The following is a 72,089-nucleotide window of genomic DNA, read 5'->3' as shown; positions in this document are numbered from 1 at the left end:
CTGCCAGGACCGCTGCACCCGGCGGGAATCCAGTATCCGGTGGACGGTATAAGCCGACTGGCCACCGATGACACGGGGCGGAGGGGGAGGTCTGCCTGCCGGGATAAGGGGAGAAAAAACAACAGGTTTTAATAAAGAAATGTGAAATGTTGGATTGATCTTAAGGGATCTGGGTAAGTGCAGGCGAAAAGTAACGGGATTGACTCTCCTGGCAATCTTAAAGGGACCGATGAACCTCTGGGACAGCTTGCGAGACTCCACCCGTAGTGGTAGGTTCTTAGTTGAGAGCCATACTCTCTGGCCGGGGTACAGGGTAGGACCGGGACGGCGACCTCTGTTGGCTTGTCGTTGGTACTGCTGAGAGGAACGCAGAAGATTAAGACGTGCCTTCTTCCACGTAAGCCGACAGCGTCTGATGAACCTCGAGGCTGAAGGCACTCTGACTTCTGCCTCCTGGTCCGGGAACAATAGAGGCGCATAGCCAAACTGACACTCATGCGGGGACATACCAGTGGAGGAGGAGCACAAGGTGTTGTGCGCGTACTCGGCCCAAACAATGAAGGATGACCAAGTGGACGGGTTGTTGGAAACCATGCATCTGAGGGTGGTTTCCAGCTCCTGATTCATCCTCTCAGTTTGGCCATTGGACTCCGGATGGTACCCTGAAGATAAACTGGCCGTGGCCCCTATGAGTTGGCAGAAGGCCTTCCAAAACCTTGAGGCGAACTGGGGACCTCTGTCGGAAACCATATCTTGCAGAATCCCAAAGACTCGGAACACATGGTTAATCACCAACTCAGCTGTTTCCTTGGCAGAAGGTAATTTGGTCAAAGGAACAAACCTGGCCGCCTTAGAAAACCTGTCGATGATGACTAGGATCGTAGTATTACCATGGGACGGAGGAAGGCCAGTAATAAAGTCCAACGAGATATGGGACCAGGGTCGGTGGGGAATAGATAGAGGGTGAAGGAGTCCTTGAGGGCGGAGGTGAGAAGATTTGCCCTGGCAGCACACGGAACAGGCCTTGATGAAAGTGGCAACGTCTTCTTTTATGGTGGGCCACCAGAACTTACGCTGGATGAACTCCAAGGTGCGGCCTACGCCCGGGTGACAGGTGAGGCGAGAGGAGTGCCCCCACCGAAGGACTTGGGACCTTGCTGCCTTGGGAACAAACAACCGATTAGCAGGACCTCCTCCAGGGCCCGGTTCGATGGCTTGAGCTTGTTTCACGGTATCCTCCACTTGCCACGAGATCGGAGCCACGATCTTAGCGGCCGGAAGGACAGTCATGTCAGTATCTTCTCGAATGGCAGGAGAGTAGATTCGTGACAAGGCGTCCGGTTTGAGATTCTTCGACCCGGGTCTATAGGTGAGGATAAACTGAAATCGGCTGAAGAAAAGAGACCATCGAGCTTGTCTGGCGTTCAACCGCTTCGCCTGCTGGATATACTCCAGATTCTTGTGGTCCGTAAGCACTTGAAACGGTTGAGAAGCCCCCTCGAGCCAGTGTCTCCATTCCTTCAATGCCATCTTAACCGCTAGGAGTTCACGATCCCCCACATCGTAAATTCCTCTCGGCCGGGGTAAGCCGGTGAGAGAAGAAGGCGCAAGGATGAAGCTTCTTGTCTTCACCCCTCTGAGACAGGACAGCTCCAACCCCAACCTCTGATGCGTCTACCTCCACCACAAAAGGTTCATCCGCCGTTGGTAGTGTCAGGATGGGAGCAGAGAGGATGCGCTGCTTGAGTCCTTGGAAGGCCGTCTCAGCTTCTCTTCCCCACAGAAACCTTGTGTTGCCACCCTTGGTTACCGCCGAGAGAGGGGCTGCCACCGAGCTGAAGTTCTTGATGAACTTGCGGTAAAAGTTGGTGAAGCCCAGGAAACGCTGAACTTCCTTAACGGACTTGGGGGTGGGCCAATCCGCTACCGCCTCTACCTTCTTGGGGTCCATCTGGACTCGTCCGGGTTCCACTATAAATCCCAGGAATTGTACTCGAGAGGAATGGAATTCACACTTCTCCGGCTTAACGTACAAATGGCTGTCTAGGAGGCGTTTGAGCACTTGTCTGACATGCTTAGTGTGTTCTTGAAGGGAGCTTGAAAAGATGAGGATGTCATCCAAGTAAACAAACACAAAGATGTTAAGCATATCCCTAAGCACATCGTTTATGAGCGCTTGGAACACAGCCGGAGCGTTGGTCAGGCCGAAGGGCATCACCGAGTATTCGTAGTGACCAGTAGGCGTGTTGAAAGCGGTCTTCCACTCGTCCCCGGGTTTGATCCGCACAAGATGGTATGCGTTCCGCAGGTCAAGCTTAGTGAAGACAACTGCTTCCTGGAGCAGCTCAAAGGCTGTGGCCATAAGGGGTAGCGGGTAGCGGTTACGGACGGTTATGGCATTGAGTCCCCGGTAGTCGATGCAAGGTCGTAATCCACCGTCTTTCTTGGCCACAAAGAAAAACCCTGCTCCCGCCGGCGAGGTAGATGGACGCATGAGGCCTGCTGTCAGAGCGTCCTTGATGTAGGTATCCATAGCAGCTCGTTCGGGAGGAGAAAGGGAAAAGATCCGACCCCTGGGAGGGCAAGTCCCCGGCAACAGGTCGATGGTGCAATCGTAAGGTCTATGGGGTGGTAGTTTGGTGGCCCTCTGTTTGCTAAATACCAGTTTGAGGTCATGGTAACACTCGGGAACTCGGGACAAGTCGATGGATTCTAGAGACTCGGAAGGAGAACTCTGGGAACTCGGGAAGATACAAGTGGCTTGGCACGTAGGACCCCACTGCTTGATAGTGCCCACAGACCAGTCGATGTGAGGGTTATGGCTGTGAAGCCAGGGATAACCAAGGACGAGAGGAAACTCGGAACAGGAGATCAGATGAAAGTTCATCACTTCCTGGTGTTGGGAAACTGAAAGTCGTAAGGGGGTAGTGGCACGAGTGACAAGTCCAGATCCCAAAGGACTTCTATCCAACGTAGTAACCCTTATGGGGTCACTTAGAGGTTCAGAAGGAACGCCATTCTCCTTCGCCCAGATCCCATCCATGAAGTTACCTGCGGCTCCAGAGTCTACCAAGGCTTGAAGAGAAAACTTGTGGTCGTCCCAGGAAAGGGTAACAGGAATGAGCAGGCGGGAGTTGGATGGATGGGAGGAGGTTATGTTTCCCGTTACAGTCCTCCCAGGCCTGCACGGGAGAGTGCGTTTCCCTGGAGCCCGGGACACGTGGAGCGGAAATGGCCCGGTTTGCCGCAATATAGACAGCATCGCTCCCTCATCCGGCGGTCTCTCTCAGCCTGGGAGATGCGTCCAACCTGCATGGGTTCTGGTGGAGCCAGCGAGGATAAAGGTGGAGACTCGGAGCTGGAACCGATAGGAGCTAGGGTGAGCGGTCTATGGTTTTGTTCTCTCTCTCTCAGACGCTGGTCTATGCGTGAAGCCAACTTGATAAGGGACTCGAGGTTGTCCGGTGGTTCCCGAGTGGCCAGTTCATCTTGGATGGTGTCAGAAAGACCCTTCAAAAAACACACTGTGAGCGCCTCGTCGTTCCAGCCACTTGCTGCTGCCACAGTGCGGAACTGGATGGCATAGTCCGTCACGCTGCGCCGACCTTGGCGGAGAGTCAGGAGCTGTTTGGCTGAGTCAGGGCCGTTGGTAGGACCTTGAAACACTCGCTTGAATTCTTCAGCAAAGGTAGAGTAGCTGGCACAGCAGGGACTTTGGGCATCCCACACAGCAGTAGCCCAGGCTAGGGCCTTTTCCGACAGCAGGGTGATGATATATGCTATCTTGGACCGGTCGGTGGGAAACGACGATGGTTGCAGCTCAAAGGAGAGAGAACATTGGGTGAAAAACCCCTTACAAACACTCGGGTCCCCTGAGAACCGTTGGGGAGGCGGCAGACGAGGTTCAGCCAGGGGATTAACTGCCAGGGGCCCTTGAATCGGATGAACTGGAGCAGAAGCGGTTGCCGGAGAAAGTCGATCCGAAATCTGCTTTATGGAAGTCAGCATCTCTGACAGAAGTTGAGAATGTCTAGCCATTAAGGCCTCTTGCTGAACCAGAGCAGCTTCGTGGCGTTGGACAGTCCCCTCATGGTGGGACAGCATGGAAAAAAGATCCTGGGTACTGGCTGCCTCTGGGTTCATAATAATGGCTCAGTGTTTCTGTCACGACCCGGTGCGAGAAACAGTCACTAATAATTGTCAGAACCCAGAAGATGAGGCAGACACAGCAGTACTAGAGATGGTGGTTTAATAAAAGAACAAAATCTTCAGGCAAAGAAACTAAATCCACAATGTCCAAAAATAAAGCCAAGAGGCACAAAGAGGAAAACCTCCAAAAAACAAAAGAAACTCCACAAAGTGGTAAAAAACAGCAGGGAAAAAACAAACCTCAAAAGACTACTCAAACAAAACACAAGAACTAAACCAGAGAACCTCTGGAAAATCCCACCAGAGAAATATCTATATAAAACAAGGCTTGGGCTGGGGCTGGGTGCTAACTTACAAACACTGAGCAAGGAACTGAGGAACACACAGGGTTTAAATACTAACAAGGGAATGACCTACAGGTGCAAACAATAATTTGAGCAAGAAAAACAAAAGGTACAAAAAAGGTGCAATGGGGACATCTAGTGACCAAAACCCGAACAGTCATGGCCAAAACCTGACAGAATCCCCCTCCTAGGAACGGCTCCTGACGTTCCTACCAGCCTTCTCAGGGTGGAGGGCCCTGAACTGACGAATGAGGTCAGGGTCCAGTATGTCCTTGGCAGGAACCCAGGAGCGCTCCTCGGGACCGTAGCCTTCCCAGTCCACCAGATACTGCCAGGACCGCTGCACCCGGCGGGAATCCAGTATCCGGTGGACGGTATAAGCCGACTGGCCACCGATGACACGGGGCGGAGGGGGAGGTCTGCCTGCCGGGATAAGGGGAGAAAAAACAACAGGTTTTAATAAAGAAATGTGAAATGTTGGATTGATCTTAAGGGATCTGGGTAAGTGCAGGCGAAAAGTAACGGGATTGACTCTCCTGGCAATCTTAAAGGGACCGATGAACCTCTGGGACAGCTTGCGAGACTCCACCCGTAGTGGTAGGTTCTTAGTTGAGAGCCATACTCTCTGGCCGGGGTACAGGGTAGGACCGGGACGGCGACCTCTGTTGGCTTGTCGTTGGTACTGCTGAGAGGAACACAGAAGATTAAGACGTGCCTTCTTCCACGTAAGCCGACAGCGTCTGATGAACCTCGAGGCTGAAGGCACTCTGACTTCTGCCTCCTGGTCCGGGAACAATAGAGGCGCATAGCCAAACTGACACTCATGCGGGGACATACCAGTGGAGGAGGAGCACAAGGTGTTGTGCGCGTACTCGGCCCAAACAATGAAGGATGACCAAGTGGACGGGTTGTTGGAAACCATGCATCTGAGGGTGGTTTCCAGCTCCTGATTCATCCTCTCAGTTTGGCCATTGGACTCCGGATGGTACCCTGAAGATAAACTGGCCGTGGCCCCTATGAGTTGGCAGAAGGCCTTCCAAAACCTTGAGGCGAACTGGGGACCTCTGTCGGAAACCATATCTTGCAGAATCCCAAAGACTCGGAACACATGGTTAATCACCAACTCAGCTGTTTCCTTGGCAGAAGGTAATTTGGTCAAAGGAACAAACCTGGCCGCCTTAGAAAACCTGTCGATGATGACTAGGATCGTAGTATTACCATGGGACGGAGGAAGGCCAGTAATAAAGTCCAACGAGATATGGGACCAGGGTCGGTGGGGAATAGATAGAGGGTGAAGGAGTCCTTGAGGGCGGAGGTGAGAAGATTTGCCCTGGCAGCACACGGAACAGGCCTTGATGAAAGTGGCAACGTCTTCTTTTATGGTGGGCCACCAGAACTTACGCTGGATGAACTCCAAGGTGCGGCCTACGCCCGGGTGACAGGTGAGGCGAGAGGAGTGCCCCCACCGAAGGACTTGGGACCTTGCTGCCTTGGGAACAAACAACCGATTAGCAGGACCTCCTCCAGGGCCCGGTTCGATGGCTTGAGCTTGTTTCACGGTATCCTCCACTTGCCACGAGATCGGAGCCACGATCTTAGCGGCCGGAAGGACAGTCATGTCAGTATCTTCTCGAATGGCAGGAGAGTAGATTCGTGACAAGGCGTCCGGTTTGAGATTCTTCGACCCGGGTCTATAGGTGAGGATAAACTGAAATCGGCTGAAGAAAAGAGACCATCGAGCTTGTCTGGCGTTCAACCGCTTCGCCTGCTGGATATACTCCAGATTCTTGTGGTCCGTAAGCACTTGAAACGGTTGAGAAGCCCCCTCGAGCCAGTGTCTCCATTCCTTCAATGCCATCTTAACCGCTAGGAGTTCACGATCCCCCACATCGTAAATTCCTCTCGGCCGGGGTAAGCCGGTGAGAGAAGAAGGCGCAAGGATGAAGCTTCTTGTCTTCACCCCTCTGAGACAGGACAGCTCCAACCCCAACCTCTGATGCGTCTACCTCCACCACAAAAGGTTCATCCGCCGTTGGTAGTGTCAGGATGGGAGCAGAGAGGATGCGCTGCTTGAGTCCTTGGAAGGCCGTCTCAGCTTCTCTTCCCCACAGAAACCTTGTGTTGCCACCCTTGGTTACCGCCGAGAGAGGGGCTGCCACCGAGCTGAAGTTCTTGATGAACTTGCGGTAAAAGTTGGTGAAGCCCAGGAAACGCTGAACTTCCTTAACGGACTTGGGGGTGGGCCAATCCGCTACCGCCTCTACCTTCTTGGGGTCCATCTGGACTCGTCCGGGTTCCACTATAAATCCCAGGAATTGTACTCGAGAGGAATGGAATTCACACTTCTCCGGCTTAACGTACAAATGGCTGTCTAGGAGGCGTTTGAGCACTTGTCTGACATGCTTAGTGTGTTCTTGAAGGGAGCTTGAAAAGATGAGGATGTCATCCAAGTAAACAAACACAAAGATGTTAAGCATATCCCTAAGCACATCGTTTATGAGCGCTTGGAACACAGCCGGAGCGTTGGTCAGGCCGAAGGGCATCACCGAGTATTCGTAGTGACCAGTAGGCGTGTTGAAAGCGGTCTTCCACTCGTCCCCGGGTTTGATCCGCACAAGATGGTATGCGTTCCGCAGGTCAAGCTTAGTGAAGACAACTGCTTCCTGGAGCAGCTCAAAGGCTGTGGCCATAAGGGGTAGCGGGTAGCGGTTACGGACGGTTATGGCATTGAGTCCCCGGTAGTCGATGCAAGGTCGTAATCCACCGTCTTTCTTGGCCACAAAGAAAAACCCTGCTCCCGCCGGCGAGGTAGATGGACGCATGAGGCCTGCTGTCAGAGCGTCCTTGATGTAGGTATCCATAGCAGCTCGTTCGGGAGGAGAAAGGGAAAAGATCCGACCCCTGGGAGGGCAAGTCCCCGGCAACAGGTCGATGGTGCAATCGTAAGGTCTATGGGGTGGTAGTTTGGTGGCCCTCTGTTTGCTAAATACCAGTTTGAGGTCATGGTAACACTCGGGAACTCGGGACAAGTCGATGGATTCTAGAGACTCGGAAGGAGAACTCTGGGAACTCGGGAAGATACAAGTGGCTTGGCACGTAGGACCCCACTGCTTGATAGTGCCCACAGACCAGTCGATGTGAGGGTTATGGCTGTGAAGCCAGGGATAACCAAGGACGAGAGGAAACTCGGAACAGGAGATCAGATGAAAGTTCATCACTTCCTGGTGTTGGGAAACTGAAAGTCGTAAGGGGGTAGTGGCACGAGTGACAAGTCCAGATCCCAAAGGACTTCTATCCAACGTAGTAACCCTTATGGGGTCACTTAGAGGTTCAGAAGGAACGCCATTCTCCTTCGCCCAGATCCCATCCATGAAGTTACCTGCGGCTCCAGAGTCTACCAAGGCTTGAAGAGAAAACTTGTGGTCGTCCCAGGAAAGGGTAACAGGAATGAGCAGGCGGGAGTTGGATGGATGGGAGGAGGTTATGTTTCCCGTTACAGTCCTCCCAGGCCTGCACGGGAGAGTGCGTTTCCCTGGAGCCCGGGACACGTGGAGCGGAAATGGCCCGGTTTGCCGCAATATAGACAGCATCGCTCCCTCATCCGGCGGTCTCTCTCAGCCTGGGAGATGCGTCCAACCTGCATGGGTTCTGGTGGAGCCAGCGAGGATAAAGGTGGAGACTCGGAGCTGGAACCGATAGGAGCTAGGGTGAGCGGTCTATGGTTTTGTTCTCTCTCTCTCAGACGCTGGTCTATGCGTGAAGCCAACTTGATAAGGGACTCGAGGTTGTCCGGTGGTTCCCGAGTGGCCAGTTCATCTTGGATGGTGTCAGAAAGACCCTTCAAAAAACACACTGTGAGCGCCTCGTCGTTCCAGCCACTTGCTGCTGCCACAGTGCGGAACTGGATGGCATAGTCCGTCACGCTGCGCCGACCTTGGCGGAGAGTCAGGAGCTGTTTGGCTGAGTCAGGGCCGTTGGTAGGACCTTGAAACACTCGCTTGAATTCTTCAGCAAAGGTAGAGTAGCTGGCACAGCAGGGACTTTGGGCATCCCACACAGCAGTAGCCCAGGCTAGGGCCTTTTCCGACAGCAGGGTGATGATATATGCTATCTTGGACCGGTCGGTGGGAAACGACGATGGTTGCAGCTCAAAGGAGAGAGAACATTGGGTGAAAAACCCCTTACAAACACTCGGGTCCCCTGAGAACCGTTGGGGAGGCGGCAGACGAGGTTCAGCCAGGGGATTAACTGCCAGGGGCCCTTGAATCGGATGAACTGGAGCAGAAGCGGTTGCCGGAGAAAGTCGATCCGAAATCTGCTTTATGGAAGTCAGCATCTCTGACAGAAGTTGAGAATGTCTAGCCATTAAGGCCTCTTGCTGAACCAGAGCAGCTTCGTGGCGTTGGACAGTCCCCTCATGGTGGGACAGCATGGAAAAAAGATCCTGGGTACTGGCTGCCTCTGGGTTCATAATAATGGCTCAGTGTTTCTGTCACGACCCGGTGCGAGAAACAGTCACTAATAATTGTCAGAACCCAGAAGATGAGGCAGACACAGCAGTACTAGAGATGGTGGTTTAATAAAAGAACAAAATCTTCAGGCAAAGAAACTAAATCCACAATGTCCAAAAATAAAGCCAAGAGGCACAAAGAGGAAAACCTCCAAAAAACAAAAGAAACTCCACAAAGTGGTAAAAAACAGCAGGGAAAAAACAAACCTCAAAAGACTACTCAAACAAAACACAAGAACTAAACCAGAGAACCTCTGGAAAATCCCACCAGAGAAATATCTATATAAAACAAGGCTTGGGCTGGGGCTGGGTGCTAACTTACAAACACTGAGCAAGGAACTGAGGAACACACAGGGTTTAAATACTAACAAGGGAATGACCTACAGGTGCAAACAATAATTAGAGCAAGAAAAACAAAAGGTACAAAAAAGGTGCAATGGGGACATCTAGTGACCAAAACCCGAACAGTCATGGCCAAAACCTGACAATTTAGTCTAGTAAATAAAGTAGACAAAAGTTTTTTTCAGGACTTTTTTAAAACCATGTGACCTGATTAGGAAAAACTGGTCCCATCATAGCCAATTTATAAAACCTTTTTACAACTGATTAATCACCTTATAGTGTCCAGAGTTTTCCTGGTTAGGTTAACATATAAGGAAAAACTCCCAGCCCCAGGGGGTAGAAATGTCCCCACCACTCTGGGACCTATGGTGCCATCAGTCTCCTTGCAGTTGTCAGTTATCGTCAGGTATGTGGACGATCAGGGCTTTATTCAGGAACGTTTCTTGGGCTATTTTGATGTGGGCAAGATGCGCAGTATGTGTTTGACTTTATGCATTTTGAGTTTTGTCTGAGTAAAATCTAGAATCGGCTTCCTGTTTCGCAACAAAGCCTCCTTCATTCATGCTGCTTAACAATCCCTCGTAAAACGGACTATCCTACCGATCCTTGACTTCGGTGATGTTATTTACAAAATAGCTTCCAACACTCAACTCAGCAAATTGGATGTAGTCTATCACAGTGCCATCCGTTTTGTCACCAAAGCCCCATATACTACCCACCATTGTGACCTGTACACTCTCGTTGGCTGGCCCTCACTACATATTTGTCACCAAACCCACTGGTTCCAGGTCATCTATAAATCACTTCTAGGCAAATCCCCGCCTTATCTTAGATCATTGGTCACCATAGCAACACCCACCCGTAGTATGTGCTCCAGCAGGTATATCTCACTGGTCATCCCCAAAGCCAACACCTCCTTTGGCCGCCATTCCTTCCAGTTCTCTGCTGCCAATGACTGGAACGAACTGCAAAAATCTCTGAAGCTGGAGACACTTATCTCCCTCACTAACTTTAACCATCAGTTGTCAGAGCAGCTTACCGATCACTGCACCTGTACACAGCCCATTTGAAATTAGCCCACCCAACTACCTCATCCCCATATTGTTATTTATTTTGCTCATTTGCACCCCAGTATCTCTATTTGCACATCATCTTCTGCACATCTACCACTCCAGTGTTAATACTAAATTGTAATTATTTTGCACGATGGCCTATTTATTGCCTTACCTCCATAACTTACTACATTTGCACACACTGTATATATATTTTCTATTGTGTTATTGACTGTACGTTTTTGTTTATTCCATATGTAACTCTGTGTTGTTGTTGTTTTTATCGCACTGCTTTGCTTTATCTTGGCCAGGTCGCAGTTGTAAATGAGAACTTGTTCTCAAATGGCTTACCTGGTTAAATAAAGGTTAAATAAATAAATACAATTAACTTCATGGAGAAACTCGTTGTCCAAACCTACGATCGCGCAGCTGTAATGGAATGTATCTGCTATTTGTATTTACAGCTAAGTCCAAAATACCAGCAACAGTGTGTGAAAACCTTGTGAAGACTTACAGAAAACGTTTGACCTGTGTCATTGCCAACAAAGGGTATATAACAAAGTATTGAGAAACTTTTGTTATTGACCAAATACTTATTTTCCACCATCATTTGCAAATAAATTCATTAAAAATTCCTACAATGTGATTTTCTGGAGAAAAAAATTCTCAATTTGTCTGTCATAGTTGACGTGTACCTATGATGAAAATTACAGGCCTCTCTCATCTTTTTAAGTGGGAGAACTTGCACCATTGGTGGCTGACTAAACACTTTCCCCCCCCCCACTGTATGTCCCCTCCTGTTCCCTGATTTTCGTCTCTGTGTGTTCCGAACCTATACCGTGGGTCTTCCAACCAGCCTCCACTGCTCTCTAAGGTCTGCAATGACTGACATGACAAGAGGAAAATAAATGTGGTCCATTATTTCTACAGTTTCAATTAGGTTTGAGTCCTTTCAATGTCGATTGAGGTAACATCTGCCTTAGGCTATAACAGCACAACTTCCAATGGAACTGTACAGAGCTAAGGATCTAATCCAGGGGTTCTTCAAGTTTTTCAGCTCGAGACCCAAATTAGAAATTGACCGTCATCCCATGACCGAAATCATCCTCCAACGACTCAAATTAAAAAAGAAATAGTGTGCGATTATATATATGTATTCTCATATCTTGCGACTCACCTCTCACAAGCCCAAGGCCCACTTTGGGTCCCAACCCATAGTTTCAGAAACCCTGATCTAGTCAATTAAATGCACACTTACTTTGAAATCGTTGACGCTTTCGGACAAGCAGGTTGCGGGCTGAGTCAGGGTCACAGAGCGGTAGATCTACAGCCTGAGTCTAACACCTTTTATAGAAAGTAAAATGAAAGTGAAACGTTTTGATGGTCCATTCAAGGAAATCATACCGTTACACTGCATCTGTTATGCAATGACTAATCAAAGTTCAGATACAACCTCATTGGTTCTTAAGGGTCACATGATTTCACAGAAAGTAAACTGAAACCAAGGTTGTTTCTCAAAATGCATACCTCCACAGATAGACAAAAAAACAATTAGATGAAATCCCACCTGTGGATGTGATAGACTTTACAATGAGGACATACTTATACAGATGGTGGACCCATGAAATTGGTATCAGCCTACTCAGTGATGCTCACAGAACTATGCAGAGTTTACACAAATACTAGCGTCTTAGCTCTAAGTGTGCCCCACCACCCACTTCGCTTGCCTTCATTGAATGGGGCTCTGTTGTTTCATCGCCTCCAACTGAAAAGCCCTATACATATTGCCAAACTATGGTTTGGACCCTATCATGCAGAATAGGTGGTTGGAGTTCATTGGTCCCCAGTGGCGGTGAGTATACCGGTAGCTAGACCATAGACTGATGGTTACAGCGACAGCCCCAAAACATCACTGCTCTAGAGGAGATCTGCATGGAGGAATGGGCCAAAATACCAGCAACAGTGTGTGAAAACCTTGTGAAGACTTACAGAAAACGTTTGACCTGTGTCATTGCCAACAAAGGGTATACAACAAAGTATTGAAAAAGCTTTTGTTATTGACCAAATACTTATTTTCCACCATAATTTGCAAATAAATTCATTAAAAATCCTACAATGTGATTTTCTGGATTTCTTTTTCTCATTTTGTCTGTCATAGTTGACGTGTACCTATGATGAAAATTACAGGCCTCTCTCATCTTTTTAAGTGGGAGAACTTGCACAATTGGTGGCTGACTAAATACTTTTTTTCCCCACTGTATGTATCTGGTTATGTATATTTTAACCGTTGTATTAAAAAATACCCGGTTCTGATAAACTAGTAGGTTAATTACCCAGACAAGCAGATACAATTAGTAAAGTAATTTTGGTTGTGAAGTGCATTATTAAAAGCTTTGTCCGTTCTTTACAACAAAATGCAGTTTACCACTTGGCTGTCTATTGTATCTCCCTGTCACAGGCCCTCCCAGTCAACACCACATCATCAGATGAGGAAGTACATTGTTTATGAGGATTGCCTGCTGCAGTTGTTCCAGAGATGTCCAGTTTGCAGCAGAACAGACCAGCAAGGGGGGCCCTCATCAGTATCATTTTTGTGTTTTTTGACCGTCCAGTATCTTTGATGAGGGGCCAGAAGCTGATCTACACTGCTATGCCCATCAACCGGGCTTCTGGCAAAAATCTCACCTCCAGCCTCACCAACGGTCGTCGATGGGGAGACCATAGTTTTATCTGACCTGTTCAAACTTCAACATAGTACCGGTTTGTGTGTCAGATATTACCAATCCTAACTGCCATTGGTAATAGAACAGTGTGTTTGTGTTCACAGAAACATGTATGGAGCCAGCACATGGAGACTTGCAAGACGATGTGATGAAGTTCAGACTGACAGACGGGCTTGACACTGATGTCTCTGAATGAAGAGAGACCTGGCACTTGACACAACTTTTACTTGTATTGTCTTTTTTATTATTATTGAATTGTATGTTATCAATCAGCTTCTTCTGCACCAGGATCAGGGGACACCACACAGGAAGATTTGATCACTCGGACATGTTTCCAAGGTAGCCCCATCACCACCAGACAGGAAGCTAGGACCACTCTGACATGTTTCCAAGGTAACCCCATTACCACCACACAGGAAGCTAGGACCACTCTGACATGTTTCCAAGGTAACCCCATTACCACCAGACAGGAAGCTAGGACCACTCTGACATGTTTCCAAGGTAGCCCCATCACCACCAGACAGGAAGCTAGGACCACTCTGACATGTTTCCAAGGTAGCCCCATCACCACCAGACAGGAAGCTAGGACCACTCTGACATGTTTCCAAGGTAACCCCATTACCACCAGACAGGAAGCTAGGACCACTCTGACATGTTTCCAAGGTAACCCCATTACCACCACACAGGAAGCTAGGACCACTCTGACATGTTTCCAAGGTAACCCCATTACCACCAGACAGGAAGCTTGGACCACTCTGACATGTTTCCAAGGTAACCCCATTACCACCAGACAGAATGCTGATAGTCACAGCATCTGTAGCAGCTAGGAGAGGCAATGAAAATATGACAGAGTGGTCCTAGCTTAATAATGTTTACATTGTTATGTTAGCAGACCACCGACAGGTTCTGACAGATGGGTGTGTCTTGGTGGTGGCATCAAACCACACCCACAAGACAACTCCCGTTTGGCTTCTGTCATGGCCGCCAGCATTTCTCGAGGAGCAAGCCAAAAAACAAGGACAAATAAGCGGGTGCAAAAACCATGGGAATTAAAAACAAAAAAACGACTATGAGTGAGAAGTAGGCAGTCCGAAGTCGAATGCCTTTTCCACCCATGCTCTACCAAGGTTTTCCAGCACACAGCTTTGACCTACTACAGTAGCCATGTTGGTCTATTGTACTTCAAACAATGTGTAGGCAGGTTGCTTAGGATTCAAACCTTCTTAAACAGACAAATTCATACTCTTCAGTGGAATAATGGACTTTACAGTGTCCTGCTATTAAACTAATATATCATTAGGCTGTATGCATTTGTACAGTTGAAGTCGGAAGTTTACATACACCTTAGCCAAATACATTTAAACTCAGTTTTTCACAAATACTGACATTTAATCCTAGTAAAAATTCCCTGTCTTGAGGGGGATTGGAGGGACGCCATGTGCGACTGACGTGTTTTCCGTTTGCTCCCGTGGTATTTTTAAAGTTTATGTGAATTTGGCAGCAAAACCGTATTTATTTTCATATATTATTTTGGTGATCCCTTCCCGTAAAAACCAAGACTACTTTACTTCCAAATATCAGCATGTCGACGAAACATAAGGCCAAAAGCATGACTTTGAGAAAACCCGGCCTACAAGACACACTCTCATCACCGCCCTCCCCTGAGCCTGACGACCCGGGGACTGATACTCTACCCGGGGGGGCGGCTTGGCCTGGCGGCGCCGAAGTGAACATTCTCGAGGCCATCAAACTACTACGCTCTGAGATAGTTGAAATGAAAACGGAGGTGGTTGCTACGATTGAGGCCCGAATAAAGGAGGTTTCTGATACTTTAAAAGCAGATCTAACCATCCTGCGGAACGAGACAGTGCCGGCAATCGCATCACTCAAAACAACAATGGAGTCGCACACTACAACGATTGCAGCACTGGAGACCTTCGCTACAAATGTCTCCGACTTAACTACATCCCTGGAGGCTGACGTGAAACGCCTAGCTGCGGACTTGAAAAAGGTGAAGGAGAGCTGTGTAAGTTTGGAGGGATTCTCTCGCCGCAATAACTTGAGACTTGTATCAGTCCCAGAGTCAGCGGAAATGCCTCGCGCCACGGATTTCGTTTCTGGGCTGCTGAAGGATGTTCTAGCCTTGGATGAAAAGCCCCTGATTGATCGTGCCCACCGGTCGCTGCGCCCAAAGCCCCGGGAGGGGGAGAGGCCCCGTGACATAATTCTTCGAGTGCACTTTTTCCATGAGAAGATGGAGATTCTCCGACGAGCCCGCAATACCACTCTGAGCTTTCAAGGACAGAGCTTCTCCATCTACCAGGACTACTCCCCCACTGTTTCCAGGCAGCGCGCAGCCTTTGGACAGGCCAAACGACTACTTCGGGACCACCCAGGTGTGAAGTACGGACTGCGATTCCCGGCCCGTTTATGGCTATCTCATGATGGTAAAGACTACACATTTGAATCTCCGGATGAGGCTCTCTCTCACATTCAACGTCACATCAAGAAGTCTTGAACTTGCTCATAGTTCAGCAATTGTTGCTAGCGAACTGTGGATAGTAAGTAACCCACCTGTGGTACAACTGTTTAGCTACAACATGCTAATTTTGTATAGTTGGGGGGTTGGCGTACCCATTCAGGCTTATTTGATGTGATCTAATGTTTTGATCATCTAGTGTGCTTGCCTTACAAGCATTCAGTCATTTTAATCTCATTGTATTGCGGTTTTACTATACTCCTGTGTTTTCCAGGCTGTCTTGCTCACCTATTCAGTTTGTTTACATAGTGTCTCAGTGACTCAAAATATTATTGGTTATTTGCTTACTGCAGCCGTTTGCATTGACCCAGTAAACAGTAAATGCTTCCCGAGGCGACACGTTTTTTTGGGGTCTTCACTTAAATTTTAAGGCTCAGAGCGTCATTTATGCCCAGCAAGCGTTAAACGTTGCGCACACGTAGTTTTTTGGTCTTGGTTGTAAGCTGTCTCAGCATTCAACTAGACAACTATTATAATAATAATAATTATTATCATTTTTGATTGTCTTACTACGATTTCCTTACTTCAAATTAGGTTTTCGGCTGAGAGCCGTTACACATTCTATTTATTTTCTTTATTTTCTCTCTCAAATGCCTGCTATAAGACTGGGAATATAATTATATACATCTACAAGTGGTGCTTTTGTAATTTCGTCTGCACAAGGGATTCACCTTAATTTCTTTTATTTAAAAAATGATTATCTCTTTTTGCTGTTTGATCCACTAACAAAACACGACTTTAAAGAGCGGGACTGTGGGTTTAGGTTTAAGACCGCACTCTCACAGACATACTGTGCGAAGAGAACATGCTCTATTTAGGCTTGTACCTCGTTTGGGGAGGTACTGTCTGGGATGGGGGGAGGGGGTGGGGGGAGGGGTTGAATTGTTCAGTTCTAATGTTGTCATTCTGTCTTTTTTGTTTTTTTTTCGGTACTTTTTCTCAACATCTACCACCGTACATTATTACTCTGAGACAAGTTATACTGGGGTTTCTGGGCGCTCATTGCTTTTCCATTCTATGCTCTAATGACAGGGTTGTATAACGGGAATGCCCAGAGGGGCCGAAACAATGCGATCAAATACATTTCGTGGAACACCAAAGGGGTTAATAACCCAGTGAAACGTAAGAGGGTGTTGACACACTTAAAGGGTTTGAATGCAAATGTTGCATTTCTACAAGAGACTCACTTGAGGACTGGTGAGCACTTCAGGATGCGTAGGGACTGGGTTGGTCAAGTGTTCCACTCTAACTTTCATAGTAAATCAAGAGGGGCTGCCATTTTGGTTGATAAAGTCACTCCCTTTGTAGCTTCTGAGGTTATCGCTGATCCTAAGGGACGATACGTCATAGTAACCGGTAAACTGTTTTCTACCCCTCTTGTTTTGGCTAGTGTTTATGCTCCCAATTGGGATGACACAAGTTTCATTTCTTCCTTTTTGTCTGCTATACCCAATTTAGACTCTCATTTATTGATTTTAGGGGGGGATTTCAACTGCAAAATGTCCCCAGTTCTTGACAAGTCCTCACGAACAACTACAGGCCCATCTAAATGTGCCCTACTTATTCAAGCCTTTCTTCAGAAATATGCCATGTTTGAGGCCTGGCGTTTCCTACATCCTACAGATAGACAGTATTCCTTTTATTCTCATGTTCATCAAACATACTCCCGGATTGATTACTTCTTTTTGGACAAAAAACTTTTGCCTAACCTTCGGCAGTGTACTTACAAGAGTATTGTTATTTCGGACCATTCTCCATTAGTGCTTGAACTAGAGTTTCCCCAGCGACCTCCTATGTGTTATCAATGGCGTCTTAACCCCATTTTACTCTCAGATAAGGAGTTTGTCAATTTCATTTCTTCTGAAATCACCTTATTCCTAGAAACTAATTCAACACCAGGTATGTCCTGCTCTACCATATGGGAGTCTCTCAAAGCATACCTACGTGGCCAAATTATTTCTTATACAGCCAACCAAAACAGAGTTCGCTCTCAGCGACTTCGGGACCTGAGCGAATCCATAGCCACATTGGATGAGAAGTATGCCACGGTTCCTTCCTCTGATCTGCATAAAGAGCGCCAACTACTCCAATCTGAATTTGATGAGCTTTCTACCAGGCAAGCTGAACAGCTACTCTTGCGAGCTCGGTACAGAGTGTATGAACAAGGCGACAAGGCCAGTAAACTCCTTGCACATCAGATCCGTAAATCTGAGGCCTCACGTTTAATCCCACAAATAAGGACCCCGTCTGGTGCCACCACAGTTATACATAAAGAGATCAATGATCAATTCAAACAATTTTATTCTGCGCTATACACCTCTGAATCCCCTCAAGACCCTTTGCTGATTGATTCCTTCTTTAATGGCCTGAATATGCCTTCAATTGATACAGACACCCATGACTATCTAGAAGAAGAATTTACACCTGAGGAGATTGCAACAGCAGTGTCCGCAATGAAAAGCGGTAAATCACCGGGTCCGGATGGTTTTCCAACCGAATTTTACAGGACGTTTTCTGGTCTGCTTTGCCCATTCTTGTTTCGACTATTTGCAGAGTGCCTTAATACCTCAAAGCTACCGCCTAGTCTTTATCAAGCTTCAATTTCATTACTATTAAAGAAAAACAAAGACCCTCTGGAATGTGGATCCTTTCGCCCAATCTCGCTTTTAAACTGTGATTACAAAATCCTAGCCAAGCTTTTAGCCATCCGTATGGAAGGCTCGCTGCATCAAGTAATACACTCTGACCAGACTGGCTTTGTGAGAAATAGGCATTTGTTTTTCAATATTAGGCGCCTTATGAATATACTGTACTCCCCTGCGTCGGAGGACCCAGAGGTGGTGGTCTCACTTGATGCAGAAAAAGCGTTTGACCGCGTTGAGTGGGATTACCTAACAGCCACCCTTTATAGATTTGGCTTTGGCCCCAAATTCATTGCGTGGATAAAGATTCTTTATTTTTCCCCCATGGCTTCGGTACGGACTAACAACTTGTCCTCTGACTATTTTCCCTTGCACCGCGGATCCAGACAGGGCTGTCCACTCTCCCCCTTGTTGTTTGCTTTGGCAATCGAACCTCTCGCCATTGCATTACGCTCTAATGATGCCATTCAAGGAATAATCCGGACGGGCTCAGAGCAGAAAGTCTCGCTATATGCGGATGACCTCCTTTTGTTTATCTCTAACCCTGATACCTCATTGCCACGCGCCTTATCTGTTCTTAAAAAGTTTGGATCAATCTCAGGGTACAAGCTGAATCTAGGCAAGAGTGAGCTTTTTCCTGTAAACAAGGCTGCTTTAAAGTGCTCTTTTACAAGCTCTCAGTTTAGGATTGTCCGGGATCAATTCACCTACTTGGGAGTCAAAGTGACAAGGAAATATTCAAATCTGTTTCAGGAAAACTTGGTTGCTCTAGCAGACAGTTTGAAACAATCTTTTGCTTTTTGGAAAGCGCTACCTCTTTCTCTTATCGGAAGGATTAATGTCATTAAAATGAGTGTGTTGCCCAAATTTCTATATTTATTTCAATGTCTACCCATTTTTATTCCAAAATCTTTTTTTATTTCACTGGATCAAACATTCATGCATTTTATTTGGGATGGCAAGGTACCACGGATTGGTAGAAAACATTTGCAGAAGCCTAAGTCATTGGGGGGTTTAGCTCTACCAAATTTTCAGACATACTATTGGGCTGCAAATTTCAGAGCCCTTCTGTACTGGCTGCAGACTGATCCTACTGGCCCTAGACCAATCTGGGTCCAGATGGAGTCTGAATCGTGTAAACCTGCTGCACTTTCTTCTGTGTTGTGCTCGTCTCTCCCAGTGTCCCTTGGCAAAAGGTGTGTCAACCCAATTGTAAAGCAGTCTCTTAAAATTTGGAATCAGTTCCGCTTAGCCTTTGGCCTCCGAGGCTTTTCTCTATCAGGCCCAATCAATCAGAACATTTTATTTCCTCCATCTTTGAATGATGGGGCTTTTGACATCTGGCACTCACTAGGCCTCTCCTCACTAGCCCAATTATTCTTTGATGATACATTTGCCTCTTTTGCTCAGCTACAGGAAAGGTTCAACCTCCCCCAATCCCACTTTTTCCGCTATCTCCAGACTAGGAACTTTGTCAGAGCTAACACACCTGAATTTCCCCATAGGCCTGTGAATACAGCTATAGAGAGCATCCTGGAGCTGAACAAGCTTCCTAGGGGCGCAATTTCAGATGTATATGCAATCATTCATGACTTACAGAACCCTTCTTTGGTGCCTTTAAAGACTCGATGGGAAAAGGATTTGGGGGAGGAACTTGGGGAAGACACCTGGGAATCTGTGCTGCGCAGGGTGCATTCGTCCTCTTTTAGCACTAGACACAGCCTCATTCAATTCAAGGTGGTTCACCGTATCCACTGGTCTGGGGCCAGACTTGGAAGAATATTCTCTGATTTTGATCCTACCTGTGTCAGATGTAAAATTGAACCGGCCACACTGTTGCATATGTTCTGGGGCTGTCATAAACTGTCAGGTTTCTGGGAATTAATATTTAAATGTTTCTCTGATATATATAACACTGTTATAGATCCCTCTCCCCTTACAGCCCTTTTTGGAGTACTGCCCATAAGCACCCCCCTGTCAAGAATCCAGTCGGACACTGTTGCTTATACAACTCTTTTAGCTAGACGGCTAATACTACAGAACTGGAAGATGGCAGCTCCCCCATCTTATAAATATTGGGTGAGAGATGTGTTGTGCTCTCTGAAACTAGAAAAAATTAAATTCAATTCACGTGGGAACCCCAAACTGTTTAATGAGGCTTGGGCTCCATTCCGGTCTTACTTTAAACAGTCCATCCTCTGATAGCATTCCTATTAAAACCAAAATAAGTCTGTATTTGACCTCCCTGTGACTTAGGGGTTGGATGAGCATTTCTCTGTGTTTTTTTTCTGGGGTGGGGGTGGGGGGCATTAAGGTTGATGTCCTTATTGATTGTGACCTGCGGATGCCCTGTTCATCTCGCCCGGGCAGAGACTAAGGTGTGAGCTTGTTTTTCCCAGTTATTTTAATTTTTTAAATTCTGTTCACGCCTACATAAAATTATCAATATTCATTTTTTATTTTTAAAGCATTGTAACTTTTTATTTTTGGTCCAGTGGATGATTGGTCTGTGGCCTTGACTGTCTGTGAGTGGTTGCATTTCTCCACCCCATCCCTTAACTGTTTACAGGAACAATGGTGAGGTATTTGCTCTGTCCCTATACTATAGATTGCCCTTTAACCTTTTGTAGCCTTCTGCCTGGTGTGTTTAACTTGTCTAAAGTATGGTATCTTTAAAGTTATTATTTTTTTTTTATATGTATTATTTGTATTTTTGTCTAGTTGAGTATATTATTTATATTGCTTTGTCTTGTCTGTGTGTGTGTAAAACTTAATAAACAGAGTTCTCAAAAAAAAAAAAAAAAAAAAAAAAAAAAAAAAAAATTCCCTGTCTTAGGTCAGTTAGGATCACCACTTTATTCTAAGAATGTGAAATGTCAGAATAAGAGTAGAGAGAATGATTTATTTCAGCTTTTATTTCTTTCATCACATTCCCAAATTAGTATTTGGTAGCGTTGCCTTTAAATTATTTTATTATCAAACTTTTCGGGTAGCCTTGCACAAGCTTCCCACAATAAGTTGGGTGAATTTTGGTCCATTCCTCCTGACAGAGCTGGTGTAACTGAGTCAGGTTTGTAAGCCTCCTTGCTCGCACACACTTTTTCAGTTCTGCCCACAAATGTTCTATAGGATTGAGGTCAGGGCTTTGTGATGGCCACTCCAATACCTTGACTTTGTTGTCCTTAAGCCATTTTGCCACAACTTTGGAAGTATGCTTGGGGTCCATTTGGAAGACCCATTTGTGACCAAGCTTTAACTTGCTGACTGATGTCTTGAGATGTTGCTTCAATATATCCACATAATTTTCCTTCCTCATGATGCCATCTAATTTGTGAAGTGCACCAGGCCCTCCTGCAGCAAAGCACCCCACAGCATGATGCTGCCACCCCCGTGCTTCACGGTTGGGATGGTGTTCTTCGGCTTGCAAGCACCCCCCCTTTTTCCTCCAAACATAACGATGGTCATTATGGCCAAACAGTTCTATTTTTGTTTCATCAGACCAGAGGACATTTCTCCAAAAAGTACGAACTTTGTCCTAATGTGCAGTTGCAAACCGTGGTCTGGAATTTTTATGGCGGTTTCGAAACAGTGGCTTCTTCCTTGCTGAGCGGCCTTTCAGGTTATGTCGATATAGGACTTGTTTTACTGTGGATATAGATACTTTTGTACCTGTTTCCTCCAGCATCTTCACAAGGTCCTTTGCTGTTGTTCTGGGATTGATTTTGCATTTTTCGCAACAAAGTACGTTCATCTCTAGGAGACAGAACGCGTCTCTTTCCTGAGTGGTATGACGGCTGCGTGGTGTTTATACTTGCGTACTATTGTTTGTACAAATGAACGTGGTACCTTCAGGCTTTTGGAAATTGCTCCCAAGGATGAACCAGACTTGTGAAGGTCTACAATTTTTGTTTCTGAGGTCTTGGCTGATTTCTTTTGATTTTCCCATGATGTCAAGCAAAGAGGCTCTACGTTTGAAGATAGGCCTTGAAATACATCCACAGGTACACCTCCAATTGATTCAAATGATGTCAATTAGCCTATCAGAAGCTTCTAAAGCCATAAAATCATTTTCTGGAATGTTCCAAGCTGTTTAAAGGCACAGTCAACTTAGTGTATGTAAACGTCTGACCCATTGAAATTGTGATACAGTGAATTATAAGTGAAATAATCTGTCTTTAAACAATTGTTGGAAAAATGACTTGTGTCATGCACAAAGTAGATGTCCTAAACGACTTGCCAAAACTATAGTTTGTTAACAAGACATTTGTGGAGTGGTTGAAAAACACGTTTTAATGACTCCAACCTAAGTGTATGTAAACTTCCGACTTCAACTCTGTAAATAGGCCTATGTGTATTATTATAACGTCACCATCTTTACTGCAAAAAGAAATACAACCATAACTTTAAACTACATAGTCATTTGACAGAGGTAATTAACTGTCCATTGTTCAGCACAGTAATTGTTAAAACAGGACCATGTTTGCAAAACAAGCGTTTCTGAGCTTATGTCAATATTACATAGGTAAGCTAACGGTTACAGAAATCAGGAATACAGCCAGGCTCTCTAGACCTCTATATCGATATGAGTGACTGTGTTGAACACACCAAAAGTTTAAGGAAATAAAGGCAGGCACCACATTACTACAAGACAAATCGCTCAATCAAGCATGGCGGTCTTGTAAGCCAATCAAGAATGATGGTCTTGTAAGCCAATCAAGCATGGCGGTCTTGTAAGCCAATCAAGCATGACGGTCTTGTAAGCCAATCAAGCATGATGGTCTTGTAAGCCAATCAAGCATGACGGTCTTGTAAGCCAATCAAGCATGATGGTCTTGTAAGTTTAAAAGCAAAGCTTTCATATTAAAAGGTAGTGGAATGGGACTAGTGTGGTGTGTGAAGAATCCAATACTTGAACTTGTATGCAGAACAAATCACATTATTGTGGGATCACCTCCTCTAAGAGTATGAATTAGGCTGTTTGAGAAGGTTTGAATCCTAAGCAACCTGCCTACACATTGTTTGAAATTCAATAGACCCACATAGCTACTGTAATAGGTCAAAGCTGTGTGCTGGAAAACCTTGAAAGCGCATGGGTGGAGTAGGCATTGTGGTGCTCATGTGAATGTCCAATGTTTTTTGGCTTCAGAACAATGCTTGACACTTTACCAATTTTTTTTTTTTTATATCTGTTCCTGCACTGTACCTTTGAAACACTACAGTAGCAAAACCTTGTGAAGACTTACAGAAAACGTTTGACCTGTGTCATTGCCAACAAAGGGTATATAACAAAGTATTGAGAAACTTTTGTTATTGACCAAATACTTATTTTCCACCATAATTTGCAAATAAATTCATTAAAAATCCTACAATGTGATTTTCTGGAAAAAAAATTCTCAATTTGTCTGTCATAGTTGACGTGTACCTATGATGAAAATTACAGGCCTCTCTCAGCACAATTGGTGGCTGACTAAATACTTTTTTTCCCCACTGCATATATTTTTTATTAAACACTTATACATCTTTACTGTGTCATATTTGTTATGCTTTTACATGTTCAAATGGGATGTACACATAAAATATACAATCCATTTTCTAACATAGCACACACATTATTGACAACATTGGTTGTAAATTGAAAAACAACAACAATGTATTTAAAGCTACGATATGTACCTAACACACAGACAGACACTACCCTGCTGGGTAGGTTTTGCACATAACATTTTCTTTACAATATGTTTACATTTTAGTCATTTAGCAGACGCTCTTATCCAGAGCGACTTACAGTTAGTGAGTGCATACATTATTTTATTTTTTTTTCATACTGGCCCCCGTGGGAATCGAACCCACAACCCTGGCGTTGCAAACGCCATGCTCTACCAACTGAACTACATCCGTGCCGGCCATTCCATCCCCTACCCTGGACGACGCTGGGCCAATTGTGCGCCGCCCCATGGGGCTCCCGGTCGCGGCCGGCTACGACAGAGCCTGGATTCGATCCAGGATCTCTAGTGGCACAGCTAGCACTGCCTTAGACCACTGTTCAAACAAGTGTGTTTGTTAGGTTCTGAACAAACTGAGTAAAAACTCAGACTGGACACCTAGAAAAAGCTCAAACCAAGTTTATTCACCCACTGGGTCATACAGCTGCAAAGACACAACATGATTACACAAGCACACAAACACATATATTATAACCTTCTAATAGGCGTGGTCAACTCCTCACCCATCTAGACAACCAATACATCTCTGTTGCTAGGCAGGAATTTAATTGGTTCCTCTCACTGGTGTAGTCATAGTCCTGCCTGTTACTGAAACCTTCGTGGACGTGGAATGTACAGTTGAAGTCGGAAGTTTACACACACTTAGGTTGGAGTCATTAAAAATGTATTTACAACCACTCCACAAATTTCTTGGTAACAAACTATATACAATAGTACGCAAGTATAAACACCAATGGACCACGCAGCCGTCATACCGCTCAGGAAGGAGACGCGTTCTGTCTCCTAGAGATGAACGTACTTTGGTGTGAAAAGTGCAAATCAATCCCAGAACAACAGCAAAGGACCTTGTGAAGATGCTGGAGGAAACAGGTACAAAAGTATCTATATCCACAGTAAAACAAGTCCTATATCGACATAACCTGAAAGGCCGCACAGCAAGGAAGAAGCCACTGCTCCAAAACCGCCATAAAAAAGCCAGACTACGGTTTGCAACTGCACATGGGGACAAAGATCGTACTTTTTGGAGAGATGTCCTCTGGTCTGATGAAACAAAAATAGAACTGTTTGGCCATAATGACCATTGTTATGTTTGGAGGAAAAAGGGGAAGGCTTGCAAACTGAAGAACACCATCCCAACCGTGAAGCCCAGGGGTGGCAGCATCATGCTGTGGGCGTGCTTTGCTGCAGGAGGGACTGGTGGGCCAAAATTCACCCAACTTATTGTGGGAAGCTTGTGGAAGGCTACCTGAAATGTTTGACCCAAGTTAAACAATTTAAAGGCAATGCTACCAAATACTAATTGAGTGCAATTGAGTGCATGTAAACTTCTGACCCACTAGGAATGTGAAGAAATAAATAAAAGCTGAAATAAATCATTCTCTCTACTATTATTCAGACATTTCACATTCTTAAAAATAAAGTGGTGATCCTAACTGACCTAAGACAGGGAATTCTTACTAGGATTAAATGTCAGGAATTGTGAAAAACTGAGTATAAATGTATTTGTCTAAGGTGTATGTAAACTTCCGACTTCATCTGTATGAGTTAGATAGTACTACAGTAGGGGAGACATTGTGGAACCTCCCAGAAGTTTCTTCTCACTTCATCTGTTGATTTAACCTCGAAAACACATTCCTCACACATCCTTAATTCAGCAGCCGGCCTGCCTTATCAGAGACTACCAATTACCTTTCACCTCTCTTCTCAGAAACATGGAACAGAATTTGTAACTTCTCCTCTTAGTAACTTTCCATATTCCTAGTTCATTGACCCCAACATATACATTCCTAATACATGTAAAGTAATTCATGCATTCTATAAAAAAAATAAAAAATAATGTGTTCTAGTATGGTAACATCAATCAGTACATTTCAAGCTAGATTCTAACAAGTGTTACCCACAATCGCTTAGGTAAGCAATGTTCACCAATCACCAATAAACAAATGTCCAGCTATGGACGAAATAACAGCGCTCACAACGCATTTTATAGCATTGGTCTAAAGCACTGCCTTAATCATTTGGAAACAGACCTGACCTTGCATATTTCAGCTTTCTTGTTAAGAAAAATACATTTTCCGACAACATTTTTTGAATATGATTATTTTAAATACTGTAATGTTACTGTGCTTGCACAGGATCTTTAACACGTAACTGTTTTATTTTTTAAATCTGAAAAAAGTCTACAAATAATATCACAGTAATAGGTTATTCGGACACTTTTAGAAGGATTATAATGAACTAATTATCCGTTAATAAAATACAAATTCTATTAACAATATTAACAAACAGACCACATACATGATCGGCTGATCTTGTGTTTAGACTAGCTGACAGCAGCTAGCTAGCATAGCTTGGTGATAGCTGCAGCTGGCTATCCTATTTAGCTGATATTTCTCTGTCAAATCAGTTATGGTAAAATAGCAAGAGACAGTGTCTGGAATGTATATTCATAAGACACTCGTTCTAGAAGACCTTGGTACGAAAGTAGCTTGCAACTTAGTTTCAACATTCATCACCTCATGTAAATACATGTTACCATGCAAACGGTATTAACTGTGAGGTTGAAAAACCCACCACCCTACTCCACATATCTAGTCCTACCTCAGGCCAAGAGCCTGAAAGGACGGGACACAACCACTCAACACACCCTGTAACTCAGAGGAGGCTGGTGGGGGGAGCTTTAGGAGGATGGGCTCATTGTAATGGCTGGAATGGAATTTATGGAACGGTATCAAATATCAAACATATGAAAACCACGTTTGAATCTGTTCCATGAATTCCATTCCAGCCATTACAATGAGCCCATCCTCCTATAGCTCCTCCCACCAGCCTCCTCTGCTGTAACTCTTCAGACGTCAAGTCTCGTACACCCAAATACTTCTCTGCAGCTGCCACCACATCCTCAATTTTCAGCGACTTACATTCCATCCCTGCAGTACAGTTGATAACCATTGTCTAATCTTACTAAAGCATATATCACTTGTTGGCCTATCCCTCTGTACTGATACAGATCTACTACTCACACCACTCCTCTCAAGATCCCTCCCCCGTGACCCATCTTCCTATACTTTCTTCACTGCCTCAGCATACGACAACTTCTGCACTACTCTTACCCTGGAAACCTTAATCTGCCTCTCTCGCACGGGACACTTCTGATCCCCAGCCCCATGGGCACCCCTATAATTAACACATACCGCTTCTTTCCCCAATGCTACACATTCCTTCCATGACCTTCTGCACACTTCTCACACCTAGGACCCTCCATCCAACACACTGTTGCCACATGCCCATAAGCTTGACACCTGTAACAACGTAATGTATTCGGCACAAAAGTTTGTACGGGATAACTTATATATCCCAACATCACTTTGTTGGGCAAAGACTAAACATCAAAACTCACGCCACCCTGTCTGCGTCGCACCAAATGACGAACATCACAAACACCGGGAATCTTTGCCTTCAGTTGATCAACTTAAACATTAACCGCTACGCCAGTAATCACTCCTTTCAATGGCACCCTTTTCTTGATAGCAAAACAATTCACATCTCTTGCCCCCATTCGTTTAACACGGAGCGCCTGCTCCCGCTGACCAGCAGAAACACAAACAATTATCACAAGACCCCTTCTGGTTACCCTCACCGATTCCACAGCACCCAACTCTGTTTCACCCACCCTGAAACCACAAATGGATCAGCCAAAAGGCAAGGGTCCACTTTATCCAGAATGTCCCTCCTACCGTCACAGACTCATCTTTATCCTGACCCTCAGTGGAGCCTCGGGCTCCGAGAACTTCACCACATTAAAATCGCCCTCACTCACTTCCATTTCTCCTCCTGTCTTCGCATACGGCTCACTCTGCTTACACCTTCTACCATTCTTCTTCAACAAACTGTACTGTATTGTACTGTTGATCTACTCCTCAGCAGAGAACGGGGTTCCACGTGGACCACCTCTACTACAAATACTGGTTAAACTGGGAACAAGGACCCCTACAGAAAGGGTTTGAAACTATATGGAGCAGGTTATACTTTAACTGGGACTTGGACAGTGAAATCTCCTCTGGCCTAAGGGAGCAGCTGAATCTGTTCCCCTGGGGCAGTTATGATAATATATGTTTATTTGGCTGGAGTGTCGACTTACACTGACATTCAAACAAACATTAGGAACACCTTCATAATATTAAGTTGCACACCCTCCAGTCCACCCCCCAACCCCCTTTTTGCCCTCAGAACAGCCTAGTTCTCAGAAGCAAAGATGATTGGAAACAATAACAGGTCTGTCCCAAGTCATACCATCTCCTTGACGATACGTCCAGACCAGCTGCAGGGGCTAGAGGGGACCATCCTTTCTCAGAAGCACAGTGTTGGTAGTTATCAAAATCTCTTATCATTGTGAAGCATATAGTTAACTGTCAATATTTAGTAAAACAAAGCATGTAAATACGTCAATTTTCCCCTTACAAACCTCTGCTTGGATTTGAGCCATAGCTCTGGGATGGAGCCCTGTACAAAAAAAAGTGACCGATGATTAATGATTAATTATCCTACTAATCACTCATAAATATATTCCAACTTCACAAATTAAGAAAAACCTATCATACTAGGTTACTATCATGTCACACCTCCTGGGGCTGTTCCTGCAGCTCCAGATGATGAAGTCCATGACAGGGAGCATGTTGGGTAGCTTCCCTCTCTTCCACTGTCTCTCCAGATCCTGCAGGACTGAACACACATCCTTTCCTAGACACACTGAGTCCTACAGAGACACAGACATTATATGAGAATTTGCAAACCTTAAAAAGTTGAAATGCTTTTTATTTTGTCATAATAAGCACAGGTTGTTTTGTTGTTTCGTTGTTAGTTGTGAGATCTGTTTTTGGTGATTGTAGTCCTGTTGTTAGTTGTGAGACCTGTTTTCGGTGATTGTAGTCCTGTTGTTAGTTGTGAGACCTGTTTTCGGTGATTGTAGTCATGCAGCCCATTCTGAGCTTCTGCAAGTCTTCTCTACATTATACTCCACACAGCAGGGGGGGCTTTTGGTGAGCTCTCGCTTGCCCCACAGATATCTATGAACACAGATGTTTGTCACTCATACACAACCATTACAGGAGCATTGGATGGACGTGTTGATGTATCGATCCTCGTGGCTGGTGGTGAAATGATCTTGATGCTACGGAGTAAGAAAAAAAATCATATAAAACTGAAAGGTTGTAGGGAAAAATAACCTACAGTGGGGAGAACAAGTATTTGATACACTGCCGATTTTGCAGGTTTTCCTACTTACAAAGCATGTAGAGGTCTGTAATTTTTATCATACTGTGAGAGACGGAATCTAAAACAAAAATCCAGAAAATCACATTGTATGATTTTTAAGTAATTAATTTGCATTTTATTGCATGACATAAGTATTTGATCACCTACCAACCAGTAAGAATTCCGGCTCTCACAGACCTGTTAGTTTTTCTTTAAGAAGCCCTCCTGTTCTCCACTCATACCTGTATTAACTGCACCTGTTTGAACTCGTTACCTGTATAAAAGACACTTGTCCACACACTCAATCAAACAGACTCCAACCTCTCCACAATGGCCAAGACCAGAGAGCTGTGTAAGGACATCAGGGATAAAATTGTAGACCTGCACAAGGCTGGGATGGGCTACAGGACAATAGTCAAGCAGCTTGAGAAGGCAACAACTGTTGGCGCAATTATTAGAAAATGGAAGAAGTTCAAGATGACGGTCAATCACCCTTGGTCTGGGGCTCCATGCAAGATCTCACCTCGTGGGGCATCAATGATCATGAGGAAGGTGAGGGATCAGCCCAGAACTACACGGCAGGACCTCGTCAATGACCTGAAGAGAGCTGGGACCACAGTCTCAAAGAAAACCATTAGTAACACACTACAACGTCATGGATTAATATCCTGCAGCGCACGCAAGGTCCCCCTGCTCAAGCCAGCGCATGTCCATGCCCGTCTGAAGTTTGCCAATGACCATCTGGATGATCCAGAGGAGGAATGGGAGAAGGTAATGTGGTCTGATGAGACAAAAATAGAGCTTTTTGGTCTAAACTCCACTCGCCGTGTTTGGAGGAAGAAGAAGGATGAGTACAACCCCAAGAACACCATCCCAACCGTGAAGCATGGAGGTGGAAACATCATTCTTTGGGGATGCTTTTCTGCAAAGGGGACAGGACGACTGCACCGTATTGAGGGGAGGATGGATGGGGCCATGTATCGCGAGATCTTGGCCAACAACCTCCTTCCCTCAGTAAGAGCATTGAAGATGGGTCGTGGCTGGGTCTTCCAGCATGACAACGACCCGAAACACACAGCCAGGGCAACTAAGGAGTGGTTCCGTAAGAAGCATCTCAAGGTCCTGGAGTGGCCTAGCCAGTCTCCAGACCTGAACCCAATAGAAAATCTTTGGAGGGAGCTGAAAGTCCATATTGCCCCGAAACCTGAAGGATCTGGAGAAGGTCTGTATGGAGGAGTGGGCCAAAATCCCTGCTGCAGTGTGTGCAAACCTGGTCAAGACCTACAGGAAACGTATGATCTCTGTAATTGCAAACAAAGGTTTCTGTACCAAATATTAAGTTCTGCTTTTCTGATGTATCAAATACTTATGTCATGCAATAAAATGCAAATTAATTACTTAAAAATCATACAATGTGATTTTCTGGATTTTTGTTTTACAGACCTCTACATGCTTTATAAGTAGGAAAACCTGCAAAATCGGCAGTGTATCAAATACTTGTTCTCCCCACTGTACATGTTCCCCTCGACCCGTCTCGCTCTTTATCTGTTTTGAATGATATCACTTTGCATGTGTCCTTTTACAATGCAACCTGATGCTTCCTAAATCCATTTCCAAACTGTAATGAAATGGACAAGACAATTTTTTTACAACGCCCACTCTTTATCTTTTCCTATTTTGATATTTATTTATAAAAATGTTCCAATGGGTGAACAGATGTTCCAATGCAAATGTTTGTTATACTGTATTGTCCTGTTCAATCTATACTGCTTCTGTTTCTGAATATATTATACAGTTGTATGGCATACTGGGTTAGCCTATTCAAATGTTATCCTACCTTTAATATTTTATGTAGCTCTTTGGGCGGTTATCTGATTATGTCAGATTATTATCATCCAGAGATGGAGACTGGCTTGTTTCCAAGGTGGTTTTCTGAGAGGGTCCCTACACAGAAAACAGCTATTGAGAATTCTGTAGTGTCTCAATGACTTGACACTGAACATAGAATAACAATACAATACTCGCAATTAATTCAACAAAAACCCAAACCATTCAATCAATCATTTTGATAATTTAGACTCATCGGAGGTGAAATCATCTTTCTCTGTGTCAGTTCCCTAAAGGGAAAGAGGGACAGTGACTGTGTGAGCTGAAAGGAGTCTGTGGCGGTCTAGTCCCCATCATTGGCTTCTGCTGTTGTATGTCTCCTTTGTCTCAGCGGTAGACGATACTATGTATTTCATTCACCTCACCTTTACTTGTGCCAACAACTCAAGCGTTTTACGCATGAGGTATTCCTTCACCTTTGCTAACTGTTGAATAGAACGAAGTATGGACATTACAATGACTGTTGACGGTTTGAGAGCGAAAAGTGAAGTCAAAAGAATTTCAAAGAACATTTCATACTGTGGATGACTGGCATTGAAGAAACCGGTTTAATCACAATGCATTCCTGTCAAACACGTATATAATGGAGCTTGTCTGCATCTTTCCTTGATCATAATCTGTTTGACGTCTTAGATTGCTTCTAAAAATAATGTTTGGACTGTGGAATGTTGTCCAGAAACATGAAGGAAAAATCTGAGTCCTGACTAATAGAAAAAAAAGAGCGTTCTGCATAGTGGAGCGCCTTCACAATATATTAAGGGTAATTTAAACCAACGTTATTAAGGGTCAAGTTTCAGTGACCTTCTGTCACGCCCTGGCTCTGGGGACTATGTTATGTTGAGCCAGGGTGTGTAAGTCTATGTTTATTTTTCTATGTTGGTCTGAGTGACTCCCAATCAGAGGCAACGAGTGTCAGCTGGGTGTCTCTGATTGGGAGCCATATTTAACTGTCTGTCTTGCACTTTGTGTTTGTGGTTTCTTGTTCTCATTTTGGTTTGGTTATGTAACCAGAGACATCACGTTTTCGTCAGTTATTTTGATCGTGTGATCAGTCTAATAAATACTATGTTCACTTTCAACGCTGCGCCTTGGTCCTCCTCATTAGACGATCGTGACAGAAGAAACCACCAGAACTGGACCAAGCAGCCTAGTGAGGAGCAGAGTGGGTGGACTTGGCAACAGTGGAGGCAGAGCTTCGACTGGGTCAAGCCGAATGAGGAGCTGAATGACGGAGATTGGAAGCAGAGGAGTGAGAGTTGGGCGAGAATTATCGAGGCCTGGCCCACGGGGAAGAGAGACTCCCAGAAAAATTTTAGGGGGGGGCTCACGACGTCGGACCAGCAGGAGGCCGCGATAGAGCGGCCCAGTGGGTTGCCAGAGGAGGCCGCCAGGTTACGGGGGCCACTGGTCGAAGAGGGGATGGAGGATGTAGAGGCACGGCAAGAGGTACTGGCGTGTGTTGCCAGTCCGGTCCGGCCCGTTCCAGATCCCGGTGTAGGGCCAGTGGTGTGTGTCCCCAGTATGGTCCGGTCTATTCCTGCTCCCCGCACCAAGCCTACGGTGTGCGTCGCCAGCCCGGCCTGTCCCTGCTCCCCGCACCAAGTCTGTGGTGCGCGTCACCAGCCCTGTCCGGCCCGTTCCTGCTCTCCGCACCAAGTCTGTGGTGCGCGTTGCCAGCCCAGTCCGGCCCATTCCTGCTCCCCACACCAAGTCTGTGGTGCGTTTCGTCAGCCCTGTCCGGCCCGTTCCTGCTCTCCGCACCAAGTCGGTGGTGCGCGTCGCCAGCCCAGTCCGGCCCATCCAAGCTCCCCGCACCAAGTCAGTGGTGCGCGTCGTCAGCCCGGTCCGGCTCATTCCTGCTCCCCGCACCAAGTCAGGGGTGTGCTTCGTCAGCCCAGTCCGGCCTGTCCCTGCTCCACGCACCAAGCCTACGGTGTGCGTCGTCAGCCTGGTAAGGCCCGTTCCTCCTCCACGCACCAAGCCAGGGATGCGCGTCGTCAGTCCAGCACAACCCGTGCCTGGGTCATGTCCGGAGCCGGATCCGCCGCCGAGGCGGAGTGCCCACCCGGTCCCTCCCCTGTTGTGGTTGTTTGGCGCGGTCGGAGTCCGCGCCTTTGGGGGGGGGTACTGTCACGCCCTGGCTCTGGGGACTATGTTATGTTGAGCCAGGGTGTGTAAGTCTATGTTTATTTTTCTATGTTGGTCTGAGTGACTCCCAATCAGAGGCAACGAGTGTCAGCTGGGTGTCTCTGATTGGGAGCCATATTTAACTGTCTGTCTTGCACTTTGTGTTTGTGGTTTCTTGTTCTCATTTTGGTTTGGTTATGTAACCAGAGACATCACGTTTTCGTCAGTTATTTTGATCGTGTGATCAGTCTAATAAATACTATGTTCACTTTCAACGCTGCGCCTTGGTCCTCCTCATTAGACGATCGTGACACCTTCAGTGTGGTTCCTGTTTCGTCAGATGAGACCTTCATGACCGAAACGTTGGTTTAAGTGCACCATGTCAAGAAAAGTAAAGCACATATCTGTCCGTTTAATCAAACGTGAAACTGAAACCTCAATACCTGTTTCTGATAAGAGTTGTTTACCAGAAACTACCCAGCACATATTGACAGGGTGAGGGCACGTCTGAGCATCTAAAGCACGTCAAATCTTGGCTGTGGCACTTATCTATGACACAGACTAACGTTACTCTCTGAGCTGAGAAGGAATGCACGTTCCACTGAGATGCACAGTGCATGTACAGGCAGTTAAAACTAAAATGCAACCCACTTCAAGGGAATGCCTACCAGAAAATGATATTCTCTAAACATTTGACTATATTACCTTACGTAAGCTCATTACTGGTTTGGCGAAAGGTTGTGATGAACAGGTTCTGGGATTGTTCTCTTTATTATTATCATTTATTATTTTAAGCGTATGACGGTTGTATTTGAACCAGTACCAGATGAACCTCTAGCGTATCGGGGCGGTTTCCCCAACACAGATTAATCTAAATCCTGGATCTCCATCTAATATTATTTTTTTTAGTCTAGGACTAAGTTTATTCTGTTTGTGGTAACTGCCCCATGGTGTTGGTAACTGTCCAGTCTGTGGTGACTGGTTCAGTTCCTCAGCCCACTGCAGTATGAAGTCTTGACGCTCCTCTTGACAAGATCCATCCTCACACAGGAGGGATATGTTTCTGATCTGAGGAACGGTACAGGTACAACTGATTATGACTCATGACCAAGGTAAGTTAAGATATCGTCACGTTCTTTCTCTTCACCATAATCAGAAGGACTTACCGGAACTACCCAGCTCAGTTTAGCAGCAAGTTCTCTGATGATTAATTTAGACTCATCGAAGGTGAAATCATCTTTCTCTGTGTCAGTTCCCTAAAGGGAAAGAGGGTCAGTGACTGTGTGAGCTGAAAGGAGTCTGTGGCGGTCTACTCCCCATCATTGGCTTCTGCTGTTATATGTCTCCTTTGTCTCAGCGGTAGACGATACTATGTATTTCATTCACCTCACCTTTTTTAAATTTTTTATTTAACCTTTATTTAACCGGCTAAGCCAGTTGAGAACAAGTTCTCATTTACAACTGCGACCTGGCCAAGATAAAGCAAAGCAGTGCGATAAAAACAACAACACAGAGTTACATATGGGGTAAAAAAACATAAAGTCAAAAAATACAACAGAAAATATATATACAGTGTGTGCAAATGTAGCAAGTTATGGAGGTAAGGCAATAAATAGGCTATAGTGCAAAATAATTACAATTAGTATTAACACTGGAATGCTAGATGTGCAAGAGATTATGTGCAAATAGAGATACTGGGGTGCAAAAGAGCAAAATAAATAACAATATAGGGATGAGGTAGTTGGGTGGGCTAATTTCAGATGGGCTGTGGACAGGTGCAGTGATCAGTAAAGTGCTCTGACAACTGATGCTTAAAGTTAGTGAGGGAGATAAGAGTCTCCAGCTTCAGAGACTTTTGCAATTCGTTCCAGTCATTGGCAGCAGAGAACTGGAAGGAATGGCGGCCAAAGGAGGTGTTGGCTTTGGGGATGACCAGTGAGATATACCTGCTGGAGTGCAGACTACGGGTGGGTGCTGCTATGGTGACCAATGAACTAAGATAAGGCGGGGATTTGCCTAGCAGTGATTTATAGATGGCCTGGAGCCAGTGGGTTTGACGACGAACATGTAGTGAGGACCAGCCAACAAGAGCGTACAGGTCACAGTGGTGGGTAGTGTATGGTGCTTTGGAGACAAAACGGATGGCACTGTGATAGACTACATCCAATTTGCTGAGTAGAGTGTTGGAAGCTATTTTGTAAATGACATCGCCGAAGTCAAGGATCGGTAGGATAGTCAGTTTTACGAGGGCATGTTTGGCAGCATGAGTGAAGGAGGCTTTGTTGTGAAATAGGAAGCCGATTCTAGATTTAACTTTGGATTGGAGATACTTAATGTGAGTCTGGAAGGAGAGTTTACAGTCTAACCAGACACCTAGGTATTTGTAGTTGTCCACATACTCTAGGTCAGACCCGTCGAGAGTAGTGATTCTAGTCGGGTGGGCGGGTGCCAGCAGCGTTCGATTGAAGAGCATGCATTTAGTTTTACTAGTGTTTAAGAGCAGTTGGAGGCTACTGAAGGAGTGTTGTATGGTATTGAAGCTCGTTTGGAGGTTTGTTAACACAGTGTCCAATGAAGGGCCAGATGTATACAAAATGGTGTCGTCTGCGTAGAGGAGGATCTGAGAGTCACCAGCAGCAAGAGCGACATCATTGATATACACGGAGAAAAGAGTCGGCCCAAGAATTGAACCCTGTGGCACCCACATAGAGACTGCCAGAGGTCCAGACAATAGGCCCTCCGATTTGACACATTGAACTCTATCTGAGAAGTAGTTGGTGAACCAGGCGAGGCAGTCATTTGAGAAATCAAGGCTATTTAGTCTGCCAATAAGAATGCGGTGGTTGACAGAGTCGAAAGCGGCTGCGCAGTACTGTCTTTTATCGATCGCGGTTATAATATCGTTTAGGACCTTGAGCGTGGCTGAAGTGCACCCATGACCAGCTCGGAAACCGGATTGCATAGCGGAGAAGGTATGGTGGGATTCGAAATGGTCGGTGATCTGTTTGTTAACTTGGCTTTCAAATACTTTCGAAAGGCAGGGCAGGATGGATATAGGTCTGTAACAGTTTGGATCTAGAGTGTCACCCCCTTTACTTGTGCCAACAACTCAAGCGCTTTACGCATGAGGTATTCCGTCACCTTTGCAAACTGTTGAATAGAACGAAGTATGGACATTACAATGACTGTTGACGGTTTGAGAGCGAAAAGTGAAGTCAAAAGAATTTCAAGGAACATTTCATACTGTGGATGACTGGCATTGAAGAAACCGGTTTAATCACAATGCATTCCTGTCAAACACGTATATAATGGAGCTTGTCTGTATCTTTCCTTGATCATAATCTGTTTGACGTCTTAGATTGCTTCTAAAAATAATGTTTGAACTGTGGAATGTTGACCGAAACGTTGGTTTAAGTGCACCGTGTCAAGAAAAGTACAGCACATATCTGTCCGTTTAATCAAACGTGAAACTGAAACCTCAATACCTGTTTCTGATAAGAGTTGTTTACCAGAAACTACCCAGCACATATTGACAGGGTGAGGGCACGTCTGAGCATCTAAAGCACGTCAAATCTTGGCTGTGGCACTTATCTATGACACAGACTAACGTTACTCTCTGAGCTGAGAAGAAATGCACGTTCCACTGAGATGCACAGTGCATGTACAGGAAGTTAAAACTAAAATGCAACCCACTTCAAGGGAATGCCTACCAGAAAATGATATTCTCTAAACATTTGACTATATTACCTTACGTAAGCTCATTGCTGGTTTGAGGAAAGGTTGTTGTTATGGATACAGGTATCCTGTGTTTTTGTGTGTTTCTACTCTGTCTGCCCTAATCACAGGTGTCCTGTATGTTCCTGATTGGTGGTCGTTGAGGTGTCTGCTGATTGGACCAATCAGTGAACATTCCTGTGCATGGCACCACCTGTTACTCGTTTGTTCAATCACACATCCCATTTTATAAAAACCAGACTTGTGTTTGTTGCAAGAGAGAGATACTTTTTCCATATGTGAGTATGGACACGGTGGTGTCCTGTGTATTGTGTACTCACTAAGTTGTTGGTTACCCTATTGGTAACTTTATTAGAATCTATTTCTTTATGTGAGTGTGGATACTGTTGTGTCCTGTGTATTGTGTACTTACTTTGTTGCTGATTACCCTGTTTGGTAGCTTTGTGTGTTTCTGGGAAAAGGGGAGTTTAAGCTAGTTGCCCTTGGGCGTACATTACCCGTAGGAAGAACTCTGTCTATAAACACTAGTTAGACCTGAGCGGACCAGCCACTGTATTTTTGTATGGTAGCAGTAGCCTAGCGGTTCTTGAGGCAGGCAAGATCAGTTTAGGGGGTTTTACACTATTGTTTCATTTCTTGGGTCCTGCTCAGCCCTTTTTCCCAAACCTTTACCGTGTGTTTAGCAATAAACCATTTGTGTTTGACGGTAGTTCATGGTAGTTGTGTCATTTTTGTTCTCACTGTTTCATGCCACACTTATAATTTGCATGAATTTATGTTACGGGTCTCATGTCCATCCACCCTAGATGTTTAGAGCCACGGGGTTCGTAACATAAAGTGGGGGCTCGTCTGGGATCTATCCCATGTTACTCATGTAAAGTAGTAAGTGTCTGGTTCAGTGTTGAGCTTGGCAGCTGTAACTACCTGTTTTTTTTTGTTCAGTAGTCGACGGCTCGTGTTGCTAGTAGGATGGCTACTTTTGAGTTAGAGGCATTTTTGGAAAACCCTACGTGGGAGGTTTTTGAGAATTGCCGTAGAGTGGATCTACAGGCTTTGGCTGACCACTTTTCAGTACCGATATCAAGGGTTTTAGTGAAAGCCGAAGTGAGGAAAGCGGTGTTAGAAATATTGTTGAGCGAGCGAGTGCTTGAGTTACCGCCGCCTGAGTCTGCTGCTCCTGTAGGGGATGGGGTTGCTGTTCCTGTAAGCCCATCAGTGTCTGAGGACGAGGCTAAGGCTCCAGCCACATTGCCCCGTTATGACCTACTCTCCCCACTGACTGACAGTGATGCCAGGATCGATGTCCGCTCGACACGGCTCCAAATGGAGGCGGAAGAGCGGGCACAAATCAGGCAAGACAAGCTGGAGATGCGTAAAATGGAGCTAGAGGCAGAACAGGAGACGCGTAAGCTAGAGGCAGAACTGGAGACGCGTAGGCTTGATCAAGAACTGGAGACGCGTAAGATGGAACTGGAGATGCGTAAAATGGAACTAGAGGCAGAAACAGCGAGGTTAGTCTCTGCTCATACTATGCCTGCTAGTGAGCCATCCTCACCAGCTGTGTCATCTGCTACGTTTGATATTAGTAGGCAGATCACCTTGGTACCTGTGTTCAGGGAGTCAGAGGTTGATTCCTATTTCAGTGTGTTTGAACATATAGCGGTAGCATTGAAATGGCCCGAAGAGGTATGGTGCCTATTACTTCAGTGTAAACTAACAGGTAAAGCCCAAGAGGTTCTGGCAGCGCTACCTCTTGAAGACAGTTTGAATTATGAAGTGGTCAAAGCTACTGTTCTTCGTGCCTATGAGCTTGTTCCTGAGGCATATCGACAGAGATTTAGGTCTCATAAAAAGTCTCCTACTCAGACTTATGTGGAGTTTGCTAGAGACAAAGGAAATCTGTTTGACAAATGGCACAGTGCTAGTAAAGTAACTGATTTTAACTCTCTACGGGAGTTAATCTTGTTAGAAGAGTTTAAAAATTGCTTACCCGAACGCATTGTAGTTTATCTGAACGAACAGAAAGTATCCTCACTGTCGGAAGCGTCTGTATTGGCAGACGAGTTTGTGTTGACGCATAAGAGCGTGTTTTCGGCTCGTACGGAGAGCAGGGCTGCGGAGTTGCTAACTTTTAGTCCTAGTCGACCAGCAGTACATCCAGCGCGCCCAAAAGATGTGCGTCACTGTTTCTATTGTCATAAGGTGGGACATATGGTTAATGATTGCTTTCTGCTAAAACGCAAACCGGGGATGCCTCAGCACGCCAGGCCGCCAACGGGTGTTGGGCTGATTCGTACGGTTGTAAGGCCGGAATCAAGACAGAGGCCTCATAGTGAATGTGGTTTGAAAGTCCCTGTCCCAGATCACAGTTATGAACCGTTCATTTTTGAGGGGTTTGTTTCTATATCAGATGACGAAGCGTCTCAGCGTCCAGTTAGAATCCTCAGAGATACTGGTGCGGCGCAGTCGTTCATACTATCTGATGTGTTGCCCTTGTCTAATAATACATATTGTGGTTCCAGTGTGTTAGTACAAGGAATTGAAATGGGATTTGTTCCAGTGCCATTGCACTTTGTGAACGTACACTCTGAGTTAGTCAGTGGATTGTTCAGAGTTGGCGTACGTCCTATGTTGCCAGTAAAAGGTGTGACATTTATAATGGGCAACGATATTGCCGGAGGAAAGGTGATACCCGTATTGGAGGTATTGGATAAAAGTGACCAGTCTCTCTCCGAGGAGCTGGCACAGGGTTATCCAGATGTGTTCCCCGCTTGTGCTGTCACACGTGCTCAAGCACGACAAGTGGGTGAAGTGATAGATTTGTCGAACACGATTCTATTCAGAGAGTGTGACCCAGAGGATAGTTCGGGTGCTACCTCTGGTAAGCTGGTGCAGTCTGACCAACAGTCCAGAGAAAGGAAGAAGGATGTGGAACTTGTTGCTGAGGCAATACAGTTACCAGTTACTCGTGAGCAGCTAATCGCTAACCAAAAGGTTGACATTAGCCTGGCTAAATGTTTTTCTAGTGTTGTCTCAGAGGACGAGCTAAAGAAGAAAAACATGGCATACTTCATTGATGGTAATCTCCTCATGCGTAAATGGACATCCCATGTTGACGCTGGCGAAGATTGGAATGCTGTTTACCAAATAGTGATTCCTACAGCCTTTCGACAAAATGTTTTATCCCTCGCTCATGATCACCAGTGGTCCGGACATCTGGGAGTCACCAAGACTTATGATCGAGTTTTGCGACATTTCTTTTGGCCTGGCTTAAAACAAGATGTGGCTCAGTTCTGTCGGACTTGCCACACCTGTCAAGTAGTTGGGAAACCGAACCAGGTTATTTCCCCCGCGCCTCTTTGTCCCATACCGGCCATAGGTGAACCCTTCGAACATGTGATGGTTGATTGTGTTGGACCATTACCAAAAACAAAATCTGGTAACCAGTTTATGTTGACAATTATGTGTGTGGCCACCAGGTACCCAGAGGCCATTCCTCTGCGAAGGATTACTGCTCCAGTGGTGAGTAAAGCGTTGATCAAATTCTTCTCAACTTTTGGATTACCTAAGGTGATACAAACTGATCAGGGTACGAATTTCCTTTCTAAACTTTTCAAACAAGTGTTAAAATCCTTGTCAGTTACACACCGTGTGTCAAGCGCATATCACCCAGAGTCTCAAGGTGCGCTTGAACGTTGGCATCAGACCCTGAAGTCTATGCTCCGTAAATATTGCTTGGAATCTGAGAAAGATTGGGATGAGGGAGTTCCTCTAGTGTTGTTTGCTGTCCGTGAGACAGTACAGGAATCCCTAGGGTTCAGCCCAGCTGAACTGGTGTTTGGACACACCATGAGAGGACCTATGAAAGTCCTTAAGGATCAGTTTTTGTCACAAGATTTGTGTGTGAAAGAAAATGTGTTGGACTACGTTAGTCGCTTTCGTGAGCGCCTACATGCTGCCTGTGCTCTAGCAAAGGAAGCGCTGTCTTCCTCACAGAAACGGATGAAACGACACTATGACACACAGGCTGTTTCTCGTTCACTGCAGCCAGGTGACCGAGTTCTTGTGTTGTTGCCTGTGCCAGGAGCGTCATTGTCAGCACGTTTCTCTGGTCCTTATGTCATTGAAAAGAAACTAACTGAAACTGACTATGTGATACAGACTCCTGATAGAAAACGCCAATCTCGGGTGTGCCACGTTAACATGTTGAAGACATACCACACCAGACCCGTCACTCAGGTAGACAGTCCAGAGAAACTGGCCGAGTCGGCTGTCTCTGTTGCTGCTACCGCTGTAGTGGGAGGTCATGTTAATGATGTGGACGGAGATGGTTTGGAGTTGCGCAATACTCAGCAGCAGTGTGCTAGATTGCCCAATTCAGAGATGCTGCTGTCTCTCCCGTCAAGCCTGATTCATTTAACGGACAGACAGTCAGATGATATTGTGAGACTATTACACAGCTTTCCATGTCTTTTTAATGATGTTCCTACATGTACAAATGTGTTAGAACATGACATTAATGTTGGAAACGCTGCACCTATCAAGCAACATCCTTATCGTGTCAACGTCGCTAAGAGAAAGATAATGAGGGGTGAGGTCGGTTATTTGCTGGAGAATAACCTGGCTATGCCAAGTTCAAGTCCTTGGAGTTCTCCGTGCATTCTGGTTCCTAAACCTGATGGGACATCCAGATTATGTACGGACTATCGGAAAGTCAATGCTGTCACAGTGCCCGACTCGTTCCCGTTACCCAGACTGGATGACTGTATTGATACTGTTGGTGCTGCTACTTATGTAACCAAACTAGATCTTCTAAAAGGTTACTGGCAGGTGCCATTAACCCCACGTGCCTCCGACATCTCTGCCTTTGTGACCCCAGATCACTTCCTGCAATATGCTGTCATGGCATTTGGGATGCGGAACGCCCCAGCCACTTTCCAACGCCTGGTTAACACAGTATTGGCTGGAGTTCCTAATTGTAGTGCTTACCTTGATGATCTGGTAATTTATTCAACTGAGTGGTCTGATCATGTTAACACTCTAAGGGTAGTGTGTGAACGTCTAGCAACCGCTTCTCTAACCCTGAACTTAGCAAAGTGCGAGTTTGGGAAGGCCACTGTTACTTATCTTGGTAAACAGGTCGGCCATGGTCAGGTGCGCCCTGTAGATGCCAAGGTCTCAGCTATAAACGCATTTCCCGCACCTACCACCAGAAGAGAGCTACGCCGTTTTTTAGGGATGGTTGGCTACTACCGTAGTTTCTGTAAAAATTTCTCTGCGGTAGTTGCTCCATTAACGGATTTGCTCAGTCCGGCGAGAAAATTTGTATGGTCTGAAGATTGTTGTACTGCTTTCAACACTGCTAAAGCACTCTTATGTAGTACTCCTGTTCTTGCTGCGCCAGATTTTGAACGACCGTTTAAACTGGAGGTAGATGCAAGTGCCAGAGGTGCTGGTGCTGTTCTACTGCAGCAGGACCAGAGTGGTGTGGACCATCCTGTCTGTTATTTTTCACGGAAATTTAACAAATGTCAGACAAACTATTCCACCATTGAACAAGAAGCTCTAGCTTTGTTGTTAGCTCTGCAGTACTTTGAAGTTTATATTGGTTCCAGTGCATTACCAGTGATAGTGTATACTGATCATAACCCCTTAGTTTTTCTCCACCGGATGTACAACCAGAACCAACGCCTTATACGTTGGGCACTTGTCGTGCAAAATTATAATTTGGAGATCCGCCACAAAAAGGGGTTGGATAATGTGTTGGCAGATGCTTTGTCTCGTGTGTAATGATCTAGTTTTTTTTTTGTTATCCCGGCAGGATGATTTGTGAATTTTGGGTGTTGTGATGGTACGTGTGTCGCAAACCATTTTGGTTTGCTCTTTTAAGGGTGGGAGTGTTACGGATACAGGTATCCTGTGTTTTTGTGTGTTTCTACTCTGTCTGCCCTAATCACAGGTGTCCTGTATGTTCCTGATTGGTGGTCGTTGAGGTGTCTGCTGATTGGACCAATCAGTGAACATTCCTGTGCATGGCACCACCTGTTACTCGTTTGTTCAATCACACATCCCATTTTATAAAAACCAGACTTGTGTTTGTTGCAAGAGAGAGATACTTTTTCCATATGTGAGTATGGACACGGTGGTGTCCTGTGTATTGTGTACTCACTAAGTTGTTGGTTACCCTATTGGTAACTTTATTAGAATCTATTTCTTTATGTGAGTGTGGATACTGTTGTGTCCTGTGTACTTACTTTGTTGCTGATTACCCTGTTTGGTAGCTTTGTGTGTTTCTGGGAAAAGGGGAGTTTAAGCTAGTTGCCCTTGGGCGTACATTACCCGTAGGAAGAACTCTGTCTATAAACACTAGTTAGACCTGAGCGGACCACCCACTGTATTTTTGTATGGTAGCAGTAGCCTAGCGGTTCTTGAGGCAGGCAAGATCAGTTTAGGGGGTTTTACACTATTGTTTCATTTCTTGGGTCCTGCTCAGCCCTTTTTCCCAAACCTTTACCGTGTGTTTAGCAATAAACCATTTGTGTTTGACGGTAGTTCATGGTAGTTGTGTCATTTTTGTTCTCACTGTTTCATGCCACACTTATAATTTGCATGAATTTATGTTACGGGTCTCATGTCCATCCACCCTAGATGTTTAGAGCCACGGGGTTCGTAACAGTTGTGATGAACAGGTTCTGGGATTGTACTCTTTTTTTTTTTTCTCCAATTAATAAGATGGTTAATAAAGGTCCTTATAATAGTATAATTATATTTAATAATTAATATATTTAATTATATAATTAATAGTTATAATTATACTAATAGTTATAATTTATCCAGAGCGACTTACAGTTAGTGAGTGCATACATTATATATATATATATGTGCAGATGATCACACAGCATCCAGCCAAAGAGTTGTAAACTTTGATGGAGGTATGTATCGTGATCCATGCACCCAGTGTTTTCAAAATTATATCTAATGCATGTTAGGCTGAAAACCATATTGTTTTATAATCATTATCGATGTTGACATGTTATGTGATAGTGTTACAGAGTTGTGTCATGTATTTATAATTGTATGGGCATTTACAAAATGTGCACGTTGCGTTATGCTAAAGGCTAGCTAACGTTCGCCTTGTACTTTCTTTGCTAATGAGGCTAGTCACCTCGTGAAGTGTAAATGCCTTTTTTGTTTTATGTTATTTATGTATTTGCAGGTACGTGCTCCCAAGTATATGTTTTGCTGTACCCGTGTAGCCCGTGTGCTGTGGTGATGTGTTATGGCCGTCAGACGGAGTCATTATGAGTTGGTCGCTCCTCTGTAGTCATGTTGTTATAAATGTAATAATGTATCAAATGTATATTATAAATATGGGAAGCTGAAGCTATAATCTAACAGGCTGCACTGCTAGTCCGAAGCTATAATCTAACAGGCTGCACTGCTAGTCCGAAGCTATAATCTAACAGGCTGCACTGCTAGCCTGAAGCTATAATCTAACAGGCTGCACTGCTAGTCCGAAGCTATAATCTAACAGGCTGCACTGCTAGTCCGAAGCTATAATCTAACAGGCTGCACTGCTAGTCCGAAGCTATAATCTAACAGGCTGCACTGCTAGCCTGAAGCTATAGTGGTCCTCTGTAGCTCAGCTGGTAGAGCACGGCGCTTGTCAAATCAAAAATCAAATCAAATCAAATTGTATTGGTCACATGCGCCGAATACAACAGGTGCAGACATTACAGTGAAATGCTTACTTACAGCCCTTAACCAACAGTGCATTTATTTTAAACAAAAAAAGTAAAAATAAAACAACAACAAAAAAAGTGTTGAGAAAAAAAGAGCAGAAGTAAAATAAAGTGACAGTAGGGAGGCTATATATACAGGGGGTACCGTTGCAGAGTCATTGTGCGGGGGCACCGGCTAGTTGAGGTAGTTGAGGTAATATGTACATGTGGGTAGAGTTAAAGTGACTATGCATAAATAATTAACAGAGTAGCAGCAGCGTAAAAAGGATGGGTGCAAATAGTTTGCAGTGCAAATAGTCCGGGTAGCCATGATTAGCTGTTCAGGAGTCTTATGGCTTGGGGGTAGAAGCTGTTGAGAAGTCTTTTGGACCTAGACTTGGCACTCCGGTACCGCTTGCCGTGCGGTAGCAGAGAGAACAGTCTATGACTAGGGTGGCTGGAGTCTTTGACAATTTTGAGGGCCTTCCTCTGACACCGCCTGGTATAGAGGTCCTGGATGGCAGGAAGCTTTGCCCCAGTGATGTACTGGGCCGTACGCACTACCCTCTGTAGTGCCTTGCGGTCGGAGGCCAAGCAGTTGCCATACCAGGCGGTGATGCAACCAGTCAGGATGCTCTCGATGGTGCAGCTGTAGAATTTTTTGAGGATCTGAGGACCCATGCCAAATCTTTTCAGTCTCCTGAGGGGGAATAGGCTTTGTCGTGCCCTCTTCATGACTGTCTTGGTGTGTTTGGACCATGATAGTTCGTTGGTGATGTGGACACCAAGGAACTTGAAGCTCTCAGCCTGCTCCACTACAGCCCCATCGATGAGAATGGGGGCGTGCTCAGTCCTCTTTTTTTTCCTGTAGTCCACAATCATCTCCTTTGGCTTGGTCATGTTGAGGGAGAGGTTGTTGTCCTGGCACCACACGGCCAGATCTCTGACCTCCTCCCTATAGGCTGTCTCATCGTTGTCTGTGATCAGGCCTACCACTGTTGTGTCGTCGGCAAACTTAATGATGGTGTTGGAGTCGTGCCTGGCCATGCAGTCATGGGTGAACAGAGAGTACAGGAGGGGACTGAGCACGCACCCCTGAGGGGCCCCCGTGTTGAGGATCAGTGTGGCAGATGTGTTGTTACCTACCCTTACCACCTGGGGGCGGCCTGTCAGGAAGTCCAGGATCCAGTTGCAGAGGGAGGTGTTTAGTCCCAGGATCCTTAGCTTAGTGATGAGCTTAGAGGGCACTATGGCTTGTAACGCCAAGGTAGTGGGTTCGATCCCCGGGACCACCCATACACAAAAAAATGTATGCACGCATGACTGTAAGTCGCTTTGGATAAAAGCGTCTGCTAAATGGCATATTATTATTATTATTTAAGACTCAAGGCTGTAATTGCTGCCTAAGGCGCTTCAACAAAGTACTGAGTAAATGGTCTGAATACTTATGTAAATGTGATATTTCCATTTTTTTATTGTTTATATATTAGGAAAAATGACTAAAAACCTGTTTCTGCTTTGTCATTATGGGGTACTGTGTGTAGATTGATGAGGGGAAAAAACAATTTAATCAATTTTAGAATAAGGCGGTAACGTATCAAAACATGGAAAAAGTCAAGGGGTCTGAATACTTTCTGAAGGCACTGTATGCGTCAGCAACCACAGCTAATGAAGTCACTGAAACCCTTAACAAAGAGTTGCAGTCTGTTTTGGAATGGTTGGCCAGTAATAAACTGGTCCTTAACATCTCTAAAACTAAGAGCATTGTATTTGGTACAAATCATTCCCTAAGTTCTAGACCTCAGCTGAATCTGGTAATGAATGGTGTGGCTGTTGAACAAGTTGAGGAGACTAAATTACTTGGCGTTACCTTAGATTGCAAACTGTCATGGTCAAAACATATAGATTCAATGGTTGTAAAGATGGGGAGAGGTCTGTCCGTAACAAAGAGATGCTCTGCATTTTTGACACCAAACTCCACAAAGCAAGTCCTGCAGGCTCTAGTTTTATCTAATCTTGATTATTGTCCGGTCGTGTGGTCGAGTGCTGCAAGGAAAGACCTAGTTAAGCTGCAGCTGGCCCAGAACAGAGCGGCACGTCTTGCTCTTCATTGTAAACAGAGGGCTAATATTAATACTATGCATGCCAGTCTCTCTTGGCTAAGAGTTGAGGAGAGACTGACTGCATCAGTTCTTCTTTTTATAAGAAACAATGTGTTGAAAATCCCAAATTGTTTGCATAGTCAACTTACACACAGCTCTGACACACACACTTACCCCACCAGACATGCCACGAGGGGTATTATCACAGTCCCCAAATCCAGAACAAATTCAAGAAAGCTTACAGTATTATATAGAGCCATGATTGCATGGAACTCCGTTCCATCTCATATTGCTCAAATAAACAGCAAACCTTGTTTCAAAAAACAGATAAAGCAACACCTCACGGCACAACGCCTCTCCCCTATTTGACCTAGATAGTTTGTGTGTATGTATTGATATGTAGGCTACGTGTACCATTTTAAAAATGTATGTAGTTCTGTCCTTGAGCTGATCTTGTCTATTAATGTTCTGTAATATGTCATGTTTTATGTTTTGTGTGGACCCCAGAAAGAGTAGCTGCTGCTTTCGCAACAGCTAATGGGGATCCAAAAAAAAGTACCAAAATATGTGTTTATCAGTGCTACGTAATAATTATTTTCTCAGGTGGCGAGAAAGGACTTTAGAATTCTCAGGATGTCAGTTCCCAGGATTCATTCTAAGCTTTAGTTTGCCTCGAAGAGCTGATTTTGACTAAAAGCAATGTCTGTGACGTTCAAAGAACTGATGTTACTGTGTCAGTTCAAATCTAAACAGAAAATGCATTATTTTGTCATAGCCTACATACTGTATTTGTTTATTTTTCACTTCCCTTAAGTTCAAGTCCCTGTACCCCTGTTGAACCTTGCCTGACAATGTCATCCATGTGAGCTTTGTGAATTACTGTATCACTCCTCAACCGGCCCTATAGATTTGTGAGTGAGCTGACAGAGTTGATAAAAGTGAAGTCTTCCAGTGGAACTTCATCCTCTGATGATGAGGAGGAAGGAGAGGTCTCCCAGTTTGTTCAGTTCTTTCCTAATTTTGTGTGGGCCGTCAGAGACGTCACTCCACAGCTCGAAATCAACGGCAGAGAAATCACTGCAGATCAGTATCTGGAGAATTCCCTGCAACTCAGGAAAGGTGATATTCATTAATATCCCTCAACTGAATTATAAAAACAGCCCTACAAATACAGTAATTCATGATAAATCAGCAATAGATATATTAATATTATCCATGTTAACCAAAACCATTATTGATCCTCAAAGACTCCCTGCTGTTTATCCACCTGAGAGAAATAGCAAAAAACGACCCACAACAACTACATTCCGGTCAAAAGATTTTAGCTCATGTTTTGATTTGCTTGTTTGTTATTGTTTTTGTCTTTTGCCAATATTTAATGTCTTACCAATGTTGACGATCTTGCAGGTCGTGATAGGCTACGTCCCAATTATCTCTCCATCCTCCCAAAGTTTGCACTTGTTCACTTCCCTTCAATGATTTCAAAGGAAAATGGCTGGTATTACAAATATGGTGGAAACTCTATACTGTGGGCTATACTCGGCCTTGTCTCAGGATTGTAAGTTGGTGGTTGGGGATATCCCTCTAGTGGTGCGGGGGCTGTGCTTTGGCGGAGTGGGTGGGGTTATATCCTTCCTGTTTGGCCCTGTCCGGGGGTTTCTTCGGATGGGGCCACAGTGTCTCCGGACCGCTCCTGTCTCAGCCTCCAGTATTTATGCTGCAGTAGTTTATGTGTCGGGGGGCTGGGGTTAGTTGGTTATACCTGGAGTACTTCTCCTGTCTTATCCAGTGTCCTGTGTGAATTTAAGTATGCTCTCTCTAATTCTCTCGTTCTCTCTTTCTCTCTGAGAACCTGAGCCCTAGGACCATACGTCAGGACTACCGGGCATGATGACACCCTGCTGCCCCCAGTCCGCCTGGCCTTGCTGCTATTCCAGTTTCAACTGTTCTGCCTGCGGCTACGAAACCCCTACCTGTCCCAGACCTGCTGTTTTCAACTCTAAATGATCGGCTATGAAAAGCCAACTGAGAGACCTGAGCCCTAGGACCATACGTCGGGACTACCGGCCGTGGTGACTCCTTGCTATCCCCAGTCCGCCTGGCCTTGCTGCTATTCCAGTTTAAACTGTTCTGCCTGCGGTTATGGAACCCCTACCTGTCCCAGACCTGCTGTTTTAAACTCTAATGATCGGCTATGAAAAGCCAACTGAGATTTATTCCTGATTATTATTTGACCATGCTTGTCACTTATGAACATTTTTGAACATCTTGGCATGGTTCTGTTATAATCTCCACCCGGCACAGCCAGAAGAGGACTGGCCACCCCTCATAGCCTGGTTCCTCTCTAGGTTTCTTCCTAGGTTTTGCCTTTCTAGGGAGTTTTTCCTAGCCACCGTGCTTCTACACCTGCATTACTAGCTGTTTGGGGTTTTAGGCTGGGTTTCTGTACAGCACTTCGAGATATTAGCTGATGTAAGAAGGGCTATATAAAATAAAATTGATTGATTGATTGAACTCCTTCGAGCCTCCAACAATCCAACGGCTTTAGATTTGTGGGAAGTAGTGAATGAATGTACACTTGAGGAGAAAGGAAAATATTATTGGGACGCACCCAAGATCTGGGTGTACTAGAACACGTTATCTTTCAGGTGTTGGTAAAAAGATCAGTGATTCTGGAACTACTTCCCCCTCACGCTTCGTGTTCCCCACCCCTACAACTCCCTGACAACGTGTCGCGACTGGACTCCACGGACGAGGCTGAACTCTGTGAAAGCTTCAGAAAAGCTGCACATACTTTCCGCCGCTTCATGTTCGAGGAAGAGCCGCGTGAAAACTGTTATACGAGGCCACAAAGTTACTGGAGAGAGTGAGTCCAATATCTACTTACAGTACAGCATACAGTTTGGGCACTTGGTAATCACCTATGTGGAGAGCCGACAGATGGTCAGTTTGCCCACACCGCAAAATACAAAAAAAGATAAAACGTGGGTTTAAAAATGAAGCTTAGTAAGTTATTTAACATCTGAAAAAAAATTAATACAGGACAAATCTAAGGGGCACGTGCCCTTGTTCCCACTGCGGGTATGATGCCTCAGGCCACTTTCATTGTGTGATCGATTAGTAGAGCATGGCGCTTGTAACGCCAGGGTAGTGGGTTCGATCCCCGGGACCACCCATACGTAAAAATGTATGCGCACATGACTGTAAGTCGCTTTGGATAAAAGCGTCTGCTAAATGGCATATTATTATTATTATGAGACAGCACAGGTTTAACGGTGAAGGAAAATCCAGACCGTTTTTTAAGTAAAACTTTATTGCAATGTGCATTGTCACATTCAAGTCACATTCATCTTTTCACAACAGAATGGAGGCACCCAAACCCATTTGAGAAAAATCTAATAAAACATTTAATCAAATCATGACAAAAAAATACAATTAAAAATAATCTCTGTAGTTTAAAACATTTTAAGGGCCCCTGTACCTCAAAATGATATGAATACTGGCCCTTTCTTCCCATACCCAGAATGAGGGGGGCTTTAGATTTCATATTAGATTTACATACTGTACATTAGTTCAAGAAAATGTATATGATCATTATACATACCAAGGTCCATACCATGGTTCTCTGTATCAATGTCAAAGGCAGCCATTTGGGATATGAAGCACATTGGACAGATTCATTTCTTCTTACAACAGTCTGACCTGAAACCATTTTGCAGGTTGACATTTCTCAGTAATTAATAACCAACTGACCTTCTTGTACAGTTAGCATTTAGATTCCTCTTTCACCAAGTTATTTCTTGCCTTTACATCCCCATTCATTACCAATTGATAAATCACTTGCAAAAAAGCATTACTGTTAATTGATTTAAAAAAACAAAAACATTTACCCTTTAAAAACAGTTGAGCACGATACCCATTTCATGTACTCCAAGACGCAAATCGTAAATTATAAAGTGCTATAAGGACCTGCGACGCTTTTCCTACAGAGGTTCCTTCTAGTGGACCCATATATAGCTAGGTAGATCTAGGATCATCAGAGTAGCAACCATTTCTCAACGTGCCTTCCATTCCACATTATAGATATGTAGCCTGTTCAACGATAGAGCTACTCCTAACCAGTGTAATTTTAATTAGTATTTTTTTAAATGTACAGTAATCACCATTTGTTAAAATGACCAAACATATGAGACAAACAAAAAAGAAAAACGTTAAGATATCAGCTGCTTAATAAATTCATAGTAAAAAAAAAAAAACAGACATGATAGGGACTGTCTTTTTCCTTCCACAGGATAATTAGTCTTTATCACAGTTCAGTCACACAGTCTAGTTCCATCAATTGATTCCATCTTTTGATATGTGGGCCTTTCTTCCCAGATGAAGTTCACAGGCAGGGTCCTTCTCCATGGGACTAAGAGGAGGGAACAGACTGTGGACTAGGGATGCTCTCAGGAACAAGGCAGTATGCAGCATGCCCAAAAACCAATCAGATTTAGGTGGACCTATGGAGGGGGTGGGTGTTCATTCTGTATGTTTCCCCCTCTTCAACTCCACATGTATCCCCCAATGGTTCCTAGTGAAATGTGTTGGCTCAGATCCTACTAGTGCTGTCCTGTGTGATGAGAGAGAGACAGAAGAAGGTGACAGGTTTAGATGAGCGCAAAAGGAGTCTGTAGTTTTATTTTAATGAAAATCCCAATCTTAAACTCATGGAATGTATCACCACAGGCAGATAATAGTGGCTGAGGTATAAATGCATTGCAATGGCATTAGTGGCACTCACATTTCAGTTAGGTAGCATTCCTCATTTTGTGCAGGTTACAGTTGTTGCATCTCATGTAAAATGGACTTTCTACTTAAATTCAGGGTTTCAGTTAACAAATATATTTTGGCTATGGTAGTCTTAGAATGGAGAAGCATCTCACTCAAGACACACAAACATAAACGAACATGTCCCAGACCATAGAGGTCAGTTGAGAGGGGGAGAGGGGTGAGACATGTCCCAGACCCTAGAGGTCAGTTGAGAGGGGGAGAGGGGTGAGACATGTCCCAGACCCTAGAGGTCAGTTGAGATGGGGAGAGGGGTGAGACATGTCCCAGACCCTAGAGGTCAGTTGAGAGGGGGAGAGGGGTGAGACATGTCCCAGACCCTAGAGGTCAGTTGAGAGGGGGAGAGGGGTGAGACATGTCCCAGACCCTAGAGGTCAGTTGAGATGGGGAGAGGGGTGAGACATGTCCCAGACCCTAGAGGTCAGTTGAGAGGGGGAGAGGGGTGAGACATGTCCCAGACCCTAGAGGTCAGTTGAGAGGGGGAGAGGGGTGAGACATGTCCCAGACCCTAAAGGTCAGTTGAGAGGGGGAGAGGGGTGAGACATGTCCCAGACCCTAAAGGTCAGTTGAGATGGGGAGAGGGACACCCCAGGGAACACTGTTTACCTTCTGTCCCAACACTGCAGTTATACAGGACCCAGGGTATCACAGTCATCCTCTATAGAGAGAGACCCAGGGTATCACTGTCATCCACTATAGAGAGAGACCCAGGGTATCACGGTCATCCTCTATAGAGAGAGACCCAGGGTATCACAGTCATCCTCTATAGAGAGACCCAGGGTATCACGGTCATCCTCTATAGAGAAAGACCCAGGGTATCACGGTCATCCTCTATAGAGAGAGACCCAGGGTATCACGGTCATCCTCTATAGAGAGAGACCCAGGGTATCACAGTCATCCACTATAGAGAGAGACCCAGGGTATCACAGTCATCCTCTATAGAGAGACCCAGGGTATCACGGTCATCCTCTATAGAGAGAGACCCAGGGTATCACGGTCATCCTCTATAGAGAGAGACCCAGGGTATCACAGTCATCCTCTATAGAGAGAGACCCAGGGTATCACGGTCATCCTCTATAGAGAGAGACCCAGGGTATCACGGTCATCCTCTATGGAGAGACCCAGGGTATCACGGTCATCCTCTATAGAGAGAGACCCAGGGAATCACGGTCATCCTCTATAGAGAGACCCAGGGTATCACAGTCATCCTCTATAGAGAGAGACCCAGGGTATCACGGTCATCCTCTATAGAGAGACCCAGGGTATCACAGTCATCCTCTATAGAGAGAGACCCAGGGTATCACAGTCATCCTCTATAGAGAGATCCAGGGTATCACAGTCATCCTCTATAGAGAGAGACGCAGGGTATCACGGTCATCCTCTATAGAGAGACCCAGGGTATCACAGTCATCCTCTATAGAGAGACCCAGGGTATCACGGTCATCCTCTATAGAGAGAGACCCAGGGTATCACAGTCATCCTCTATAGAGAGAGACCCAGGGTATCACGGTCATCCACTATAAAGAGACCCAGGGTATCACAGTCATCCTCTATAGAGAGACCCAGGGTATCACGGTCATTCTCCATAGAGAGACCCAGGGTATCACGGTCATCCTCTATAGAGAGACTCAGGGTATCACGGTCATCCTCTATAGAGAGACCCAGGGTATCACGGTCATCCTCTATAGAGAGACCCAGGGTATCACAGTCATCCTCTATAGAGAGACCCAGGGTATCACGGTCATCCTCTATAGAGAGACCCAGGGTATCACGGTCATCCTCTATAGAGAGACCCAGGGTATCACGGTCATCCTCTATAGAGAGACCCAGGGTATCACGGTCATCCTCTATAGAGAGACCCAGGGTATCACGGTCATCCTCTATAGAGAGACCCAGGGTATCACGGTCATCCTCTATAGAGAGACCCAGGGTATCACAGTCATCCTCTATAGAGAGAGACCCAGGGTATCACGGTCATCCTCTATAGAGAGACCCAGGGTATCACAGTCATCCTCTATAGAGAGAGACCCAGGGTATCACGGTCATCCTCTATAGAGAGACCCAGGGTATCACGGTCATCCTCTAGAGAGAGAGACCCAGGGTATCACGGTCATCCTCTAGAGAGAGAGACCCAGGGTATCACGGTCATCCTCTATAGAGAGAGACCCAGGGTATCACAGTCATCCTCTATAGAGAGAGACCCAGGGTATCACAGTCATCCTCTATAGAGAGACCCAGGGTATCACGGTCATCCTCTATAGAGAGACCCAGGGTATCACGGTCATCCTCTATAGAGAGACCCAGGGTATCACGGTCATCCTCTATAGAGAGAGACCCAGGGTATCACAGTCATCCTCTATAGAGAGACTCAGGGTATCACGGTCATCCTCTATAGAGAGAGACCCAGGGTATCACAGTCATCCTCTATAGAGAGAGACCCAGGGTATCACAGTCATCCTCTATAGAGAGAGACCCAGGGTATCACGCTCAGACTACCATGTATACATAGATGGTGCAGCATAGACCATGACAAATGAGATGGCTAATGCAGTTACAAACAGGGTGTTTGTATTGGTCAACGCTCACCATTCCCATTGCTGATTGCACCATTCCCATTGCTGATTGCACCGTTCCCATTGCTGATTGCACCGTTCCCATTGCTGATTGCACCGTTCCCATTGCTGATTGCACCGTTCCCATTGTTGATAGGCTCTGTGGTCTCCCAGTTCATGGCCCTCTGGACGGCCTTCTTCCAGCGTGTGTACCGGAACTCACTCTCTACAGGAGAAACAGAGGGACAGACCGTTACATTGGAGGTGCCTGTCCTCAAGGTAAATGCAGTACATACATATAACCACTAGATGTCAGTGTGTTAAACTCACTCTACGAGACAAAAATAGTGGAGAGCCTGTCATGTAAACCAAATAGTCTTGTAAACCCGACCTTAGACTAGGGTCTGGTTTCAATGACTCTTGGCATAGAGGTACTATGTCACTTCCTCTGTCGATAAGGGATAAAACATTTTCCGGGGACTCTGCCAACAAATCACAAGGCAGACATGCCAGAACCTTGCGATTCAAAACTAAAGTTTGCAGTTAAAACCTTTGCAGTGGTTTTAGTTAAGGTAGTTGATGCAGAGTGGCCACTTCCGAAATGCACTCATTAAAAAATAACCTCCTTGATCTCCATCTTGCTAGCTACTACACTGCTCAAAAAAATAAAGGGAACACTAAAATAACACATCCTAGATCTGAATGAATGAAATAATCTTATTAAATACTTTTTGACATCACTTTTTTCTTTACATAGTTGAATGTGCTGACAACAAAATCACACAAAAATTATCAATGGAAATCAAATGTATCAACCCATGGAGGTCTGGATTTGGAGTCACCCTCAAAATTAAAGTGGAAAACCACACTACAGGCTGATCCAACTTTGATGTAATGTCCTTAAAACAAGTCAAAATGAGGCTCAGTAGTGTGTGTGGCCTCCATGTGCCTGTATGACCTCCCTACAATGCCTGGGCATGCTCCTGATGAGGTGGCGGATGGTCTCCTGAGGGATCTCCTCCCAGACCTGGACTAAAGCATCCGCCAACTCCTGGACAGTCTGTGGTGCAACGTGGCGTTGGTGGATGGAGTGAGACATGATGTCCCAGATGTGCTCAATTGGATTCAGGTCTGGGGAACGGGCGGGCCAGTCCATAGCATCAATGCCTTCCTCTTGCAGGAACTGCTGACACACTCCATCCACATGAGGTCTAGCATTGTCTTGCATTAGGAGGAACCCAGGGCCAACCGCACCAGCATATGGTCTCACAAGGGGTCTGAGGATCTCATCTCGGTACCTAATGGCAGTCAGGCTACCTCTGGCGAGCACATGGAGGGCTGTGCGGCCCCCCAAAGAAATGCCACCCCACACCATGACTGACCCACCGCCAAACCGGTCATGCTGGAGGATGTTGCAGGCAGCAGAACGTTCTCCACGGCATCTCCAGACTCTGTCACGTCTGTCACGTGCTCAGTGTGAACCTGCTTTCATCTGTGAAGAGCACAGGTCGCCAGTGGCGAATTTGCCAATCTTGGTGTTCTCTGGCAAATGCCAAACGTCCTGCACGGTGTTGGGCTGTAAGCACAACCCCCACCTGTGGACATTGGGCCCTCATACCACCCTCATGGAGTCTGTTTCTGACCGTTTGAGCAGACACATGCACATTTGTGGCCTGCTGGAGGTCATTTTGCAGGGCTCTGGCAGTGTTCCTCCTGCTCCTCCTTGCACAAAGGCGGAGGTAGCAGTCCTGCTGCTGGGTTGTTGCCCTCCTACGGCCTCCTCCACGTCTCCTGATGTACTGGCCTGTCTCCTTGTAGCGCCTCCATGCTCTGGACACTACGCTGACAGACACAGCAAACCTTCTTGCCACAGCTCGCATTGATGTGCCATCCTGGATGAGCTGCACTACCTGAGCCACTTGTGTGGGTTGTAGACTCCGTCTTATGCTACCACTAGAGTGAAAGCACCGCCAGCATTCAAAAGTGACCAAAACATCAGCCAGGAAGCATAGGAACTGAGAAGTGGTCTGTGGTCACCACCTGCAAAACCAGTCCTTTATTGGGGGTGTCTTGCTAATTGCCTATAATTTCCACCTGTTGTCTATTCCATTTGCACAACAGCATGTGAAATTTATTGTCAATCAGTGTTGCTTCCTAAGTGGACAGTTTGATTTCACAGAAGTGTGATTGACTTGGAGTTACATTGTGTTGTTTAAGTGTTCCCTTTATTTTTTTGAGCAATGTATTTAGCATTTTATTAAAGCATATAAATTAGTGACGTAAGCAGTGGCATAAAGCATCTAAGCCAAAAGAGTCCATCATTGAAACCAGACCCTAGTCGGGTTTGAGAATATAAACTGAATGGCCTTAATGTAATAGACATTTAACCACCAGATGGCAGTATGAGGCAAAAATTGATATGGTATCTCAAATCAAATGATGGTCATGCTTCATGGTCATACCTAACGATGACAAGGTTGGGGTCGATTCAGTTTTCCAAATAAGCCAATTGAAGAAGTGGATTTAAAATTAAATTAATTAATTGTTAAAATCCTCAAAGAAAACACTGGCGTTTTGACCCCAACTTGACCCCAACCCCTGGCTACTGATCAATGTCTGACGCTGCTCTCTCACCCTCAGGGTTGATCAGGGGTTGGTATTTCTCAGTGGGGATGGCTGTGAGGTCACCGGGTGTCAGGCTCCAGACACCGACCCCCTCTGCTGCTCCTGCCGCCATGGCCGCACCCAGCGCCGTGGTCTCTGACATGGACGGCTTCACTGGGGACACACACACACACACACACAGAAATCCAATACTGCACGTCCTCGGGAGTATGTGTATTTGGGTAAAGGGTCATGTTAGAGTGTACTGTGCAGCTGTGTCTCCCTGCGTAGTGTGTTTTGGGTTTTGACGGAGTGCATGTGCATGATGTCAATGTGCCTGGTACGTCCTTGGAAGTAGACACACAAATGTGTGTAGTTGAGTCAAAGTTCAAGTGAGAGATTACCGAGTGCATGTGCTTTACCTCAGTGCAGTGTGTGTGTGTGTGTGTGTGTGTGTGTGTGTGTGTGTGTGAGAGTGTGTGTGTGTGTGTGTGTGTGTGTGTGTACCTACCCACAGGGATGCAGAGTACATCAGCTTGCAGCTGCATCAGGAGTCTGTTGGAGGTCATACCACCGTCTACCTGGAGCTGGCTCAGAGCAACCCCATAGTCCTGGTTCATGGCCTCCAGGATCTGGACAATTATATATCTGTTAGTTTAATATCAAAGTCTGATGCTTGACTTGTGCGATTGAGTCTGAATGGAACTCAGAGCCATACTTCTCTAGTCTGAAAACAGACAGCCTCCAGAGCAGCGAAGGCCAGGTGAGATTTGTTAGTGAACTGAGTCAGCCCACAGATGATACTGTTGAAACGAGAGAGAGAGAGAGAGAGAGAGAGAGAGATACATAAACCGGCAGCTCTGTTGAAATGGAGGCCAGAATACACGCATGTTAACTTAAACACACACCTCAAATCTAGTGACATTTTGTCACATAAAGCCAAGTGAAATGCATGACGTCTGAAGCGCAAGGGTTGTTTCACAATTTGGTGCAAGTGGCCTACCCTCGTATAGCCACTCAGCCTCGTATAGCCACTCACCCTCGTATAGCCACTCACCCTCGTATAGCCACTCAGCCTCGTATAGCCACTCACCCTCGTATAGCCACTCACCCTCGTATAGCCACTCAGCCTCGTATAGCCACTCACCCTCGTATAGCCACTCACCCTCGTATAGCCACTCAGCCTCGTATAGCCACTCACCCTCGTATAGCCACTCACCCTCGTATAGCCACTCACCCTCGTATAGCCACTCACCCTCGTGCACTGGGCTCCCAGTAGGGGGCGTACAGCCCAGAGAAGGCGGGAACAAAGTAACATCCATAGGATGAGCCCACTTCACCTGCCAGCTTCTCTGTGAGAGGAGGGGGAGGGAGGAGGAACGAGAGGGGCAGTGTGAGGAGGGTCTTCAGTAAATATGAATCAACCTAAAAACGTCCAGCTTGTTGCAGAGCAGAGCTCACCTATCTCTGCGGAGGACTGGATGATTCCCAGGTTGTCTTTCAGCCAGCGCACCACCGCCCCAGCTATGGCCACCGACCCCTGGAATAGACCAATCACAGGTCAGCACCAGCATAGAGGAGCCAATCAAAACATGACACAAACATACTGCAGGGCTTCATTTCAGACAAGGCATAACAGGACTAGTATAACAGGACTAGTATAACAGGACTAGTATAACAGGACTAGTATAATATGACCAGTATAACAGGACTAGTATAACAGGAATAGTATAACAGGACTAGTATAACAGGACTAGTATAACAGTATAGCAGGACTAGTATAACAGGACTAGTATAACAGGACTAGTATAGCAGGACTAGTATAACATGACTAGCATAGCAGTATAATAGGACTAGTATAACAGGACTAGTATAACAGGACTAGTATAGCAGTACAACAGGACTAGTATAACAGGACTAGTATAACAGGACTAGTATAACAGGACTAGTATAGCAGTACAACAGGACTAGTATAACAGGACTAGTATAACAGTATAACAGGACTAGTATAACAGGACTAGTATAACAGGACTAGTATAACAGTACAACAGGACTAGTATAACAGGACTAGTATAACAGTATAACAGGACTAGTATAACAGGACTAGTATAACAGGACTAGTATAACAGGACTAGTATAACAGACAGTAGATGTATACCTCGAGAGCGTAGCAGGCTGGTGAGTCCTTCCCCAGTTTGTAGGCCAGCGTGGTTAGGAGACCGTGATCTGACATCACAGGCTGAGACCAGACGAAAGAGACAGAGAGAGAGAGGGTACAGGGCGTGTCATTTTAGAGCAACAGACACCATTTTGTAAAAGAAAAATGACAATATGATTTATACTTGTAAAGCCATTTTACCGTGACCCCTGTGTTTCTCAGCAGGAAGCAACCAGTTCCATACCTTTAAATAGAAACGGGACCGGTTTCAAAAGGAGATGAGTCTGACCATAAAAAACACAATCCATCTCATTCTATTTCTATCAACTGAACAGAGGGAGATCTGGGGACATCTCTGAAAATGCAGTTGGTGATGTGTTTACCATGTTTATCTAAATCAAAACGAATTTCAAATGTATTTTATAAATCCCTTTTTTTACATCAGCAGTTGTCACAGAGTACTCACAGTGGGGAGAACAAGTATTTGATACACTGCCGATTTTGCAGGTTTTCCTACTTACAAAGCATGTAGAGGTCTGTAATTTTTATCATAGGTATACTTCAACTGTGAGAGACGGAATCTAAAACAAAAATCCAGAAAATCACATTGTATGATTTTTAAGTAATTAATTAGCATTTTATTGCATGACATAAGTATTTGATACATCAGAAAAGCAGGACTTAATATTTGGTACAGAAACCTTTGTTTGCAATTACAGAGATCATACGTTTCCTGTAGGTCTTGACCAGGTTTGCACACACTGCAGCAGGGATTTTGGCCCACTCCTCCATACAGACCTTCTCCAGATCCTTCAGGTTTCGGGGCTGTCGCTGGGCAATACGGACTTTCAGCTCCCTCCAAAGATTTTCTATTGGGTTCAGGTCTGGAGACTGGCTAGGCCACTCCAGGACCTTGAGATGCTTCTTACGGAGCCACTCCTTAGTTGCCCTGGCTGTGTGTTTCGGGTCGTTGTCATGCTGGAAGACCCAGCCACGACCCATCTTTATGTTCTTACTGAGGGAAGGAGGTTGTTGGCCAAGATCTCGTGATACATGGCCCCATCCATCCTCCCCTCAATACGGTGCAGTCGTCCTGTCCCCTTTGCAGAAAAGCATCCCCAAAGAATGATGTTTCCACCTCCATGCTTCACGGTTGGGATGGTGTTCATGGGGTTGACCTCATCCTTCTTCTTCCTCCAAACACGGCGAGTGGAGTTTAGACCAAAAAGCTCTATTTTTGTCTCATCAGACCACATGACCTTCTCCCATTCCTCCTCTGGATCATCCAGATGGTCATTGGCAAACTTCAGACGGGCCTGGACATGCGCTGGCTTGAGCAGGGGGACCTTGCGTGCGCTGCAGGATTTTAATCCATGACGGCGTAGTGTGTTACTAATGGTTTTCTTTGAGACTGTGGTCCCAGCTCTCTTCAGGTCATTGACCATGTCCTGCCGTGTAGTTCTGGGCTGATCCCTCACCTTCCTCATGATCATTGATGCCCCACGAGGTGAGATCTTGCATGGAGCCCCAGACCAAGGGTGATTGACCGTCATCTTGAACTTCTTCCATTTTCTAATAATTGCGCCAACAGTTGTTGCCTTCTCACCAAGCTGCTTGCCTATTGTCCTTTAGCCCATCCCAGCCTTGTGCAGGTCTACAATTTTATCCCTGATGTCCTTACACAGCTCTCTGGTCTTGGCCATTGTGGAGAGGTTGGAGTCTGTTTGATTGAGTGTGTGGACAGGTGTCTTTTACACAGGTAACGAGTTCAAACAGGTGCAGTTAATACAGGTAATGAGTGGAGAACAGGAGGGCTTCTTAAAGTAAAACTAACAGGTCTGTGAGAGCCGTAATTCTTACTGGTTGGTAGGTGATCAAATACTTATGTCATGCAATAAAATGCAAATTAATTACTTAAAAATCATACAATGTGATTTTCTGGATTTTTGTTTTAGATTCCGTCTCTCACAGTTGAAGTGTACCTATGATAAAACATTACAGACCTCTACATGCTTTGTAAGTAGGAAAACCTGCAAAATCGGCAGTGTATCAAATACTTGTTCTCCCCACTGTAGATATTTTTCACATTGTTTGCAAACTGTTACAATACCAATCAAAAGTTTGGACAAACCTAGTCATTCAAGGGGTTTTCTTTATTTTTTACTATTTTCTACATTGTAGAATAATAGTGAAGACATCAAAACTATGAAATAACACATATGGAATCATATAGTAACCAAACAAGTGTTAAACAAAGCAAAATATGTGTTATATTTTAGATTATTCAAAGTAGCCACCCTTTGATTTGATGACAGCTTTGTACAATCTTGGCATTCTCTCAACCAGCTTCATGAGGTAGTCACCTGGAATGCATTTCAATTAAAAGGTGTGCCTTGTTAAAAGTTAATTTGTGGAATTTTTTTCCTTCTTAATGCGTTTGAGCCAAACAGTTGTGTTGTGACAAAGTAGGGGTGGTAAACAGAAGATAGCCTTATTTGGTAAAATACCAAGTCCATATTATGGCAAGAACAGCTCAAATAAGCAAAGAGAAACGACAGTCCATCATTACTTTAAGACATGAAGGTCAGTCAATACGGAAAATGCAGTCGCAAAACCAAGTGCAGTCGCAAAAACCAAGTGCAGTCGCAAAAACCATCAAGCGCTATGATGAAACTGGCTCTCATGAGGACCGCCACAAGAAAGGAAGACCCAGAGTTACCTCTGCTGCAGAGGATAAGTTCATTAGAGTTAACAGCCTCAGAAATTGCAGCCCAAATAAATGCTTCACATAATTCAATTAACAGACACATCTCAACATCAACAGTTCAGGGGAGACTGTGTGAATCAGGCCTTCATGGTCGAATTGCTGCAAATAAACCACTACTACATGACACCAATAAGAAGAAGAGACTTGCTTGGGCCAAAAAAATACGAGCAATGGACATTAGACCGATGGAAATCTGTCTTTATGTCTGATGAGTCCAAAATTAGAGATTTGTGGTTCCAACCGCCATGTCTTTGTGAGATGCAGAGTAGGTGAACAATCTCTGCATGTGTGGTTCCCACCATGAAGCATGGAGGAGGAGGTGTGATGGTGTGGGGGTGACACTGTCTGTGATTTATTTAGAATTCAAGGCACTCTGAACCAGCAAGGCTACCACAGCATTCTGCAGCAATACGCCATCCCATCTGGTTTGTGCTTAGTGGGACTATCATTTGTTTTTCAACAGGACAATGACCCAAAACACACCTCCAGGCTGTGTAAGGGCTATTTGACCAAGAAGGAGAGTGATGGAGTGTTGCATCAGATGACCCGGCCTCCACAATCACCCAACCTCAACCCAATTGAGATGGTTTCGGATGAGTTGGACCGCAGAGTGAAGGAATATCAGCCAGCAAGTGCTCAGCATATGTGGGAACTTCTTCAAGACTGTTGGAAAAGCATTCCAGGTGAAGCTGGTTGAGAGAATGCCAAGAGCGTGCAAAGCTGTCATCGAGGCAAAGGGTGGCTACTTTGAAGAATCTAAAATCTAAAATATATTTTGATTTGTTTAGCACTTTTTTGGTTACTACATGATTCCATGTGTGTTATTTCATAGTTTTGATGTCTTCACTATTATTCTACAATGTAGAAAATAGTAAAAAAATAAAGAAAAACCCTTGAATGAGTAGGTGTGTCCAAACTTCTGACTGGTACTGTATATATATATATATATATATATATATATATATATATATATATATATATATATATATATATATATATATATATATATATATATATATATATATATATATATACAGTGAGCTCCATAATTCACTGGACAGTGACCATTCTTTTGTTATTTTGGCTCTGTACTCTAGCACTTTGAGTTTGAAAGGATACAATGACATTGAGGGTGAAGTGCAGACTGTCAGCTTTAATTTGAGGGTATTTTCATACATATCGGATGAACCGTTTACGAATTATAGAAGCTTTTGTACATGGTCCCCCCCATTTTCGGGCATCAAAAATCATTGGACAGTTTAACATAATGTAGAATAAAGTAATCATTGTTAATATTTGGTCGCATATCCTTTGCATGCAATGACTGCTTGAAGTCTGCGATGCATCGCCATCACCAGACGCTGGGTATCTTCCCTGGTGATGCTCTGCCAGGCCTGTACTGCAGCCATCTTCAGTTCCTGCTTGTTTCGGGGACTTATTGCCTTAAGTATCCTCTTCAGCATGTAAAATGCATGTTCAATTGGATTCAGATCTGGTGATTGACTCGGCCAGTCAAGGTTTTTCCACTTTTTGGCCATCAAAAACCCCTTTGTTGCTCTAGCAGTATGTTTAGGGTCATTGTCTTGTTGCGTGATTAAGTGCCGTCCAATGAGTTTGGAGGCATTTGGTTTTATCTGAGCAGATAAAATATTTCTGTAGACTTCAGAATTCATTGTTCTACTTCTGTCTGCAGTCACATCATCGATGAAGACAAGTGAGCCTGTTCCACTGGCAGCCATACAGGCCCAAGCCATAACACCCCCTCCACCATGTTTCATGGATGAGGTGGTATGCTTTGGATCATGGGCATTTCTTTTTTTTCTCCACACTTTTGTCTTTCCATCACTCTGGTACATGTTAATCTTTGTCTCATCTGTCCACAATATTTTTTTCCAGAACTCTTGGGGTTCTTTTAGGTGCTTTTTAGCAAACTGTAATCTTGCCTTTCTGTTCTTCAGGCTTATCAGTGGTTTGCATCTTGTAGTGTACCCTCTGTAGTCCTGCTGGTGTAGTCTTCTGCGTATGGTAGACTTTGACACATCTACACCTGCATCCAGGAGAGTGTTTTTGATCTGTTGGGCTGTTATCAGGGGTTTTTTCTTCACCATAGAGAGTATTCTCCAGTCATCCACTACAGTGGTCTTCCTCTGTCTACCGGGTCTTTTGACATAATTGAGTTCACCGGTTGTTTTTTTCTTGTTAATGATGAACAAAACTGTTGACTTGGGCATGGCCAGGGTTTTTGCAATGTTCCTGAATGATTGATTTTCATTTCTGAGCCTTATGACGGCCAACTTCATTTGCATCGACACTGCTGTCTTCCTCATGTTGTCACACCCCAATAACAACCTCCAAAGGCAATAGCAACGTCTAGAATCATTACTATTCATCAACAGCTCTCCTGCATTCACTAACGACACAAATGAATACACCTGCCTAACGACACACATCTGTGAAGCCAATTTAACAAATACTTGTAGTACCTTAAAATGGGGGGACCATGTACAAAAGGTGCTGTCATTTCTAAACGGTTCATCCGATATGTATGAAAATACCCTCAAATTAAAGCTGACAGTCTGCACTTCACGCTCATTGTCATTGTATCCTTTCAAACTCAAAGTGCTAGAGTACAGAACCAAAATAACAAAACAATGGTCACTGTCCAATGAATTATGGAGCTCACTGTATATACATATATATTGCTAAACAGGTGGGGCTCAAAACAGGTGGGGATCTGACCCACCTGCCCTGATTGACGGGTCGCCACTGTCAGTAGAACCGATGTGGATGTGGTGGAGGAGTCAGGCGCAGGACACAGAGGCTTCGTCCAACAGACTTTACTAGTCAACAGTGCTAAATACAATACACGGCCTCGAAAACAAACAGAGGCGAGTGAATACGTAAACCATGCGTAAACACTAAACAAACAAACAGAGCGTCAAAACGCAGCTCCGAAAATACAGGCAGACAACAACACACAATCTAACCAATACCAAACAGGGAACTTATAGGACACGTAATCAGAACACAAACAGACACAGGTGTACAAGACAGACCAAAGCAATCACACCACGAAACATTCAACGGTGGCAGCTAGTACTCCGGGGACGGCGAACGCCGAAGCATGCCCGAACCAGGAGGAGGAGAAGTCTCGGCCGAAACCGTGACAGTACCCCCCCCCTTGACGCGCGGCTCCAGCCGTGCGCCGACCCCGGCCTCGGGGACGGCCAGGAGGACGCGGACCCGGGCGCGTGGGATGCCCACGGTGGAACTCAGTCAGGAGGGATAGATCTAGGATGTCCCTCCTAGGCACCCAGCACCGTTCCTCCGGACCGTACCCCTCCCACTCCACAAGATACTGGAGACCACTCATCCGGCGCCTCGAGTCCAAGATGGTCCGGCCCCTGTACGCCGGGGCCCCCTCGATGTCCAAAGGGGGAGGAGGGGTCTCTCCTATCTCATCTTCTTGGAGTGGGCCAGCTACCACCGGCCTGAGAAGAGACACATGGAACGAGGGGTTAATATTCTTGTACTCAATAGGCAGTTGTAACCTGTAACACACCTCGTTCAATCTTCTCAGGACTTTAAAGGGTCCCACAAACCGCCGACCCAGCTTCCGGCAGGGCAGGCGGAGGGGCAGGTTTCGAGTCGAGAGCCAGACTCGATCTCCCGGTGCGTACACCGGTCCCTCACTGCGGTGGCGATCAGCGCTCGCCTTTTGTTGACGGATGGCCCGCTGCAGATGGACATGGGCAGCGTCCCACGTCTCCTCCGAGCGCCGAATCCACTCATCCACCGCAGGGGCCTCGATCTGGCTCTCGTGCCACGGTGCCAGGACCGGCTGATACCCTAAAACACACTGGAAAGGTGTTAAGTTGGTGGAGGAGTGGCGGAGAGAGTTCTGGGCCATCTCTGCCCAGGGGATATACCTAGACCACTCCTCCGGCCGGTCCCGGCAATAGGACCTCAGAAACCTACCCACATCCTGGTTGACTCGTTCAACCTGCCCATTGCTCTCTGGGTGGTACCCCGAGGTAAGGCTCACCGAGACCCCCAAGCGTTCCATGAACGCCCCCCAGACTCTGGAGGTGAACTGGGGACCTCGGTCAGACACAATATCCTCGGGGACCCCATAGTGCCGGAACACGTGGGTAAATAGGGCCTCGGCGGTCTGTAGGGCAGTAGGGAGACCCGGCATTGGGAGGAGACGACAGGCCTTGGAGAACCGATCCACAACGACCAAAATGGTCGTATTCCCCTGGGAAGGGGGTAGGTCGGTTACAAAATCCACCGAGAGGTGGGACCATGGTCGTTGTGGAACGGGCAGGGGATGTAACTTACCCCTGGGCAAATGTCTAGGCGCCTTACACTGGGCACACACCGAGCAGGAGGAGACATAAACCCTCACATCCTTAGCTAACGTTGGCCACCAGTATTTCACGCTAAGGCAGTGCACTGTCCGGCCAATACCTGGATGTCCAGAGGAGGGTGATGTATGAGCCCAATAAATAAGACGATCACGAACCTCAAGCGGAACGTACGTCCGCCCCACAGGACACTCGGGGGGAGTAGGGTCGGTACGCTGTGCCCGCTCGATTTCCGCATCGACCTCCCATACCACCGGAGCCACCAGACAAGACTCCGGCAGTATGGAAGTAGGCTCAATGGCCCTCTCCTCTGTGTCATACCGCCGGGACAGGGCGTCTGCCTTACCGTTCTGGGACCCTGGGATGTATGTGATCTTAAAAACAAACCGGGTCAGGAACATGTTCCATCTAGCCTGACGAGGGTTCAATCTCCTAGCTGCCCGGATGTACTCCAGGTTACGGTGATCAGTTAGAATGAGGAAAGGGTGTTGAGCCCCCTCAAGCCAATGCCTCCACACCTTTAGGGCCTGGACTACAGCTAACAACTCCCTGTCCCCAACGTCATAATTGCGCTCCGCCGAGCTGAGCTTCTTGGAGTAGAACGCACAGGGGCGGAGCTTAGGTGGCGTGCCGGACCGTTGTGACAGGACTGCCCCAATACCGGTCTCGGACCCGTCTACCTCTACTTGGAATGGTAAAGAGGGATCCGGATGCGCCAGCACCGGGGCCGAGGTGAACAGGTTCTTCAGTTTGACAAATGCCCTGTCCGCCTCAGCTGACCACTGCAAACGAACCGGACCCCCCTTTAGCAGGGACGTAATGGGAGCTGCAACCTGTCCAAAGCCCCGGATAAACCTCCGGTAGTAATTAGCAAAACCCAAGAACTGCTGCACCTCTTTTACAGTGGTTGGAGTTTGCCAATTACGCACGGCCGACACACGGTCTACCTCTATCTCCACACCAGACGCGGACAACCGATAACCCAAAAAGGAGACGGACTCCTGGAAGAACAGGCATTTCTCTGCCTTGACATACAAGTCATGCTCCAACAGTCTTCTCAACACTCGGCGCACCAGGGCTACATGCTCGGCTCATGTAGAAGAGTACACTAGGATGTCGTCGATGTACACTACCACACCCTGCCCATGCATGTCCCGGAAAATCTCGTCAACAAAGGATTGGAAGACTGAAGGAGCATTCATTAACCCGTATGGCATGACGAGATACTCGTAATGACCCAAGATGGTACTAAATGCCGTTTTCCATTCATCCCCCTCCCTAATGCGCACCAGATTGTACGCGCACCTGAGATCCAACTTTGTGAAGAACTGCAATCCGCGTAATGACTCCGTCATAGTCGCAATCAGTGGAAGAGGGTGACTGTACTTAACCGTGATCTGATTGAGACTACGGTAATCAATACACGGGCGCAAACCCCCGTCCTTCTTCTTCACAAAAAAGAAACTCGAGGAAACCGGGGAAGTGGAGGACCGAATGTATCCCTGTGCCAAGGACTCGGCTATGTAAGTCTCCATAGCCGCAGTCTCCTCTTGAGACAGGGGATACACACGGCTCCGCGGAAGTGCCGCTCCTGTTTGGAGATTTATCGCACAGTCCCCCTGTCTATGAGGTGGTAGCCGTGTTGCCCTCGTTTTGCTGAACACAAGTGCTAAGTCCTCATACTCAGGGGGAATGCGCATTGCGGGCACTTGGTTCGGACTCTCTACCGAGGTCGCCCCTAAGGAAACACCTAGACATTTCCCTACACACTGGGCAGACCACTCCATAAGAGCCCTCTGTTGCCACGCAATGGTAGGATCATGGGCGCTTAACCAGGGAAGCCCCAGCACCACGGGGTACGCAGGAGAGTCAATCAGATAAAACTGAATGATCTCCTCATGACCCCCCTGCGTCGTCATCTTAAGTGGTGCTGTGACTTCTCTGATCAGCCCCGACCCCAACGGCCGGCTGTCTAGGGCGTGGACAGGAAAGGGGGCTTCTACCGGCCGAAGGGGATTTCCTAACCTATGACAAAATGCACGATCAATAAAATTCCCAGCTGCGCCTGAATCTACTAGCACCTTATGCTGGGAATGAGGTGCCACCTGTGGAAATCTCACAGGAATACTCATGTGACCAACAGAGAGCTCTGGGTAAGTGGGGCGCCTACTCACCTGAAATGACTCCCCAGTGCGTGACCTGTTGTCCCCTCTCCCAGGAGACCCTTCCCAGCACCTGGCCGCGGTGTGTCCTCCACGGCCACAGTTGGTGCAGGGGATGGCCCCCCTCGGGTTCTCTCTCCTCCTCTCTCTAGCGCCAGCACCCCCGAGCTCCATGGGAATCGGCTCGGAGGTGCTGGAGTGTGGAATGGACGACCCCCACTCGGGACGTCCGCGGGTAGCCAGCAGGGTGTCGAGACGGATGGAGATGTCCACCAACTGGTCGAAGGATAGGTTGGTGTCCCTGCAGGCCAGCTCATGACGAACGTCCTCTCGTAGGCTACACCGGTAATGGTCGATGAGGGCCCTCTCATTCCACCCCGCATCCGCCGCTAGAGTCCGGAACTCCAGGGCGAACTCCTGTGCGCTCCTCTTCCCCTGTCGGAGGTGGAACAGACGCTCCCCCGCCGCCTTTCCCTCAGGTGGGTGATCGAAGACAGCCCTGAAGCGGCGGGAGAACTCCGCGTAGGTGATGGTAGCGGCGTCTATTCCCCTCCATTCGGCGTTGGCCCACTCCAATGCCTTGCCGGATAGACAGGAGATGAGGGCGGAGACGCTTTCGTATCCCGAGGGCGCTGGGTGTAGGGTAGCCAGGTAAAGTTCCACCTGCAGGAGGAACCCCTGACACCCGGCTGCAGAACCGTCATATGCCCTCGGGAGCGAGAGCCGAATGCCCCTGGGTTCCGGTGCTGAGAGAGGAGGACTGGCCGTTGGTGATGGGATGGTGTAAGAAGACGTGGGCACCTCCCCAGTAACCAACCGGCGCAGAGTGTTGGACACCTCGTCCATGGCGGACCCAAGTTGCCGGATCATGGTGTCCTGATAGCTGATCCGTTCCTCCAGCGACTTGGGTGTCGCAGCTGCTCCTGCTGACTCCATGGTTGGTGTGTTGTTCTGTCAGTAGAACCGATGTGGATGTGGTGGAGGAGTCAGGCGCAGGACACAGAGGCTTCGTCCAACAGACTTTACTAGTCAAAAGTGCTAAATACAATACACGGCCTCGAAAACAAACAGAGGCGAGTGAATACGTAAACCATGCGTAAACATTAAACAAACAATCAGAGCGTCAAAACGCAGCTCCGAAAATACAGGCAGACAACAACACACAATCTAACCAATACCAAACAGGGAACTTATAGGACACGTAATCAGAACACAAATAGACACAGGTGTACAAGACAGACCAAAGCAATCACACCACGAAACATTCAACGGTGGCAGCTAGTACTCCGGGTCGGCGAACGCCGAAGCCTGCCCGAACCAGGAGGAGGAGCAGTCTCGGCCGAAACCGTGACAGCCACTGGGAGTCATGGTCTTTATCTACAATATGTATGCATATGAGATTGAAATCTGTATTGCTTGATAATTCTGTTATTTCACAGTCAATCTCATATTTTGTTCATTATCTTAAGTATTCTTTAATTAGCTTGGCCACTTTCTCTTTTAACACAACTAACTCCGTAATAAAACAGGTCCTCTATTCCATCTCAACAGTCCAAATACAAACTGATAAACACAGGTAGGAAAAACAGAATGATGTACACAGTAAACCACAATATCATGTACGAGTGGGGAAAGACAAGTCAATCCAAGCTATACGTCAGTCAATGGCCACATTCCAGGCAGACTACATTGCAGACGCCTGCCAGATCTCACAAAGCCTTGATTGCTATTGGCTAAAGAACATCTACTATGAAGTCGGACTGGAACGCATCCATTGGCTCGATTTTAACCAACAGGCAGATTTAAACATGCTCCTCCTGTAGGTTACCGGGCTAAACTAAACTAGATTGCAACGGGGGGGAAAACACAAGGATAAAACAGCAGATCAGTTGATCTCTCGTTGTTAGGCATTATAACGGACTTGATGCAGGTTTTGATAAAAAAGTGAATAACAACGGTGATAATGTCTCTAAGGAAATGTACATTCGTCAGCGTTGGTTTCCGAAGTTCCTGATAAGTCGATGTTTAATTGGGGCAGAGAACCTAGAACAGCTGTCTGGTATCAATCCTAAAGTGTTTCTCTACATTGATGCGCTCTGACCAATCAGAAAACGGATACAACCTTTATTTCATTTGTCACATATTTCATTAGTACAACCAAGGCTAACGAATGTACATTTACAATATCGAAATAGCCTATATTTCATACAAACACTTCACCTTAAATGGCAAAATAACATAAAAGAACATAATTTAATATAAAATAATAAATGATGGTTGCTATTGAAATCATCTATGAGCGTGATTTTGCTGGTATTGATGGTTTAATGAGTGACCAGTTGGCGATAATCTAGTGGCCATCAGTGGTTGCAATTGACCCATTATGTTTAATTTATAGTGTGTGATAGTACCATGAAAATTAAGTGTTCTCATGTAAACATATATATATATATATATATATATATATATATATATATAATCTAGGTCAATATCTGGTAACTGTTGAAGTATATTATATACCTAGTACAAAATGTTATAAGAAAAAATACTATAAAATAATCGTAATTATCCATAATATGAAATAATAACATGACTACACAGATACAGGATCAAAAATGAAACACATATGGTGAAAATAATTGTTAGAATAATATGACAAAACAACAACAACAACCTAACGAAAGGAAAGTTTGATCCAGCAATAACTGAGAGGAAAAACCTAATCTAAATCTTCAGCGCGTTCACACAATCTCCTCTATTACATACAGTAGGCGACATAACTCATACAAAACTCATTCACTCAATTCATCTCTGCTCCTCCACCACACTTACTTAACTCAACCACCAGAGGGCAACACAATCCCATTGCATTTCTATACTACCATACTAGCGGGAGTAGGTACACACCTCACACATGATGGCTACAGTGCCTTGCAATAGTTTTCATCCCCCTTGGCGTTTTTCCTTTTTTGTTGCATTACAACCTGTAATTTAAATGGATTTCATGTAATGGACATACACAAAATAGACCAAATTGGTGAATAAATAAGATCTGGTGCAACCAATTACCTTAAGAAGTCACATAAATAGTTAAATAAAGTCCACCTGTGTGCAATCTAAGTGTCACATGATTTGTCACATGATCTCAGTATATATATATAGGTCCTGTGTAGCTCAGTTGGTAGAGCACGGCGTTTGCAACGCCAGGGTTGTGGCTTCGATTCCCATGGGGGGCCAGTATGAAAATGTATGCACTCACTAACTGTAAGTCGCTCTGGATAAGAGCGTCTGCTAAATGACTAAAATGTAAATGCATATACACCTGTTCTGAAAGGCCCCAGAGTCTGCAACACCACTGAGCAAGGGGCACCACCGAGCAAGGGGCACCACCAAGCAAGGGGCACCACCAAGCAAGGGGCACCCTGAAGACCAAGGACATCTCCAAACAGGTCAGGGACAAAGTTGTGGAGAAGTGCAGATCAGGGATGGGTTATAAAAAAATATCTGAAACTTTGAACATCCCACAGAGCTCCATTATTTAAAAAATGGAAAGAATATGGCAACACAACAAACCTGCCAAGAGAGGGCTGCCCACCAAAACTCACAGACCAGGCAAGGAGGGCATTAATCAGAGAGGCAACAAAGAGACCAAAGATAACCCTGAAGGAGCTGCAAAGCTCCACAGGGGAGATTGGAGTATCTGTCCATAGGACAACTTTAAGCCGTACACTCCACAGAGCTGCGCTTTACGGAAGAGTGGCCAGAAAAGGAAGGAAAACGCTATATCTGGCGCAAACCCA

General features: G+C 45.6%; 1 protein-coding gene across 1 annotated transcript; it reads right to left on the bottom strand.

The window, feature by feature from the left end:
• Positions 1-50,140: 50,140 nt before the first annotated feature.
• On the bottom strand, positions 50,141-59,238 carry LOC311143968 (glycerol kinase-like). The gene is made up of 9 exons (XM_084179876.1): positions 59,195-59,238; positions 58,994-59,074; positions 58,297-58,375; positions 58,091-58,187; positions 57,554-57,638; positions 57,347-57,467; positions 56,866-57,009; positions 54,266-54,457; positions 50,141-51,461 (listed from the first exon to the last, which is right to left on the bottom strand). The coding sequence occupies exons 2-9, from the start codon at positions 59,066-59,068 to the stop codon at positions 51,451-51,453; spliced, it is 804 nt and encodes a 267-aa protein (XP_084036002.1). The 5' UTR covers positions 59,069-59,074; positions 59,195-59,238; the 3' UTR covers positions 50,141-51,450.
• Between the last annotated feature and the right edge of the window lie 12,851 nt (positions 59,239-72,089).

Source organism: Coregonus lavaretus, assembly GCF_964263955.1.
Source record: "Coregonus lavaretus genome assembly, chromosome: 16".
Lineage (NCBI taxonomy): Eukaryota > Metazoa > Chordata > Actinopteri > Salmoniformes > Salmonidae > Coregonus > Coregonus lavaretus.
The sequence above is the reverse complement of the archived record's forward strand: the minus strand, read 5'-3'. Positions and strand labels throughout refer to the sequence as shown.

Coding starts and splice junctions, on each gene's coding strand:
- LOC311143968 (XM_084179876.1), bottom strand. CDS start 59,068: ATGTCAGATCACGGTCTCCTAACCACGCTGGCCTACAAACTGGGGAAG. Junction 58,376..58,993: donor CAGCCTGCTACGCTCTCGAG/GTATACATCTAC, acceptor GGTCTATTCCAG/GGGTCGGTGGCCATAGCTGG. Junction 54,458..56,865: donor ACCCCTGATCAACCCTGAGG/GTGAGAGAGCAG, acceptor TTTCTCCTGTAG/AGAGTGAGTTCCGGTACACA.